Raw genomic sequence first — 59,579 nt, forward strand, 5'->3', positions numbered from 1 at the left:
TGGCCCTAAATTATGGGAGAAGTTGGAGAAGCTTTACATGTCAAAAAGCTTAGCCAACCGGTTGTATCTGAAGCGACAGTTGTGTGGGCTGAAGATGCAGGAAGGCGAAAATCTTCTGGAACACATTACAGTGTTCAATGGGCTTGTGGATCAACTCCACAAGGTTGATGAAAAGTTGAAGGAAGAAGACAAGGCCCTTTTGCTTCTAACTTCACTTCCTGCTTCGTATGATAACCTGGTGACAAATTTGTTATATGGTAAGGATACAATAAAGTTAGAGGAAGTCACGGCGTCGCTCTTATCGAATGAGATGCAGAAGAAACCTGTTCTTGGTGGAAGTGAAGAGCATGGGTTGGTTGTTCATGGTGGGAGTAAAAAAGGAAGGTCGTCTGACAGATGATCAAGAAAAGGTAGGTCAAGATCCAGAGTCGGGAGAAAGGGTATGCAATGTTACCGTTGCAAGGAATATGGCAACATCAAGCGGGATTGTCCAAAGCGAGCTGACTAGGTGGACAATGGTGCTACAAATGCTGTGGTAGTGGGTGAACAGAGCAAAGTGTTTGGAGACTTTCTCACAATCTCCTCAAGTAATCACGCTTCTCATGATGAGTGAATTTTAAATTCATGGTGCTCTATTCATGTATGCTCCAGGAGAGAATATTGTGATACGTTCAGGAGACAAGGGCGGGTGTAGTGTCATTGGGTGACGGGTCTACTTGTGACGTCACGGAAGTTTGAACGGTGAAGGTCAAAATATTTGATGGAGTGGTTCATACTTTGGGTGGTGTGGCTTATGTCCCAAAGATGAGAAGGAATCTAGTATCACTTGGCCAGTTGGACTGTAAGGGTTGCAGGTTTCAGCCGCAGGTGCCATTAAAATCACACGTGGCTGTATAGTTCTGATGAAAGGAGAGAAGTGTGGCGGATTATATAGTCTGGTAGGGGACACGGTGACTAGTGTTCTTAAGATCTCGATGGCTATAAGGAACTAGGGAAATGGTGTGCGCAGATGTAGGGTCTCTTTCGAAATCGGTGCAGAGATAGGTTTTTAGGTTGCAGACGATGGTGAGAGGATGACAGTACCTGCGTTGGGGAGGATTGATCAAGATCCCTCTCCATGGTTGACTAGATGAGTCAACAGGTTGGCAACTACACATGTGCATTGGCCGTGTTGATCGAATCAGGAAGAATCAGAACCAAGATGATTCGATGGTGTGTAGCTGGTACTTCATGAGGCCAATGGTGGTTTGCAGCGATAGCAGACCGGTGGCGACATCAATGAAAAATCTTCAGGTGGCTGGAAAATAAGCCAGGGTGGAGATTGTTGGGAAAGTTGCCTTATTTCCTATCTACTACAGTGTTACTTGCGTGGGAAGGACACATCAAAATTTAGAAACTATGTATTTTAGGTTTTGGGAAAACCTAGAATATATAAGTGAATGTTCTCTCTTGTGTGTGTGGTTGAAAAACATAAGAGAGGGAGAGAAAAAGAGAAGGGGAGAGAAACAGAGAAATAGAGAAAAGAAGAGAGAGGAAATGGTTTCCTTCTTGGGTTGCTTCTCGGAGTTTTCTCTTGGAGTTTTCTCTTGGGGTTCTCTCGGGTTACTATTTTACGGTCTTTGGTTGAGAAGCAAGGAAAGGGTTGCGGATTTGAGGGTTTGAGATTAATCCATTGTTATCCTTGTATATTGTTTTCTCATAGTGGAAGATCACGTTTCTCGCCCGTGGAGTAGGCTTGGCCGAACCACGTAAAATCTTGGTGTTCATCCTGTGGCTTGGTTTATTATTTTACTTTTTCATTTAATTTGTTCATGGTCAGATTGATTTGCCTAGCATATTTTCTTAACACACCACTTGAAAACAACTGATCGCCACATTAGACTCAAGCACACCCACTTAAAACTGAAATAAGCAAATGATCTAACTCCAAAGACGACATGAAAAGATCTGCTCTGCAGACACGATGTGAAAACAACAGATTATAATTTTTTCTAAGGGGCCCTACTTGGTATAGTTATGAGAATAGATTTCACATAAGATTTAGTCTATAAGTTGGAGAAATTGTAGTATCCTTTGAGCGGAGTTCAAAAATGGCGGTTCCAACAAGATTCGGGCGGTCTTGGAGGTTCTCGACGTTCGGAATTACAGGGAGAAAAAAGCAGCTTCCATTTGAGAGAGAGAGAGAGAGAGAGAGAGAGAGAGAGAGAGAGAGAGAGAGAGAGAGAGAGAGAGAGAGATTGTTGTTGACGATGGGAACATGCTAGGTTTATACTAGGGTAGAAGTTGTGCGTGAGTTTGAGTTGCCCCCAATACTTCTTTCCCTGGGTGGAAAGGAAAGCTGCATCCCACGTTCTGAGAGGGAAAGATATTCGGAATTTATGTTGATTATATCCAAAAAAAAAAAAAAACCCCAATTCATGATGGATTTGTTTTCCTTCTACAAATAAACAATGGAAAGAAATAGAAACATAGAAAATGGTTTCCCTTCCATCTCTTTCTACCCCTTTTGTGCAAAACAAAGAGACTCCAATTGGTAATTAATAGCCTTTTTTCAAAATTGTAGGGTCCAGTGTGGGTCAATCTAGAAAAGTGCACACGAGGTTGGGAAGGCTTGTATGGTCAACACTCTTGTTGTTGTTCTGTTGCTTGGTTCAACTGCCTGCAAGGCACTCTTCTTTCTTTTGGAGGACTGTCTATCATTTGCTTCTTTGTTCAATTGTATGAACGAACAATAATGAATTTATCTACAAGGTTAATCGTCTGCTTGATGCTGTTGAATCGTCTCCTCTTCTCTTTAGTGATGGAGTTGCTGCTGAGATCTGCTCCTCTTTGTTTTCCTCTCAAACCCATAGTTTTCTTCGCCATTTACTTCGAGGAGAGATAAATAGAACCAAATTGGAGACTTAAAAATTCCAAAAACTTCTTTGATGGAACCAGTCTTTAGAAAAAAACCCTATGAAATAATTTCCAATAATTTTATATTTTTTATAATTTTGTTTTCCATTGATCCAAAAATGTCCTTAATACTACTCGTAATCCTCCACTCGGTGCACTTTACATGGTCTTTTGCTCCAGTTCTGTTATAAGATCCGTTGATATGAACGGAGACTATATGATCAACCAAATCACTTTAAGATCACCTTGATCGGGCGATTCTTGGCACTCGATCATCAAGCATAGATCAAGCTTCATTTAAGGTTCGATCAAGACAAGATAAACCATAGTTTTCACCATCCTCTTATACAAGATTGTATTTCGAGATGGGACCATGACCATATGGGTCGCCTCACGATGCTTTATAAGATAAATGGCATTTGTCTCACGTACATGCCCTCATGTGCTCCTTTGTATGAACCAAAAAATCACATACATGCACTCGTTTGCTCCTTTGTATGTGTTAAATTTGGGTTTTCACTAATCTCAGATGTGTTTTCATTAATAATAGAGATTGCTTAAATAAGCAATTACAGATAAAGATAAACATAAAGAAAACAGATAAAGATAAGAAGATCATCATAATCTAAATCAACTTCCCTAATCTACCACATCCTAATCTAAACCAACTTCCACCAAGATCATAAACGGTCAGATCCGATCATGATCTCATATGATGTATTTGACAAATCTCAACACGCCCCCTCAAACGTATATTGATTGAAAATCTATATACCTTTGCATACAATGAAAATTCCCAAATTGATTACAATAAAAATCCCCAAACAATTACAATAAAAACACCCCCAACACACTCAAGCGGAATATTGCTAATTCTTCTAGTGTAATGCACACCAAGTTGATGACGAAGGTCCATTAACGCTGATTGATGCTTCTTGCCACATGTACGTCACTGCTGGTTGCCAAAAGGAAGCCACAATGGGCTAAATGAGACTCAAGGCCTTGATGGGGCGAGTCTACATGGGTCACCATGGACCAATGTCAAAATTGGTAAGAATGAGCCCAATGGGCAAGAAAACTCTCTCAGGCACGCTCTTCAAAGGACCAAGGACTGTACCTTAAGGGACTGAAGCACCTCAACAGAGTAGAGTTGCTAATTTTATTTCAGGCACACACCTCAACTTAAATAGGTTGGAGAATGAAAATTTGGAAGAAAAAGAAGATAAAAGAGTAACAACAACTAGCGGCTTTAAGGACAACAATTATTGGGAAACATAAAAAATCACTCAAACCCTTTATAAGTAAAGGACATGATGGGTGCAAATATCAAATTTAGGGGATGAGGAACTTAGGTAAAGGCAAATGGGTGCTGTTATCAATAGCTAGAGATGATTTTTTTTTAATAAAAAACAATGCATTGGAATGTTTTGGCAGAGATGGGATGTGACCGGACTTGGCTTTGTTTTGGCTGAGATGATGAGAGGGTGTGTTGATAGCAAAAGAAAAATTGAAAGATAAAGGAGGGACGAAGATGGTGCCATTACCAATAAGGGGTGTGAAGGTTAAATGATGGTGTGCAGTCTTCCACACATGACCCATCTTTTCTTCTCAGGCACATTTCTCTTATTTTTCTTATTTCCTGTTAGGCCTAAAATCGGTAACAAGTTATGGTAGGGCTGGATGGTCCGAGCTAGCAAGTCACGACTGAAGGGCTGATTGAGTCCTGCGCTGCACAAGGGTACAGACAAGAAAGAAAAGGGTCAGAGGACCAACCCGGAGTGATACTCCGGACGGGCGCTTCGACACTCAAGTCAGTATGAGCAGGAGTGCAGAGCAATGTCAGAGCAAAAGCTTAGAGTTTTGATTCTCAGATTTCAGGACCCTCACCTTAGTACAAGTGAAGGCTATTTATAGTGATTCTGAGCCACCTGTCTAGGACAGGTGGTAGTTCTGAGCCACCTGTCCAAGACAGGTGGTGGGCTCTGTATGGACCAGGTCTCATACCTAAGGAGGGCAGGTGGAAGTCCCTGATTGGTCCAGGTGTCACACCTAGTGGGGACAGGTGTTGGCCTTCCAACGGTCCTTGTGAGGGCCACGTGCCAGCAGCCAATTGGATGCTGAGTTCGGACCCATCAGTGCTGAGTCCGGATTCCCTCAGTGCTGAGTCCGGACCCCATCAGTTGCCCCCTGGTTCTTCGAGCCATGAGAGTGGCTAGAAGAAGCAAAGAGAAGGTAGAGACAGCATCTGGCCGGCCTTAAGGCCTCTGGGCGGCTCAGGCCGGACTCAGATTCAGCTAGGAGAAATCATGGCCGGACAGGAGCCTCCGGGCGCCCTGGCCTGGCCTTGAAGTTTGGCCTGAGAGAGCACGGCCGGGCAGAAGGCTTTCGGACAGGTGTTGGCCTTCCAACGGTCCTTGTGAGGGCCACGTGCCAGCAGCCAATTGGATGCTGAGTTCGGACCCATCAGTGCTGAGTCCGGACCCCATCAGTTGCCCCCTGGTTCTTCGAGCCATGAGAGTGGCTAGAAGAAGCAAAGAGAAGGTAGAGACAGCATCTGGCCGGCCTTAAGGCCTCTGGGCGGCTCAGGCCGGACTCAGATTCAGCTAGGAGAAATCGTGGCCGGACAGGAGCCTCCGGGCGCCCTGGCCTGGCCTTGAAGTTTGGCCTGAGAGAGCACGGCCGGGCAGAAGGCTTTCGGTTCTCCAGTACGGCTAAATTTTGGACCAAAAGTCTGGCCGGCCAGGCTTCCTGGGCGTCATAGCCGGGCGTAATTGGTTCAGGCGATTCATGCGGTCCTGTTCGGCTAAGGCTGTGGACGGCCAGCCGGGCAGGTCTTTGCTTGTAGCGCTTTTTGTCTTCTAGCGCTTTTGTCGTCTAGCGAATGCGCCATATCCTGTCCGGACAGCCGGACAGGTCCTTTGTCTTCTAGCGCTTTTGTCGTCTAGCGAATGCGCCATATCCTGTCCGGACAGCCGGACAGGTCCTTTGTCTTCTAGCGCTTTTGTCGTCTAGCGAATGCGCCATATCCTGTCCGGACAGCCGGACAGGTCTTTTGTCTTCTAGTGCTTTTGTCGTCTAGCGAATGCGCCATATCCTGTCCGGACAGCCGGACAGGTCTTTTGTCTTCTAGCGCTTTTGTCGTCTAGCGAATGCGCCATATCCTGTCCGGACAGCCGGACAGGTCTTTTGTCTTCTAGCGCTTTTGTCGTCTAGCGAATGCGCCATATCCTGTTCGGACAGCCGGACAGGTCCTTTGTCTTCTAGCGCTTTTATCGTCTAGCGAATGCGCCATATCCTGTCCGGACAGCCGGACAGGTCTTTTGTCTTCTAGCGCTTTTGTCGTCTAGCGAATGCGCCATATCCTGTCCGGACAGCCGGACAGGTCCTTTGTCTTCTAGCGCTTTTGTCGTCTAGCGAATGCGCCATATCCTGTCCGGACAGCCGGACAGGTCTTTTGTCTTCTAGCGCTTTTGTCGTCTAGCGAATGCGCCATATCCTGTCCGGACAGCCGGACAGGTCCTTTGTCTTCTAGCGCTTTGGAACCTGTGCCTTGTATTTAATGCGGACGGCGCATTTAATGCGGCAGGCGACGTGGCGCACTCCGGCTGGCGGGAAAAGGGCGGGATTTTTCCCGCTCTTCCCAGCCTCTCTATAAATACTGAAGTTTACTCTTCATTATTTACTTTTCATCTTTTACTCTCCTCCTCTTCTGTTCGGCTATTCAAGTTTTCTGCCCGCTTCGGATCAGTGAGCCCGGAGATCTTCGTCCAACACTTCAGTTCGGTAATCTCTTTTAGCTTTTCTTTTCTTCCCTTTTTAATGTCTAGCACTAGTTCGGAGACGGACTCCAGCTCAAAGGAGTCCGGTTCGACCAGTACCACCACGGGGTCCGGGGCGTCGGAGAGGGCGGTGCCGGCCTCACCTATGGTGGAGGCCGGTGTTGAGGACGAAGAGATAGTAATCGTATTAGACGAGGAGAGCGGTGAGGAAATGAGTGTGGACTTAGACACAATCCCGGTCTGTGGGGACGGACCGGACCGGGTAGAAACCAGCGACGATGAAGAGGACGTCGAAACGGCAGTTCCTCGCTCGTCGCGCATGCCAGTCGAGGTGATAGCGGAGGCACAGATGGAAGCCAACCCACAATATAACATCGGGGCCCTATACGAGGTGAACCATCTGTGGCCGGGCAGGCTTCAGACCGTCAGGGACAAATACTGTATTCCTAGTCGGTACATTCTGAGGGCGGCTGTTGAAGGGGATCGGGCCAGCAACGATAGTGCAGACCTCTGCCTATATGAAGAGGCCTTACGGGCCGGGCTTAGGCTCCCCTTCCACCCCTTTTTTGCCGACGTGCTGAATTATTACGGGCTGGCAGTTACACAGGTCGTCCCAAACTCTTGGAGAACGCTGGTCGGCTTCTTGTACCTTCTGGAAGTCCGGCTCCATAGGAACCCCACCGTGCCCGTCTTCAGGATGTGTGCGCACCTGAAGAGGCATAAAGACGGCAGCTGGATCTACATTAGCCAGAGGCCTGAAGTGAGAATGATCACTAGGATACCTACTTCCATTCACACATGGAAGAACAGGTTTTTCTACGTAAAGGACACCGTGCCGGGCTCCCACTGGCCGTTCTCATTACAATGGAGAACGCCGGACACTCGCCGCCTTAGTAAGAAACCAGCCCTCGAGGACTATGACCATATGACCTTCGCTCTGATCAAAGAAGAGCTCAAGCGAGGTCAAATACACTGTTCAGAGTTCGAAGAGGAGGCCGAGCTGGTAGCACTCGGGGTCAGTCGTGCGACGCCGGCACGTATGTAGACTTTGTAGGCCAGCATTTTATTTTCCTGAACTGTTCTTCAATTTTTCATAGTTCTGACTGCGTTCCGTTCTCTCTTGCAGAAATGGTGAAGCAGATGTCCCTGTTGGACAGAATCAAGCAGACCTCTGGCACGTCCCCAGCGCAGGAGCAGCCCCAAACAAAGGGCAAGAAGAGGAAGGTGCCGGAGTCGACTCCGCCGATGGTCGCACTGGCCAAGTCTATACAGGTCCTCCACTTCCCGTTGGACTTTTTCACCATCACCACATTCGCGAGCCAGTCCGGATACTGGATCTCACGGATGAAATCGGCCTTCAAAAGCCTCTCCACCTCTTCTCTGATGGCTCTCCGCCTTTCTGGTGCAAAGTGTCTCCGCTTCTGCTTCACGGGCTTGCAGGTCTGATCGACACCGAGCTCATGGGTGCTAATCGACGGGTCGATGCCGGGCATGTCTGAAGTAGTCCAGGCAAAGACATCTGCATTGGCTCTGAGGAACTGAGCGAGATCCTGCTGCGCGGCCTCTGGCAGGGCAGAGCCGATCTGGACAACCCTCTGTTCGTCATCGTTGTTCAATTGAATAGAGATGAGGTCCTCTGCGGGCTCGTTGACTGTGATCTGCGCTTCGTCTCTCAGATCGTACAGCTCGATTGGCAAAGACTCAGACGCATTCTTCCCTCTCAGCGCCACCGCATAGCATCGTCTTGATTGGGGCTGATCCCCTCTGACTTCACCTACGCCTCCTGGTGTAATGAACTTCATCTTCTGATGATAAGCGGAGGGAATAGCTCGGAGGAGGTTCTGGCCAGGGCGTCCTAGAATGGCATTATAGGCTGACTTGGCCTTCACCACCAGGAAGGTCACCATGGCGAAGGACTGGCAGGGCGGCTCCCCGATAAGAACTGGAAGCTCAATCTGCCCTTCAACCTTGACAACTTCTCCTGAGAACCCGAACAGATCAGAGTTGGCCGGCTTCAGACGGTCAGTTCCGATCAGCATCTGCTCGAAGGCGTGGTAGTAGAGGATGTCGGCGGAGCTCCCATTGTCGACCAGGATCTTCTTCATTTCCCAGTTCGCCACTAGCATGGTGACGACCAGGGCATCATCGTGCGGGAGGATCAGGCCGTCAAGATCTGCTTCCGAAAAGGATATCTCATTTTCCGGCTTGGCCTTCTTGCTGCAGGCATGGACGGCGTTGACCTGCCGGGCATAAGTCCTGCGGGCCGATGAAGAGGTCCCTCCCGCGGTCGGCCCTCCTGAAATGGTACCAATAACACCATGAGGTTGAGGTTGAGGTTGAGGTACCTGAGGAGGGAGAACGGCCGGGGCAGGAGCTTGGATGCGGTCGCCCAGAGGTTGGGCGTCTCGGGGGCTTCTGTCTCTGGGCCTCGGGTTGTCCTTGCGCTCCCTTCTGTTGTCATTATTTTTTAAGTACCTCCCGAGGTACCCTCTGCTTATCAGCTGCTCGATCTCCTCCTTGAGATGAATGCAGGCATTGGTGTCATGGCCGTGACTCTTATGGAACCGGCAATACCTGGACATATCTTGCGTGCCCGCCTCTGATGTCTGCTTCTTCGGCCATCGGATGAAGTCTTCCTTCCGAATGGCTGCCAAGATTTGGGCCCTGGATGCGGTGAGCGGCGTGTAGCGCTCCCTCGTCGGGGGGCTCCTCTCCTTTCGGGGCCGGGGGGAGCTCCGTTCCTTCCGGGGCGGGCTGCTCTCCTTCCTCTGAGGTCTATCGTCCCTACGTTGCTTGGCAGGGTTCTTATCCTCTGGTCTTCTCTTGCTGACGGAATCCAGGGCGGCGAGAGTTTCCTCGACGGAAATGTACTCTTCCGCCACGGTCATCAGATCTGCCAGGGACTGCGGATTGCGCCGGGCGACTGCTCTTCTGAAGTCAGTGGACCGGGCTCCGGCCAAAAGAGCATTCGTTGCCGCGGAGGGATCCAGGTTGGGTACCTGCAGGGCCTCCCTGTTGAACCGGCCAACGAACGCTTTTAAGGCCTCACCGTCTTCCTGTCTCAGGGCCATCAGTGAAGCTGTTGTCTTTCGAGGTCTTCTACTGCTCATGAAATGTCGGGCCAGGTCATCCCCGAAGTCGTCGAAATTGTCCACAGACTTGGGCTTCAGCCGCGAGTACCAGTCTCTCGCGGCTCCAGTTAATGTGGTGGGGAGTGCCCTGCAAAGGAACCCGTCCGACGCCCCGTGGAGAAGCATCGTGGTCCTGAAGGTCTGCAGATGATCCACGGGATCGGTGGTCCCATCGTACTGCGGGATCTGCGGCATCTTGAAGCCCATGGGGACTGCCGCACCGAGTACCCTGTCTGTGAAAGGAGGATTGCTACTGAAGATCCTCGAAGCAGGGCGGCCATGATCTCTGGCCAGCTCTTCGATTCTATTGTCGATCTTCTGGATCCTCAGTAACATCGGATCATCCCTCTGCTCGGCCTGACGGGCAGGTCTGCTCTTTATGGCTGATGGGCTCATTGCCGATCCGGACTGGCTGAGCGGACTCCTTCGCCGGTGCCGCGATCCCTCTCCGTGCATGGGGTCTCTCTTGCTGCCACGCTTCTGCACGGAGGGAGACCGTGACCGGTGATGCTGACGAGGCTCGGGGCGCACGTTCCTGTCCCGCGAGCGATGGTCTCTTCTTGTGGAGTGACGAGTCTGATCCCGGGGTAGAGACGCGCGTTCTCTGCGGGAGCTCTCCCCCCTCTGAACGGGTCGAGAAACCTCGACTGGGTGTTGCTGGAGTGCGGGGGCCGCGTTCCTGAACTGCGCAACTACAGCAGTCATTTCTTGAAAAAGGGCTCGCATCTCCCTCGGGGTCGGGGTAGGGTCTGAGCGGTCCGAGTGAGGCGAAGTCCGCTCCACGGCCGCCCCGACCTCTACCTGCGAGGCCAGCCGCTCACTTCGTCCTTCACGGGGGGCCGTAGCCCGAGTAGCCCGAGAAGTCGGAGGTGCTCGCTTGCCGGTCTGTCCTACCATTGTTTCTTAAGTAAGATGTCGAACAACTTTTTGTTGCGGCAGTCCCACGGATGGCACCAAATCTGTTAGGCCTAAAATCGGTAACAGGTTATGGTAGGGCTGGATGGTCCGAGCTAGCAAGTCACGACTGAAGGGCTGGTTGAGTCCTGCGCTGCACAAGGGTACAGACAAGAAAGAAAAGGGTCAGAGGACCAACCCGGAGTGATACTCCGGACGGGCGCTTCGACACTCAAGTCAGTATGAGCAGGAGTGCAGAGCAATGTCAGAGCAAAAGCTTAGAGTTTTGATTCTCAGATTTCAGGACCCTCACCTTAGTACAAGTGAAGGCTATTTATAGTGATTCTGAGCCACTTGTCTAGGACAGGTGGTAGTTCTGAGCCACCTGTCCAAGACAGGTGGTGGCCTCTGTATGGACCAGGTCTCATACCTAAGGAGGGCAGGTGGAAGTCCCTGATTGGTCCAGGTGTCACACCTAGTGGGGACAGGTGTTGGCCTTCCAACGGTCCTTGTGAGGGCCACGTGCCAGCAGCCAATTGGATGCTGAGTTCGGACCCATCAGTGCTGAGTCCGGATTCCCTCAGTGCTGAGTCCGGACCCCATCATTTCCCAATGATGGTAACTGAACAAGAACCGGGGACATCGATATCCTGCCAGAGAAGGTTGGTGGACAGACCTGGACATTGCGGTTCTCATTCCCCAACGTAGAGAACCAGATTGGTCATGGTCATCGGAGAAAAGGGCCCAGGACTACGGAGTCCGAAGTAGTTGTGACGGAACTCGTCCGGGTCAGATCGGAGAACTGCCTCTTGCCAAGATAGGTCTGATCAAGGTTTTGGTCTCGCATGGCCCTGGGAGATCAGCCAATCGGTAAGCGTCGCGTTCAAGGCAAGGATGTGTGTTGGTTTGCTAGATGAGTTTCACAAGAAGGAGGTGAGCGGGTTGCCGGTTTGCATCAGGTAGGATCAGAGACGGGGTTTAAGAGCAGCTAGCAGCGGGCACAAATCAAGTAACCAACTTCCCGCAATACGAGAAATGTGCATGAGAAAAACAGCAATACAAGAAGCAGCAATGGCAGAGACAGATTACAGTGAAAGGAGAGGCCGGGCAGACGGCCATCCACCGTCTGCCCGGAGACGAGAAGCTCAAAGCGTGATCAAGGCACCAATCGGATCTAGTGCTCTGATACCATGTTAAATTTGGGTTTTCACTAATCTCATGTGTTTTCATTAATAATAGAGATTGCTTAAATAAGAAATGCAGATAAAGATAAACATAAAGAAAGGAGATAAAGATAAGAAGATCATCCTGTTAGGTCTAAAATCGGTAACAGGTTATGGTAGGGCTGGATGGTCCGAGCTAACAAATCACGACTGAAGGGCTGGTTGAGTCCTGCGCTGCACAAGGGTACAGACAAGAAAGAAAAGGGTCAGAAGACCAACCCGGAGTGGTACTCCGGACGGGCGCTTTGACACTCAAGTCAGTATGAGCAGGAGTGCAGAGCAATGTCAGAGCAAAAGCTTAGAGTTTTGATTCTCAGATTTCAGGACCCTCACCTTAGTACAAGTGAAGGCTATTTATAGTGATTCTGAGCCACCTGTCTAGGACAGGTGGTGGCCTCTGTATGGACCAGGTCTCAAACCTAAGGAGGGCAGGTGGAAGTCCCTGATTGGTCCAGGTGTCGTACATAGTAGGGACAGGTGTTGGCCTTCCAACGGTCCTTGTGAGGGCCACGTGCCAGCAGCCAATTGGATGCTGAGTTCGGACCCATCAGTGCTGAGTCCGGATTCCATCAGTGCTGAGTCCGGACCCCATCAGTTGCCCCCTGGTTCTTCGAGCCATGAGAGTGGCTAGAAGAAGCAAAGAGAAGGTAAAGACAGCGTCTGACCGGCCTTAAGGCCTCTGGGCAGCTTAGGCCGGACTCAGATTCAGCTAGGAGGAATCGTGGCCGGACAGGAGCCTCCGGGCGCCCTGGCCTGGCCTTGAAGTTTGGCCTGAAGGAGCACGGCCGGGCAGAAGGCTTTCGGTTATCCAGTACGGCCGAATTTTGGACCAGAAGTCTGGCCGGCCAGGCTTCCTGGACGTCATAGCCGGGCGTAATTGGTTCATGCGGTTCATGCGATCCTGTCCGGCTAAGGCTGTGGACGGCCATCCGGACAGGTCTTTTGCCTTCTAGCGCTTTTGTCGTCTAGCGAATGCGCCATATCCTGTCCGGCCAGCCGGACAGGTCTTTTGTCTTCTAGCGCTTTTGTCGTCTAGCGAATGCGCCATATCCTGTCCGGGCAGCCGGACAGGTCTTTTGTCTTCTAGCGCTTTTGTCGTCTAGCGAATGCGCCATATCCTGTCCGGCCAGCCGGACAGGTCTTTTGTCTTCTAGCGCTTTTGTCGTCTAGCGAATGCGCCATATCCTGTCCGGCCAGCCGGACAGGTCTTTTGTCTTCTAGCGCTTTTGTCGTCTAGCGAATGCGCCATATCCTGTCCGGCCAGCCGGACAGGTCTTTTGTCTTCTAGCGCTTTTGTCGTCTAGCGAATGCGCCATATCCTGTCCGGCCAGCCGGACAGGTCTTTTGTCTTCTAGCGCTTTTGTCGTCTAGCGAATGCGCCATATCCTGTCCGGGCAGCCGGACAGGTCTTTTGCCTTCTAGCGCTTTTGTCGTCTAGCGAATGCGCCATATCCTGTCCGGGCAGCCGGACAGGTCTTTTGTCTTCTAGCGCTTTTGTCGTCTAGCGAATGCGCCATATCCTGTCCGGGCAGCCGGACAGGTCTTTTGTCTTCTAGCGCTTTTGTCGTCTAGCGAATGCGCCATATCCTGTCCGGGCAGCCGGACAGATCTTTTGCCTTCTAGCGCTTTTGTCGTCTAGCGAATGCGCCATATCCTGTCCGGCCAGCCGGACAGGTCTTTTGCCTTCTAGCGCTTTGGAACCTGTGCCTTGTATTTAATGCGGACGGCGCATTTAATGCGGCAGGTGACGTGGCGCACTCCGGCTGGCGTGAAAAGGGCGGGATTTTTCCCGCTCTTCCCAGCCTCTCTATATATACCGAAGTTTACTCTTCATTATTTACTTTTCATCTTTTACTCTCCTCCTCTTCTGCTCGGCTATTCAAGTTTTCTGCCCGCTTCGGATCAGTGAGCCCGGAGATCTTCGTCCAACACTTCAGTTCGGTAATCTCTTTTAGCTTTTCTTTTCTTCCCTTTTTAATGTCTAGCACTAGTTCGGAGACGGACTCTAGCTCAAAGGAGTCCGGTTCGACTAGTACCACCACGGGGTCCGGGGCATCAGAGAGGGCGATGCCGGCCTCACCTATGGAGGCCGGTGTTGAGGACGAAGAGATAGTAATCGTACTAGACGAGGAGAGCGATGAGGAAATGATTGTGGACTTAGACACAATCCCGGTCCGTGGGGACGGACCGGACCGGGTAGAAACCAGCGACGATGAAGAAGACGTTGAAACGGTAGTTCCTCGCTCGCCGCGCATGCCTGTCGAGGTGATAGCAGAGGCACAGATGGAAGCCAACCCACAGTATAACATCGGGGCCCTGTACAAGGTGAACCATCTGTGGCCGGGCAAACTTCAGACCGTCAGGGACAAATACTGTATTCCTAGTCGGTACATTTTGAGGGCGGCCGTTGAAGGGGACCGGACCAGCAACGATAGTGCAGACCTCTGCCTATATGAAGAGGCCTTACGGGCCGGACTTAGGCTCCCCTTCCACCCCTTTTTTGTTGACGTACTGAATTATTACGGGCTGGCGGTTACACAGGTCGTCCCAAACTCTTGGAGAACGCTGGTCGGCTTCTTGTACCTTCTGGGAGTCCGGCTCCGTAGGAACCCCACCGTGCCCGTCTTCAGGATGTGTGCGCACCTGAAGAGGCATAAGGACGGCGGCTGGATCTACATCAGCCAGAGGCCTGAAGTGAGAATGATCACTGGGATACCTACATCCATTCACACATGGAAGAACAGGTTTTTCTACGTAAAGGACACCGAGCCGGGCTCCCAATGGCCGTTCTCATTACAATGGAGAACGCCGGACACTCTTCTCCTTAGTAAGAAACCAGCCCTTGAGGACTATGACCACATGACCTTCGCTCTGATCAAAGAAGAGCTCAAGCGAGGTCAAATACACTGCTCAGAATTCGAAGAGGAGGTCGAGCTGGTAGCGCTCGGGGTCAGTCGTGCGACGCCGGCACGTATGTAGACTTTTTAGGCCAACATTTTATTTTCCTGAACTGTTCTTCAATTTTTCATAGTTCTGACTGCGTTCCGTTCTCTCTCGCAGAAATGGTGAAGCAGATGTCCCTGTTGGACAGAATCAAGCAGACCTCCCAAGCGTCCCCAGCGCAGGAGCAGCCCCAAGCCAAGGGCAAGAAGAGGAAGGTGCCGGAGTCGACTCCACCGATGGTCGCACTGGCTAAGCCTCTGAAAACAGCCGGGCGACGCATAAGCTTGCCCTATCGAGCCGGGCAGATACCACGGGTCAGAGCTCCAGGTCTGGAGGGATGACAGGGCAGCAACACGGCGGGGCAGTTCTGGGCATTGCTGCCGCCACGACGGTTGGAGGCGACAACGTCTTCCGCCCGAACTGGGCCGTGCAGAAAACGGACACCGGTCTGGGGGATACCCGAGTGGCCACGGAATTGATGTACAAGAGCGTCCTCCCACGCGACCGGTTAGAAGTCGAGAAAGAGGTGCCGGAGACCTGCGAAGCGGCAATCAGCTCCGCCCTCTATCAACTTCAAGTCTACTCGAGGGACATGGCTAAGAAACGATATCTCTTCTCTGAGACGATCACAAAGATCGAGTCCGAGAAGGCCCAGCTCCAGAAAGAGAACAGCGAGCTTACCGAAGCCGTCCAGATCAAAGAAGCCGAACTCAACAGCTTACAGGACGAACTGCAGAGGGTCAAGAACCAGGCCGTGCAGGATCTCCTAATTTCGACGGAGAGAGCCGGAAAGAAGGAGAAGGCGGCCGTGGAGAAGGCCGTGAAGGAGACCGAGGAGAGGAAGGAGGCTCAACATTTCGACCTGGGCCTCCAGGCCTATAGGGCGAGTTTCCTTCTCTGCTCCGAGCAGGTGAAGAGGCTTCATCCGGGCGTTTCTCTGGACGGACTGACCGTTCCGTATGCACCTCCGGAGGGGGAGGATGATGAAGAGGAAGACGAACCGGACTCCTCCCGGCCTGTTGAGATGGATGTGGAGGTGACTGTGGCCGCAGTCTCCTCTACTGAGGTCGGCGAGCTTGCAACCCTCACTCCTACAGAGGTCGTCACTGAGGGAGTGGCCGACGAGGAGGCCTGAGTAGCAGCCCTCTTGCTCTTATCTTTCTTTTTGGTGGCATGTTTTTTTTTTTTTTGCACGGTTCGTAAGGCCCATTCTTTGTAAGCCAGCTCGGCGAAGAGAGCAATTTTGTAATATGAATACTATGAATACAAATACACTTTTGTTCAACTGTTTGTACGGCCTTCTTGTTTTTTATACGCATAATTTCCGTGCTGCTTCCTTCTCTTTCTGTCGAGCCGGAGTGGTTGTCCGTCGTTGACCGAGAGGGTCTGTGAGCCATTTACAACGAGCCGGAGTGAACCACTTCAACCCCACTTCAACGACCGAGAAGGTCTGCAAGCACCGAGCCGGGAGCTAAGTATGCAAACACTTAGATTCTTTGGAAGTGGTTTCCACTACGGGCGTCCTCGGCTGGAACTGATCTCCAAGCCACTAGGATGAGCCGGAGTGCACCACTACTGCTCGTCCTAAGTGTGCGAGAACCGAGCTAGGAGCTTGATACGCAAACACTTAGAAAATATTTGAAGGTGGTTTCCACTGCGGGCGTCCTCGGCTGGAACTGATCTCCAAGCCACTAGGATGAGCCGGAGGGCACCACTACTGCTCGTCCTAAGTCTGCAAACACCGAGCTGGGAGCTTGGTATGCAAACACTTAGATTCTTTGGAAGTGGTTTCCACTGCGGGCGTCCTCGGCTGGAACTGATCTCCAAGCCACTAGGATGAGCCGGAGTGCACCACTACTGCTCGTCCTAAGTCTGCGAGAACCGAGCTGGGAGCTTGATACGCAAACACTTAGAAAATATTTGAAGGTGGTTTCCACTGCAGGCGTCCTCGGCTGGAACTGATCTCCAAGCCACTAGGATGAGCCGGAGTGCACCACTACTGCTCGTCCTAAGTTTGCAAACACCGAGCTGGGAGCTTGGTATGCAAACACTTAGATTCTTTGGAAGTGGTTTCCACTGCGGGCGTCCTCGGCTGGAACTGATCTCCAAGCCCCTAGGATGAGCCGGAGTGCACCACTACTGCTCGTCCTAAGTCTGCGAGAACCGAGCTGGGAGCTTGATACGCAAACACTTAGAAAATATTTGAAGGTGGTTTCCACTGCGGGCATCCTCGGCTGGAACTGATCTCCAAGCCACTAGGATGAGCCGGAGTGCACCACTACTGCTCGTCTTAAGTCTGCAAACACCGAGCTGGGAGCTTGGTATGCAAACACTTAGATTCTTTGGAAGTGGTTTCCACTGCGGGCGTCCTCGGCTGGAACTGATCTCCAAGCCCCTAGGATGAGCCGGAGTGCACCACTACTGCTCGTCCTAAGTCTGCGAGAACCGAGCTGGGAGCTTGATACGCAAACACTTAGAAAATATTTGAAGGTGGTTTCCACTGCGGGCGTCCTCGGCTGGAACTGATCTCCAAGCCACTAGGATGAGCCGGAGTGGTCCAGTGCTGTATGTTGGCGTTTATATAAGTGACTCAAAGAGGGACACTTGTTTGGGAAGCTTATTTTATTCATTTCGAAACTTGAATAATTACAGCAGTTCTTTACAAGTCTACGAAGGCAAACAAAATTACTGATAGTAGATCCGAAGATTTCTAGAGTTCCAGGCGTGCGGTAGCATCTGTTCGTCAAGGGACTCTAATCGATAGCTTCCTGGGTGGACGACTTCTTTGACTCGGTACGGCCCTTCCCAGGTCGGAGAGAGCTTGCCTACTCTTCTTGGTTGGGAGACGGAGGCCTTCCTCAGGACTAGGTGGCCGGCACGGAATTCTCTTGGTCGGATCTTGACGTCATGATATCTAGACACTTTCTGCTTATAGGCCGCAGCCCTGATCTGAGATTCCTCACGAACTTCTTCAAGCAAGTCAAGGTTGGCACGGAGTCCGTCCTCGTTGAGCTGCTCATTGAAATGGACGATCCTTGGGGAGGGGACGCCGATGTCAACCGGGATCACTGCTTCTGTTCCGAAGGAGAGATTGAAGGGGGACTCGCCTGTAGCCGTGCGCGGAGTAGTCCGATACGCCCAGAGCACATGATACAGTTCGTCAGCCCAACGCCCGGCCTTGCCATCCAGTCTCTTCTTTATCCCCTGCAATAGGGTCCTGTTCGTCACCTCTGTCTGCCCATTCGTCTGAGGATGTGCCACAGATGTGAACCTCTGCTCTATCTGCAGGTCTGAACAAAACTTTCAGAAATTCCTTGAGTCGAACTGCTTGCCATTGTCCGTTATGAGGACCCGGGGGATTCCGAACCTGCACACTACTGATTTCCAGAAGAAGTTCTGTACATTCTGCTCTGTGATCTTGGCAAGAGGCTCTGGTTCTACCCACTTGGTGAAATAATCGATGGTGAAAACGACGAACTCACGGCCTTCAGAGGCCGGCGGAAAGGGGCCCAGAATATCCATTCCCCAGACTGCAAAGGGAAGAGGACTGATGATCGGGGCCATCGGAACGGGGGGCTGGTGGACGGCCGGAGAGAACTTCTGGCACTTCTCACACTTTTTCACAAGGCTCAGAGCATCCTTCCTCAATGTAGGCCAGTACAGACCTCTCAGGAGGACTTTAATGGCGAGGGCCTTGCCCCCGAGGTGCTCTCCGCAGATTCCTTCATGGGTTTCCTGCAGGGCTAACAAGGCATCACTGGGGCGGAGACACTTCAGATACGGGAGGGTATACGACCTCTTGTACAGAGTCTCGCCATCCAGTGAAAACCTTGATGCCCGCTGCATGACCTTACGGGCCTCCTTTTTCTCTCCCGGGAGCTCCCCGCTGCGCAGATACCTGATGATCTCATCCATCCAGCACGGCTCATCGTCGATCTGCATCACTACGGCGGACTGGCCATCGATACTGGACCTCTTCAGAAATTCCATGCGAATTTCTCTGAGAGCGGTGTAACCTGATGCTGCAAGCTTCGATAGCACATCCGCCTTTACATTCTCTGTTCGGGGGACTCTGACGACCTCAAAGCTCTTGAACTGATCAGCCAGACTGCGAACCCTTCCCAAGTACTTGATCATCCGCTCTTCACGGGCTTCATATACCCCCTGGATCTGACAGACGACCAGCTGTGAATCGCAGTACGCCTTCAATCTCTGAGCACGGGTCTGCACAGCGAGATTCATCCCGGCTATGAGCGCTTCGTATTCTGCTTCATTATTGGACGAACGAAAACCAAACCTCAGGGCATAATTCAGGACGAAGTCCTCTGGTCCAGTGAGAACTAGTCCTGCACCACACCCTGTCTTGTTCGATGACCCGTCCACATACACTTCCCAGAGCGGCTCTTCCAAATCTGGATGCGCGATGACGGACTCAGTCCCGGGGGGCGGTGCTGCTCTGGAAACGATTCGCGGTTCCGGTACAGCCAGCTCTGCTTCTGGAGAAGGAACTGCTACCAACCCGGGGTCTGGATCCGGAACTGTACACTCAGCTATGAAGTCTGCGAGAATCTGAGCTTTGATTGCCGGCCTGGGCAGATACTTGATATCAAACTCGCTGAGCTCCACGGCCCACTTGACAAGTCGACATGAAGTGTCTGGCCGGTGGAGGATCTGTCTGAGGGGCTGTCCTGTCAAGACCCTGATCGTGTGCGCCTGGAAGTACGGCCTTAGCTTCCTGGCCGCCATAATGAGGGCGTACACGAGCTTCTCTACTCGCTGATATCTGGTCTCTGCATCGTGGAGGACCTTGCTGACATAGTAGATCAGCTTTTGCTGGTTAGACTCTTCTCTGATCAGTACTGCTGCAACTGCCAAGGGTCCCGCTGAGAGATACAGAATCAGCTCTTCTCCTGGCTCCGGCATGGACAACAAAGGGGGAGAGGATAAGTACTGCTTCAGCTCCTCGAACGCTGCTTGACATTCCGGAGTCCAGGGCGCGGTTTTTATACCTTTGACCGCGTTGAAGAACGGGAGGCATCTTTCGGCGGACTTGGAAATAAACCGCCCCAGGGCTGCCACCAGCCCGGTCAGCCGCTGCACTTCTCTGATAGTATTGGGAGGAGTCAGCTCCATTACTGCCTTGATCTTCTCTGGATTTGCCTCTATTCCTCTCTGGCTTACCATGAAGCCCAGGAATTTGCCTGCTCCGACGCCAAACGTACACTTAGTCGGATTAAGCTTCATGTTGTGTTCCCTCAAGACTTGGAAGGCCTCTTTGAGGTCGGAGACGTGGTTGGAAGCACTTCTGCTCTTCACTAGCATATCATCAACATAGACCTCCATGTTCCGGCCGATCTGATTTCTGAACAGCTTGTTGACGAGCCGCTGGTAAGTGGCTCCTGCATTCTTCAGTCCGAAAGGCATCACCCGATAGCAATAGGTCCCCTGGTCAGTCACAAACGATGTCTTCTGGATGTCTGACTCGTACATTCTAATCTGATTGTACCCTGAGAAAGCATCCATGAAACTGAGCAGCTCGTGACCTGCAGTAGCGTCAATGAGCTGATCTATTTTTGGGAGTGGGTAGCTGTCCTTTGGGCAGGCCTTATTCAGGTCTGTAAAGTCTATACAGGTCCTCCACTTCCCATTGGACTTTTTTACCATCACCACATTCGCGAGCCAGTCGGGGTACTGGATCTCGCGGACGAAATCGGCCTTCAAAAGCCTCTCCACCTCTTCTCTGATGGCTCTCCGCCTCTCTGGTACAAAGTGCCTCCGCTTCTGCTTCACGGGCTTGCAGGTCTGATCGACACCGAGCTCATGGGTGCTAATTGATGGGTCGATGCCGGGCATGTCTGAAGGAGTCCAGGCAAAGACATCTGCATTGGCTCTGAGGAACTGAGCAAGATCCTGCTGCGCGGCCTCTGGCAGGGCAGAGCCGATCTGGACAACCCTCTGTTCGTCATCGTTGCTCAATTGGATAGAAATGAGGTCCTCGGCCGGCTCGTTGACCGTGATCTGCGCTTCATCTCTCAGATCATACAGCTCGATTGGCAAAGACTCAGACGCATTCTTCCCTCTCAGCGCCGCCGCATAGCACCGTCTTGATTGGGGCTGATCCCCTCTGACTTCACCTACGCCTCCTGGCGTAATGAACTTCATCTTCTGATGATAAGCGGAGGGAATAGCTCGGAGGAGGTTCTGGCCAGGGCGTCCTAGAATGGCATTATAGGCCGACTTGGCCTTCACCACCAGGAAGGTCACCATGGCGAAGGACTGGCAGGGCGGCTCCCCGATAAGAACTGGAAGCTCAATCTGTCCTTCAACCTTGACAACTTCTCCTGAAAACCCGAACAGATCAGAGTTGGCCGGCTTCAGACGGTCAGTTCCGATCAACATCTGCTCGAAGGCGTGGTAGTAGAGGATGTCTGCGGAGCTGCCGTTGTCGACCAAGATCTTCTTCATTTCCCAGTTCGCCACTAGCATGGTGACGACCAGGGCATCATCATGCGGGAGGATGAGACCGTCAAGATCTGCTTCTGAAAATGATATCTCATTTTCTGGCTTGGCCTTCTTGCTGCAGGCATGGACGGCGTTGACCTGCCGGGCATAAGTCCTGCGGGCCGATGAAGAGGTCCCTCCCGCGGTCGGCCCTCCTGAAATGGTACCAATAACACCATGAGGTTGAGGTTGAGGTTGAGGTACCTGAGGAGGGAGAATGGCCGGGGCAGGAGCTTGGATGCGGTCGCCCAGAGGTTGGGCGTCTCGGGGGCTTCTATCTCTGGGCCTCGGGTTGTCCTGACGCTCCCTTCTGTTGTCATTATTTTTTAAGTACCTTCTGAGGTACCCTATGCTTATCAGCTCCTCGATCTCCTCCTTCAGATGAATTCATGCATTGGTGTCATGGCCGTGACTCTTATGGAACCGGCAATACCTGGACATATCTTGCGTGCCCGCCTCTGATGTCTGCTTCTTCGGCCATCGGATAAAGTCCTCCTTCCGAATGGCTGCCAAGATTTGGGCCCTGGATGCGGTGAGCGGGGTGTAGCGCTCCCTCGGCGGGGGGCTCCTCTCCTTCCGGAGCCGGGGGGAGCTCCTCTCCTTCCGGGGCGGGCTGCTCTCCTTCCTCTGAGATCTGTCGTCCCTACGTTGCTTGGCAGGGTTCTTCTCCTCGGGTCTTCTCTTCCTGACGGAATCCAGGGCGGCGAGAGTTTCCTCGACGGAGATGTACTCTTCCGCCCCGGTCATCAGATCTGCCAGGGACTGCGGATTGCGCCGGGCAACTGCTCGTCTGAAGTCAGTTGACCGGGCTCCGGCCAGAAGGGCATTCGTTGCCGCGGAGGGATCCAAGTTGGGTACCTGCAGGGCCTCCCTGTTGAACCGGCCAACGAACGCTTTCAAGGCCTCACCGTCTTCCTGTCTCAGGGCCATCAGTGAAGCTGTTGTCTTTCGAGGTCTTCTGCTGCTCATGAAATGTCGGGCCAGGTCATCCCCGAAGTCGTCGAAATTGTCCACAGACTTGGGCTTCAGCCGCGAGTACCAGTCTCTCGCGGCTCCAGTTAATGTGGTGGGGAGTGCCCTGCAAAGGAACCCGTCCGACGCCCCGTGGAGAAGCATTGTGGTTCTGAAAGTCTGCAGATGATCCACGGGGTCGGTGGTCCCATCGTATTGCGGGATCTGCGGCATCTTGAAGCCCATGGGGACTGCCGCACCGAGTACTCTGTCTGTGAAAGGAGGATTGCTACTGAAGATCCTCGAAGCAGGGCGGCCATGATCTCTGGCCAGCTCTTCGATTCTATTGTCGATCTTCTGGATCCTCAGTAACATTGGATCATCCCTCTGTTCGGCCTGACGGGCAGGTCTGCTCCTTATGGCTGATGGGCTCATTGCAGAACCGGACTGGCTGAGCGGACTCCTTCGCCGGTGCCGCGATCCTTCTCCGTGCATGGGGTCTCTCTTGCTGCCACGCTTCTGCACGGAGGGAGATCGTGACCGGTGATGCTGACGAGGCTCGGGGCGCACGTTCCTGTCCCGCGAGCGATGGTCTCTTCTGGTGGAGTGACGAGTCTGGTCCCGGGGTGGAGACGCGCGTTCTCTGCGGGAGCTCTCTCCCCTCTGAACGGGTCGAGAAACTTCGACTGGGTGTTGCTGGAGTGCGGGGGCCGCATTCCTGAACTGCGCAACGACAGCAGTCATCTCTTGAAAAAGGGCCCGCATCTCCCTTGGGGTCGGGGTAGGGTCTGAGCGGTCCGAGCGAGGCGAAGTCCGCTCCACGGCCGCCCCGACCTCTACCTGTGAGGCCAGTCGCTCACTTCGTCATTCGCGGGGGGCCGTAGCCCGGGTAGCCCGAGAAGTCGGAGGTGCTCGCTTGCCGGTCTGTCCTACCATTGTTTCTTGAGATAAGATGTCGAACAGCTTTTTGTTGCGGCCGTCCCACGGATGGCGCCAAATCTGTTAGGTCTAAAATCGGTAACAGGTTATGGTAGGGCTGGATGGTCCGAGCTAACAAATCACGACTGAAGGGCTGGTTGAGTCCTGCGCTGCACAAGGGTACAGACAAGAAAGAAAATGGTCAGAAGACCAACCCGGAGTGGTACTCCGGACGGGCGCTTCGACACTCAAGTCAGTATAAGCAGGAGTGCAGAGCAATGTCAGAGCAAAAGCTTAGAGTTTTGATTCTCAGATTTCAGGACCCTCACCTTAGTACAAGTGAAGGCTATTTATAGTGATTCTGAGCCACCTGTCTAGGACAGGTGGTAGTTCTGAGCCACCTGTCCAAGACAGGTGGTGGCCTCTGTATGGACCAGGTCTCATACCTAAGGAGGGCAGGTGGAAGTCCCTGATTGGTCCAGGTGTCGTACCTAGTAGGGACAGGTGTTGGCCTTCCAACGGTCCTTGTGAGGGCCACGTGCCAGCAGCCAATTGGATGCTGAGTTCGGACCCATCAGTGCTGAGTCCGGATTCCATCAGTGCTGAGTCCGGACCCCATCACATCCTAATCTAAATCAACTTCCTTTATCTATTACTAATCTAAACCAACTTCCACTAAGATCATAAACGGTCATATCCGATCATGATCTCATATGATGTATTTGACAAATCTCAACACTATAACCCAAAAAATGCCTTTTTCTCGAAGAAAGTTAATTTTAGGCTCGTAAAAATAGTTACTTTATTGAGTTCCACTTCTTAGCGGGTCAATTTTTGGGAATCTAGGTTGAGCTTTTACCATAAAATCTTGTCAGTTGAAGTTGATTTCAATTCATTTTTCAGCAGAAGCTCAACCCGAGATTACCCAAGTTATGCGCTACCACTTCTGCCTCGTTTGCGTGATGGAACCATTGATCCGAACCAGCAACCGCAGGTCCGGCCAAATGCTGTTGAGAACACTTTGATCTGATTATCCTAGGGCATTGATCCTAGGCCCTTGTTTAGGGTTTTGACAAGAAAAGCTTTAGAGTTGATTTTTGTATTCCTTTAATCCAAGTGAGTTTGATTTGGCACGTATGCTCCTGCATGCCTGACATAACATAGGGACCCTAACGTCGCCGTTAACCATAGATTGAAAAAGTGCCTTTCTTCCTAGTCATTCTTAAACCTTTTGTTTGGATTTTGAGAACCACCTAGTTCAAAACTGCCCTGTTGGTTTAAGATCATGACAAAGGCTTGTGCATGTAAACTGATTATTGGACTCAAAATTATGAGTCCAATAATAGGTTTAAACGAACGTAGTATTAATTTCGACTCTAATAATCAATTTTGGATGCTGAATCGATTCTCAAAATCCAAAACAAACAAGGCCTTATCATCGATCACGAGCTCCCCATAGGATGATCCCTGTCCTAGGATCTACTGAGGAACTGCATACTATGAAATCCTCTATAGATCTAAATGTTGGAATCATCCTATGAGAATAATTTTTAAGGGCACACTGTATTTATGTTGTGGCCCATCACATGGATGGTTTGGTTCATCCTATGTTTGAAAAATACTGGACCATAAGACATAAGTGCTCACACCATATAAAAACTTGTAGTCTAGGATGGTCTCTATTTAATGGAGAATTTTTATGGTGGATGGCTGGTCACACCCCCTGAAAAATAACAGGGTGCCCACTTTGTTTGGGTGATCTAAAACATTATGTATTAGGCCCTGACCTGACCCAGATAGGGTGTGCCCAAAAAATCTTCTCCATAGGATGATCCTAACCCTCCACTATTTGAAGATTTAAAATGGACGACACAGATAGAATTGGAGGGTTAGTATAATCATATGGAGAAATTTTTTTGGCCACAGCCTATCTAGGTCAGGGCCCAATAAATGAATGGTTTGGAATTTTGGATCATGGCCACCATATTATTTCTCTTGTTTAATGAACTCAATCACAAAGAGTCTCATTATACATCTGACGAAGAGACATCTCACCATAACATTTCATGTCAAACTGCCCTTTTCTATTTCCCCAACTCCAATATTTGCCCCAATGCCCCAATCTCTGTTTCTGCCTCTCAACGCACACAGCCGTGAGAGAAATGGTGGAAGTAGCGAGCTCAGTTGTGTTGGAAGTTTTAGGTCAAAAAGCTCAAGAACTCGATCAACCCATAATCGATTACGTCGTCAATGTACTCGCCGATGAGGATTTCGATTTCGGGGTCGAAGGAGAAGGCGCTTTTGACGCCATCGGAGGGCTCCTCGTCGATTCCGGTTGTGTTTCTGATGATTCTGAGGGCCGATTGGTACGAACTAATATTACGATTTTTACCCAAAACCCAACAATTATTTTCTCTGTTTTTTGTGAAATCATAGATTCTTTTCTTCTTTTATTAGTCGATTTTGTTTAACTCTTATGGTTTTTTGTTATTTTTTGTTCTAAGGGTTGGGGATGTGTGAAAATAACTAAAGGCTAGAATGGTTTTGCTAACGACCCATTAATTAAGGTGATTTGGAAACATTTTTACCCACGTTTTGAGATTTTTACAAATGTTTTAAGACTTTTTCATTGAAACATGTGTAAAATTATGTTTCCAATGCGAAGGAATACCCTTAGGTCACTCCTTAACAAAACCCATTAGAGAATAACACAGTTTTGTGTTAGGTACCTAACCAATATGAGAAAAGCTCCTGAGCTAATGGAGCATGTTAGGCTAGTGTCACGGGGACGCAGTTGGAATTATGATCAAGAAGTGGCCCCGTCTTGTTGCATCACATATGCCCTGCACTGGTTTGTCCGTGCGAAAAAGAAAAAGGCCTGTCACACTAGGCTCTGACTAGTCCCATACCTAGGCAGGCCCCCACTTAAGATCGTGACATTCCACCACTCTTCCCACTTTATGGGCTTTCACTCTGGCTTTTTTTTTTCTTTTTTCCGAGTAGCTCTTTCCACAGGTCGCCCATTCCGCGGCGGCCCACTCTGTAGTAACTTCACTCTTACGGCTTTCACTCTGATTTTTTAACGGGTAGCCCATCCCATCCCAGGTAGTCATCTCCACAAGTCACCCCTTCTATGGGTAGCCTATCCCAGGTAGTCATCTCCACAAGTCACCCCTTCTATGAAGTGAACACGTGACGTGATGGCTGCTCTGATACCAAAATGTTAGGTACCTAACTAGTACGCCAAAAGCTCCAAAGGCTAGTCCATTAAACCTGTCCCATACCAGGCTAGGTCTAACATAGTCCCGTACCTAGGTAGGCCACCACTTAGGATTGTAACATTTTGCTGCTAGAAACAGTGCAAGGGATTTTGGCAACTCCGTCTCTGAGATTTGACCAAGCTAGACTCAATCTAATCTTAGGAAGTGATTGCACTGCCTTCTAACTGAGATTGATCCATGATGAAGATACCAAAAGCTATGATTTAGCTGACACTTTGAATTTATTGTCAATACACGTGTCCTGTCGTGTCCAACACGACACGCGTGTCCATCCGTGTCGACACTCATTTGGACACTTTTAAATGTATTGCTAGGAGTGTTAGAGTTAATGTGGGCGTGTGGACACATATTTGTGTAATAATCAATAATTTTTTGTGTATATACATGTCACCATTTCTAGATTTTTAGGTGTTATCATGTCAGATGACTCATATCCGTGTCGAAACTTGACACACAATCCATATCAACAAATTATGATTATATACTTTCTATTTTAGCCCCCGTTTCTAAATTTTGGGGCTTTGCGACACTCCGTGTCAGCGTCGACACGCGGCACTCGTGTCCATGACTCCAGGTCCACAAATCATAAACCAAAAGTGAACGACTGAACCTCCACCTCATCAGAGTCCTTCACCCCAATAGGCCTTGAAAATGTCCAAATCACCTCCTTATCAATGCTTATTAGAAGACCGTCAATCTATGTTGCATGGATTCAGATTCGCGTGTCGGGATCCGACATGGATTCGAGGTCTTGGATTCGGCAAGCCCCCAAAAGTAGGATTCGGATTCAGTAATTTTTAAATAAAATAAAATTTTCAAAATTAAAAATTTAAATATGTATATATATGTATGTATATGCATATGTATATATATTCATGAAAAATTTGAGGGTAGAGGGTTGTTGCGAGTTTTGCAGTAAGAGAGTCGGAGGAAGAAGGGGGTCGATATTCAAGGGTCGAGGCACTACAGTTTTTATTAAAAGAGTACGGGTTGTGCTTTCATATAAAAAAAGTTAATAAGACCCATTTAAAGGGAATACATGATTCTCATTTTAAAAGAGACAACGATGAATTGGATTCGCACGGAAAAAGCATGATTCGTGTGGAAAAGACACAACGATGAATCGGATTTGCCCGTAAAAAACAAGATTCGTGCAGGACACGGCTACGCCAAGAATCCGGGTGTGTCCCACATGAATCCACATCCGATTCGCATGTGGAGATGTGTCGGCACAAATTCGGCATAGGGGGGCAAAGAATCCATGCAACATAGCCGTCAATACAATCCAGGCCCATGTTGCCAAGACTGTAGCCATCGAAGTTCAGCTTTAAAACCCAGGAGGAGGAGCATCCCACTAGGGGCAAGGACTGCCCTTACAACATCTACTTATCCAAATCTTCTTCAAGACCTATGGAGAAAAGTCACTGAGGTATCCCTGATAACGGGACGGTATGTTGCACTCATGACCACCAAAGAGAAGATTTGTTTTCCTCTCTAGTCTTGATACTCCAAACACCTCTAGATACTCCTTTAAAAGTTCTCCTGTTTCTTTCCTTCTAAATAAGCCATAGAGGTGCAGCATAAACAACGCTCCACTAATCTCCATTTTTAAAAGACCACATAGGGTATCTTTCCAAAAAAAAGACCACATAGGGTAAGTTCACGAATCAAAATGATCTCGATATGACCAGGAAGAACCCAACTCACTCCAAAGAGTCCAATAACAAAGTATTAAATCTCTCACATTAATTTACAATGAAGCACTAGATAGAGAATCATAGTTATTATTGTGCTTTGTATCTTGAGGTCCACTAATCTCTATCTTTAAAAGACCACATAGGGTATCTTTAAAAAAAAGAAGACCACATAGCGTAAGTTCACAAATCAAAATGATCCCGATATGACCAGGAAGAACCCAGCTCACTCCAAAGAGTCCGATAACAAAATATTAAATCTCTCACATAAATTTACAATGAAGCACTAGATGAGCAGATTCAACATCATCAAGATACAAAGCACAATAATAACTATGATCCTCTATCTACGACAAAGGTGATTAATAGTGAGAATCTTATCTAGACAAACGAGCCAGCAGATAGCATTAATTCTATGAGGGGCCTGAGAGCTCCAAGTTTTCTAAGCTGGATAGGGGTGTGACTGATGAACTAATTGATTATAAAAGGATCTGATAGAAAAGCTACCCACCGAAGTCTATTTCCACACTCTTTATCAAGACCCTTTCTCTTAATATACACTGAAGTAATTTTAGAAAAGAAATGGTCAATCGTGTCCCCCTCCCAGGTGAAGAAGTTCCTATGAAACTCGACATTCCATTCCACATTCCCATTTTTGCCCGCTAAAGGAGTTAGCCATGCTGATCCCTTTATCGTAAGCCACTGTGAAGATCCTTGGGAAGCCCTCTTTCTATGACCTGCCACCACCCTACTCTTCACCCAATATCTAATCTTCTCGCCATTGCCTACTCTGAAGTGGTCACCTTTATGAAAGTAGGGGGAAAATGCCTTTTCTGGATGGAATGGATCAATACATGCAAAATTTTTCAGATTTGTCATTTAGCTGGATTTTTTTTTTGGGTTTTCCTATGTTTACCCTCGTTCGGTGACCGTTTTGTGTTCGTTTGAAGGGCGTTTTATGTATTTTAACCTTCCCATATGAACGGAGGGTAAAAAACACACCAAAACCCCTCATTTTATACTTCATAAAAACCCATGGCATCTGTAAAACCCTACCCTAAGCTCGATTCTTTTTAACTATTAAAAAAATTCCACCAGTAGTGGTGCCTTTTTCGGAACTGAACACCACAACGGCCGAAACATCAGAATGTTCCATTCTAGTGAGAAAAATGAAACATCAGAAAGGAATTGATAACTAAGCTCCTCATTTCAAATTCTGATACTCATATCCATACTCATGCAACATAGGTGAGTGGTGCTGTTCCTTGCATCTTGCTGCTGGATTCCTGTAGTTTATGGCATTTATTGATGTTTCCCTTCAGTTGATAGTTTTTTCAACTGTGAAACAAGAAGTGAATAGATTCTGAAAATTTGCATTTTAATTTACCTTCACAACAACCATGGTCAACAATGAGAGCACAACACAAGTATGCTAGATTGCAAAAATGACCATATTCTTGAAATGACATTCTAATTAGGCTTTTCCAATCTTGAGAGTACAACAACACAAGTATGCTGGGTTGCAAAAATGATCATATTCTTGAAAAACTTCCAATTGGACTCGTCCAATCTTTACTCCTTTGACAATTGCAGCTATGGAAGCTCGATGGTAACCATGATATGTGGAGAAATAAACTGTTTTATAATTTTTGAAGATTTGCCACAAAGAAATGCTTAACAATAAAGTTTTTTTTTTGCCACATTTATTCATGCCCGTTCCAAGGGATGATGCCAATGAAATATAGTCATCCACACATGATACTTGATTAATTTTTCGATATCATCAATATGATATTTATCTATCTTGGAAACTGTTGTGAAACAATAAAATAATCAGCTCTCGCATGGTGTTTTTTGTATGGAGAGTGATTTTGGAAGGTCAAGGGTCTGCTCTATATCCCATCTTTTGACTTGTCAAGGACACGTATGGTAAAAATGTAGGTTTGCAGCAAACTCTCTGAGAAATTTGGAAAGCATGGGTTGGTGAAAACTAAGCAAGCTGTCCGAAGTCTCACAACACCCCTTCGAATGTATGATGGGATGGATGAAGAGGAAACTCCAAAGAAACAAGCAGAAGTGTTGGATGGTCCTGTGCTATCTGAACGCGATCGAGCAAAGCTTGAAAGAAGAAAGAGGAAAGATGAGCGCCAGAGAGAGGTATGCTCATTAAGATCTAACATGTGATGTGATTCCCGAAATCAGTTCTGTCCAATGTTCAATCTCATTGATTGACTCGGAACTGAGCCAAGTAAGCTCGGTTTAACCTGGCTCAGTATGCCGATTCTAAACTCCATGTTTGTTCTGTACATCAGCTGGTTTCCCATTGCGCCACCCAGCCAAACTCTGAAATTAGAATACTTACCAACTTCTGAGTCAATTCATTTTTTCTGACATTGGTTTTATTGACTGTGTTTCTTGCATTCCTTATCATTGGGGTTTGGGCTTATGTTTCTTTGCAATCTTCATGGTGTATTTGCCAATATTTATTGGTTACCAAACAGGCCCAGTATCAAATGCATTTGGCAGAGATGGAAGCAATGAAGGCAGGGATGCCTGTTGTATGTGTAAACCACGACACTGGGGTAGACGGGCCCGCTGCCAAGGATATCCATATGGAGAACTTCAATATCTCTGTCGGTGGCCGTGACCTCATTAAAGAAGGCTCTGTTACGCTTTCTTTTGGAAGACACTATGGTAAGTAGGGTTTTTCTTTGCTTTTCTTTTTTTCTATGATTCAGCTGACACTTTGAATTTATTGTGGACACCCTTGTCGTGTCGTGTCCCACACGACACTGACACGTGTGTCGACACTCCTTTAGACACTTTTAAATGTACTACTAGAAGTGTTAGTAACTTTAGTAACTGTATATGTATGTACGTGTATGAGCATTCCACTATTTCTAGATTTTTAGGGTTTGTCATGTCAGATACGTATCCGTGTTGAAACTCGGCACACAAATCCGTGTTCACAAATCTTGATTATATGTACTTTCAGCGTGTCCCCGTTTCTAAATTTTGAGAGTTTGCCGTGTCTGACACTCCGTGTTCGTGTCGACACGCGATACTCGTGCCCGTGTCCACAAATCATAGCTTTTTTTGAATGGTTACACTATGGTAAGTGGCTTATGGTGATCATTGATATTTAAGCATTGCATCTTTTCCTTCAAATGTTTAAAAACCCATGAATGTTCAGCACAATAGGAAATTTGTGTGAACACAATAAGTAGGTTTATCTTTTATAGTTTGCATAGTTTACTAGTTGGTACCTCCATTTAGATAAATTTCTGTGTACTTTATTAAATATATTCTTCTTCAATGATCATGGATTTTTTTTTGAATGGTATGATGATGGAAATTTTAAAAACAGGAATTGTTGATTTGCCTGTTCCTTTTTTGGTGGACATCTAGGAAATCAAATTTGTTTTTCCATCTTTTTGGTCTTTGAATGCTGGGTTTTTTTTTTTCCAGAAAAGTCGGAAAAATGCCCATTATAAGTTTTTAATGTTCTCATCCCTCCAAGTATTTGAAGCAAGTACCTACGGACTCTTTTGTTGTCTACTTTATTAGTTTTCCCATTTATTTTAAATGAAACATATCTATAGCATACATAGCCAAATAGCTACTGAAAAATTGGTTTATCTACCCTTTGAGTGATGAAAAACTAAGCAACATTGAGGGTTTGACTTTGGTTCAACTGAAAATATGTTGCAGGGAGCAATTACCACTGTACCAGTTCTAAAAAAAAGAAACTACGTTACAGGGGCACTCCATTCTTTAGGAATTCCCATGTGAACTCACTAGCTGGACACAGATAGAGACGGCTATTAGGTGTTTGGATATTTTCTATATGGGATTTGCTAGGGACCATCGCAGAAGGCATTTCGTGGACCGGCTGTTGCATGAGAGATCAGCCACATAGGCTCACTTTTCAACAGATTTTGTCTTATTCATGAGGTGGCTGCTCTCTCATGCAACAGCCGGTCCGCAGAATGCCTTCTGCGATGATCCCTAGCAAATCCCTTTCTAATTCTATATAGGATTTATGCAGCATTGCAGCTATATTGTACTTCTATTTATCTAGATATGCTTTTCCAAACATTGAGGGTTTGACTTTGTTTTAACTGAAACTATGTTACAGGGAGCAATAACCAGTTATAAAAAACGAAATTACGTCACTCCTTTCTTTAGGAATTGCCATGTGAACACACATGCTGGACATAGATAGAGATGGCTATTTGGAGTTTGGATATTTTGTATATACTATTTATGCAGCTATATTGTACTTCTAGTTATCTAGATAAGTTTTTTCCTGTATCTTATTTTTCTGTGAACTAATATTTTTATATTTTAAAATATTTGTATATTTTAAAGATCCGACTACTCTGTCATAACGTAATGCAATATATGCTCTAGCCTGTTTTTTTTAAATGCATATGCTCTAGCCTGTTGTACCATCCTTTCTTATGGAACTTTCCTTTTTGCAATACTCTTCATCAAATGACAATTATAATGTGCTATGTGTCAAGGATACCTCACTTTTCCAAAAGCTTTGCCATGCAGGATCACATTGACAAGTCTGTTTGGACAAAACCTTGATTCATATATTTTTCGTGAAGTGATAAATCCGCCCCTTTTGATTACTTGGGACACCCAGCAGCAGTGTACGTGGTAATCAGCCCCATTGAATCCTTCTAACATGAAGTACATGAGCCCCTCTGTAGTCATTGATACACTGCTGCTGGGTGTCCCAAGTAATCAAAAGGGGCGGATTTATCACTTCCCTATTTTTCTTGTGTTAGAATATTATTGATACTGTCATTCAGAGAAAAAGAGAGGATATTATCAATATACCAACCAACTATATAGTATTAATGAGTTTTATTTACCCAGATATGCATATTGTATGGTATTGAGTCATGAAATAACACTTACATAATAATATGTCTTCCAATATTATCATATATAACTATATGGACATGTCATCATTTTGGGCTTTCTATGTCAATGATGACCACATATGATGGATTGTTCAGGCCTCGTTGGGAGAAATGGTACAGGCAAAACAACTTTCCTCAGGCATATGGCTATGCATGCAATTGACGGTATTCCAAAGAACTGCCAGATATTACACGTGGAGCAAGAAGTTGTGGGTGATGATTCAACCGCCCTGCAATGTGTTCTTAACACTGATATTGAAAGAGCCCAACTCTTAGAAGAAGAAGCTCATCTACTTGCACAACAGGTTTCAATATCATTAATTTTTGAGAAAAGTTTCCACCTATTGGAACAAACGTCCTTCTTGTTGCTTTTTTCTCTTCTAATTGCATCGTGTTTTAGAACATGGAAGCACTTTGTTTGCTTTTTAAATAATTATGTACCTATGAAGTGCTTGCTAACTCTCGGAACTTACCCGACAAGGAATTTTGCTTCCTTAGGACCGTTATAGTTACGGCCGCCGTTTTATGTCACAAATATCTCCAATATTTTCAAAATATCAGGTTTTTATTGCGACATTTTGAAAATATAGCGATATTTTCATTTTTATCATAAAATATCAATATTTTATTTTTCATAAAATATCCCTATATTATCCCGATATTTTTACTATATTTTTATTTTATGTTTTTTCAAAACTTTATATAGTTATATATTTTTAAATAATTTTATTTTTATCATTTTTCATTTTTTCCATTGTATACCCGAAAAAATATATACCCCGAGATTTTCCCTTGCCGAGAAATTCCCGAGAATGATATTTGTGACATATCTTGCTAAGCACTTCATTTGCTTTTAAAATAACTATGTACGTACTGAAGTGCTTGTTATTGTCCTGAAGAGAGGGATTGAGTTCGATGAACCAATAGGAACGACCGATGGGAAGCTTAATGGGGAAAGTAACAAAGATTTTGTCTCAAAGAGGCTTCAAGAGATATATAAAAGGCTTGAGTTCATTGATGCAGATTCTGCAGAGGCCCGTGCTGCATCTATTCTTGCGGTCAGTTCTCTATGCTATCTCCATCATTGATATTTTCCCAATGTATAGTTAATTTATCCCATTTTGTATTGGAATGATTGAATTTGCAACTAGTGAATTTTAGACTCATAATAATAATTTTACATAATTGGTGCATACATAACTCAAAACCGGAGGGAGGTGATTAGACCCCACAGAAGATGGATAAAAAAATAGTGAGGATTAAAGATGAGGAACGTTGGAATCTACATGAACCAAAATTTGCTTCAACTAGAACAAAATTATTAAATTCGGAATAAAAAAGGTAAAAAAAAACTGCAGTTCTTTCTAATAAAAAAAATTGTCATTAAAAAAAGAGTGCTGAAATCTCTAATATAACAACGTATCTAGACCTATAAGGAGGGATAAAAAATAACTAAATCTCTAAAGTCCGTGACTGTGGTATACACAGTCCAGGTTTTAAATATCAGCTTCGGTATGCATGTCAAGTCCAGGTTTTAAATATCAGCTTCGGTATGCATGCCAGTCGTCATGGAAATGGAAACACGTCAGTTGCAGCCATAGATTTTGGTCGAATTCTTGTAAAATTATGGAAGTTTATAGAAATGTATGCAAATGATGAAAATTTATGTTGAAACTTGAGGAATGCTAGAATAAGCAAAAATATACTCGCCATTAAAAAAAGCACAAATAGGCACATTTAAACTATTGCATAATCAAAACAACCATCCATAATAGCTTAACAAGATCAAACACCTAATGACATGCGTTGGTGCTCAGTAAGGTCCATTCCATTATGAAAATGTATACCACCACATATACATGTGGTGCGCATGCCTGGGGCAGTACGGTAAGGTCCATTCTATGATGAAAGTGTATACAAATGAACACAAAACGTAGGAAAGAAGTTACTCCATTTATTATTTCATAAATAAATTACAATATAATGGAGTTGCCTTTCAAAAAAATAAATAAATAATGGAGTTGCCATTGTATTATTCTTGGGGTTGACGATCTTGGTCCTCCCTTTCTTTTGAAATGAAAGTTTATTACCATTAAAAAAAAGTACAATATAATAGAGTACAATATAATGATGAAAATTTAAAAGATTTTCTAATAAAAATAAATAAAAATCAATTTTGAAATGAAAAAAAAAATTCAACGCCGTTAATCGGTAGGTCGGGCAAGAATAACTCGCATATAAAAAAATAGAATCTAATATGCATTTAAAGTTTTATTTTTTAAAATATAATTTTTCCTATTTCAAAGATTTTTTTTTAAAATAAAATGAAATAATTAATTTTTGAAATGAAAAATGTCTCTAATCTCTATCAATCGGTAGATCGGGCATGCCGAACTCACATTTAATAAAATTAAAAGCTAACATGCACATATGATTAGCTTTATTTGAAAATATGCCTTTGCAAATTTTTGAAACCATAAATCCATGAAAGACGTAAAAATGTGAAGACCCAAGTTTCTCTATGCACTTGGTTGAAATTTTGACATAGATAAAAGTTCTATAATTTTCATGCTAAAGTGTGACTGTTTCGGTTGACATGACCGAAACATGACTGAAATCTATAAAAGGATTTGATTTCAGTGGGGATGGAAACAGAAATATCTCAGCCATTTCGTGTCGATTTCGGCTGACATTTAGAGCCACATAGATGATTGAGAAACACTTAACTTCATAGTTGTTGTATACACAGTCTAGAAGCACTGAAAGTCAAAAATAAAAATTCTAGACCACCCTAACATACCCTGAACTTTGTGACTGTGGTATACACAATTCAAAGAAACTTAACATTCTCCAATTCCTCTAGAAGAGTCTTCATAACTGTTCCAGTTCCAACTTTTATGGAATCTTAAATCCTTCTCTTTTACTCTTATTTTTACTCATCTCAGTTCAAATTCAAATTCTTTACTTAAAAATTTCCATATTTTCAAGGAACTTCGATCTTTCTATTTTCAAACCCACATGAATCTAGGAATGGCTTTTCAGAAAACCATCTTAAAAATTCTAGAATTTCACCCTTAACTTGCATGATAAATTTCCCAATTGGAAACAAACACCGAGTTTCCAATTTTCTGGGCACATAAATTTAGTAACTTGATAGATTGAGCACTGGGACCCCGAGACCAGCAGGAACTGGTATTACTAGAGGCCAAGAAGAACTAGTTAAAAGGGTCTTTTCTGGACCGGTGTGCTAGAAATAACAAATATGTTAGTATGGTGCATACACAAGTGTCTTATGGTATTTCATTTCATTAATGACAGTCCTGTAACTATGTCACTTCGATCTTTATATATACATCAATACATGTGATTGGGGCTATACATTACAGTGAGAAACTCATTTCAATAGAAGCCCTATGAGTAGTGTGAGCAAGGTTTTAAATTTCGGTTTCGGTCACCACCGAAACTGAAACGTTTTGGTTTCGGTCTGAAATTTCGGCCGAAATCATGTAAAAATATGATTATGATTTCGTTTTTATTTTTAATTTTGACCGAAATTTCGGTGGAAATTTTGTAAAAAGGCTAAAAACAAAATTTCAACTCGGTGAAATTTCCGTAAAATTTCGCCAAAATCTTGTAAAGAAACGACTTAATGTAAATTTCGTTTCGGTCGCGGCGAAATTTAAAACCATGGTTGTGAGGGTTCTCTCCTTTTCTCTCCATGCTCTGCTAATCATAAGCTTGCGACATCTTTTACTTGGTACCATAGCAAGACGATCAAGGATGCAAGAAAGACATCTGCCATTTTCAAGAGCAAGCCGATCAATGATTCAAGACAAAAAAAATTAACTTTCAATTCTTGAAAACCTAATCTCCCCTCCTCTTCTCCATTTTGCTTTATTTTCCATCAGAATTGTGCATTGTGTATCTTACCTTCTCCACTATTGAAGTATTTGGGACCTTAGAGATACTGAAACCTCAATTCCATCACTCCAAAACCTAAACACCACCCTTTAAATCAGTTAACACCCTAATCTCAATTTTCCCATTCAAAACCTCAGTCTTTCAACTCATTTTCATTGCAAAATCGAAAACCTTTTATTCTTACCTCCCGAGAACCCAAAACTGTAGTTTCTATCCCTTGAAACCCCAAAACCCTAATTCTTATCATTCAGAAACCAAAAACCCTAATTTCTACCATTTGAAATCCTTAAACCCTTATTCTCACTATTCAAGAACCTTAAACCCAATTTCCATTCGTTTGAAAGCCCGACGTGCAACTCTTATCTCTCGAAAACCCAAATCTAATTTCCTAGCAATCAAAAACCCAAAACTCTAATCTCTTCACAATCCATCCAATTCCAATTCCAACTCATTCAAAACCCTAATCTTCAGTTTCAGTACCTACGAGGGCCCAAATTTCATCCTCTCCTTATTTGAGAATTGCAGGCTCTCTACCAGCTGCTCCCATGTTGTTTTTTTTTTTCCATTGAGGACACACTATAGAAAGGCCGTGGTTATAGGGAAAGCAAGAGAGTTCCAATTGCTGGGAAACCTCGAGCCAGATGGGGGCAGTGGCTAGGAAATAATATGACTTGGTAATTTGACTGGCAATATACCATCTAACTTGGATTGGTAGTTTTCACGATGGTTGCATAGGCCTTCCCTGAGGTTTAAAATTTTGAAAACTGACTAGAGTGTGATAAGGGCTTAAGCCTGAGTTTGTTCCAAACTCAATTAAATATTCCAAGCCTTTTCAGATTTAAAAAGCATCTCTATTCCCCAAAAAAAAAGCATACCAATTTTTTGAGTTTTGAGTACTCATTTGAGTTTCTTGAGTATCTGATCAACAATTTTCACATTCTAAGAAATTAGGGTTAATCTTTCAACTATACCCAAGTCTTGATCAAGTCAAGTTGCCTCCATGATTTTTTCTAGTACTAGGTTGAGATTTTAAACACTGTTACTAGCAGGAAGTAGATTAATGGCTCCAGAAACCTATTATGCTATTATGGAAAGTGTGCATGTGTCTTTATATACACACCAATCTCATGCATGTACAGCCAAAGATACAAACATAATACATATTCATGCTACTCTGTTAGTGTAATTGAGCTTATCTCTCTACCCCGATAAATTTTGCTTTTTTCTTGCGGCACCACATTTATGTTGGTTCTGCTATTACTTCTGTTATTAAGTGTCTAACTGCATTGAAAATTCTCAGGGTCTTAGTTTCACTCCAGATATGCAGCGGAAGCCAACAAAAGCTTTTTCTGGAGGATGGCGCATGCGAATTGCTCTTGCACGGGCACTATTTATAGAGCCCGATTTGTTACTGCTTGATGAACCCACAGTACGATCTTCGTGAGATGAGGCTTTGATTCTTCTTCAAGGTTTAAAATTTCCGTTTCGGGAATAGCCGATAGCGAAATTTTGGCCCAAATACCTAAATTTCGGCCGAAATTCGGTAAAAAGGAAAAAAAAAAGGCAAAATCCGTAAATTTTACTGAAATTTCCGCCGAAATTCTGGCAAAAAAAATGAAATTTCAAAAAAATAAAAATAAATGAAAAATCCCCAAGCTTTGGCCGAAATTCCGGCCGACACCGAAATGTGTACTTTCGGTGTCGGACCCGGCCGAAATCTGAAATATCAGCATTTTGGCAGAAATTTAAAACCATGCTTTTCTTGTAGGTTAGGTCACCGAAATGTGTACTTTCGGTGTCGGACCCTGCTGGAATTTAAAACCATGCTTTTCTTGTAGAAGGGTTAGATAACACTGTTCATTTCTTTGCAGAATCATCTTGATCTTCATGCAGTTTTATGGCTGGAAACGTACCTTACGAAATGGCCAAAGACATTTATAGTTGTTTCTCATGCTAGAGAATTCTTGAATACGGTATTTTATATTTACTTGCCCCTGAAAATTTTATTTGAAGATAATTTGCTTAAATTCTAAGGTGGAAAAAGAAAGAACTATACATCTTTTATGTTGCTATGTGAGATTCCCTCGGCCTTTTTCTTTCTAGGTAGTTACAGATGTTCTCCATTTACATGGACAAAAGCTGGTGGCTTATAAAGGGGATTATGATACATTTGAGAGGACGCGGGAGGAACAACTTAAAAACCAACATAAGGCCTTTGAGTCAAGTGAAAGGGCAAAAGCCCATATGCAGGTTTTCATTTTTGCAACTTAAGATGATGTTCTAACATCTTTTTATTTAATGTTTTTAAGTTTATGGAATGCATCTTGATAGGGGCAAGCAAATGATATTAGTTATCACATGATATTATTGCTATTCTGTTTTGTCTTTTTTGCATGCTGTAAATCTGTAAGGATGCTTGGAACCTTATTAATATTAGTTATTTGTGATCATTTAGTCCGAGGAGAAAAATTTAGAAAGTTTTTCATTTGCTTGTAACCATGAGTTTTTAAACTGATGGCACAATTGATACGTTTTTTAAAAATTATTAATTTTTTTTTAAGATTTTGCTTTCACTTGATAGAAGTTGTTTATATAAATATCTTGGAAGTTAGATGTTTCCATTTCCTCCTGCATGCCTTTCTAGGAAAGAATAATTTTCGTTCAAAACAAGGGAAACTAAAAAAAAAGGGAAACTTCAAAGACTATTTATTGTGTATGACGTCTGATTCTTTCTTTGTCTTTGCAGGCTTTTATTGATAAGTTCCGCTACAATGCAAAACGGGCGTCACTTGTCCAGTCCAGAATCAAGGTGCTAATTGGTTTTATACGATGTTAAACGAATGATTGATTGGCTTCTAGTCGAATAAAACAAACATATTTTATGGGGAATCCTACGATAATCGTCATTTCGCATAGAACTGAAATACGAAAAAAATAACCTTTATCAAGTGATGTATAAAAGCTGTTGAGAGGGAGACCAAGACTCAGACAACTCCCAAATGGCGCCTCTTTCTAACTTTCTATTATCCAAAATCAAAACAGTACGCAACAAGCAGCTCCAACCATTCAAGAAAAAAAATAAAAAACTATGTGCTGCTCCGGAAAACCTATAAATGAGCTTCTAAAAGCATGGAACATCTACTATTAAAAAAAAAAGCATAGAACTTCTAAATTGGATTTCTTTTTTTGCACATAGTTGTTTGTGCACAATCCTATGGAATCAATGGGCCTTTTTGGTCTACTTCAGTTTGAGGTTTTGAAAGATAATTACAAGTTCAAAAAATATGTTGATCTTCCGAGCTATAGAGCATATCTGACTATGCATTTTGCTTGTATTGGTTCAAGACTCTTTTAATTTAAGTCAATATTAAGTTATTCTTTATTACTTTGGAGTTCTTCAGGCATTGGAGCGGCTGGGTCATGTGGATGAAGTTATCAATGATCCCGAGTGTGTGCCTTTTTCCTTGAGATTTTTTTGGTTCTGTTGAATAAAATGTTTCTTGCAATACGATCATTATTTCCATCTGTCATTTGTTAATCTCCTTATGTGTCTCTCCCTACGCAGCTACAAGTTTGAGTTTCCAACTCCAGATGATAGACCCGGTCCCCCCATAATAAGTTTCAGGTTTGTGCTTTCATTTTCTTTCCAACTTGTTTGATCTAAGTGACATGGTGGCTATGAATGCAAAAGCACTTTGCAAAATAGCAATATTCGAAGTTCCTAGACTCTCTCTCTCTCTCTCTCTCTCTCTCTCTCTCTCTCTCTCTCTCTCTCTCTCTCTCCATATATATCTATCTATTATAAAGAGGGAAGGTTTTTTTACTGTTCACAGCCATGTGTTGGTGTCCCCCTCGCATATATTTTGATTTTTCTAATGCATTTTGTAAATTGTCAAAAAATAGGAAAATCTACCAGAAAAAGTGAAAAGTGCCAAATAAACATGAAAAAAGAGTAAAAAAAAGGAAAACTACTTTATTGATTTCCAATTTATCACGATATGTAGAAAATCTAGCCTCCTCTCGCCTCCCCTTCCTCCACACTTTCTATTTTCTTTTCATTTTGTAAAAAAAAAATCTCACGATACGGCATTTCTGACTATGTGAAACTCCCTTCCCTCTCGCACATCTCGCCCTAATCTAACGCCCCTCTTCTTCATCTCTTCCGCGATTTCCGCCGGACTCATCTCTCTCTGACCACCCGCACCATGCCGCGCCGTATATTCTAGCCGTTAAAGTTCCCACAACTCTCGCCGCCTCCAATGCCGAAACCCTGGGGATTTTAAAGAAGGTTTTGGGCTTCTTTGGGTTTCTTTTGGTTGTCATGGCTTTATCAGTTTTGGGGGTGCGATCAAAACCACCAACGTTTAAAGAGAAAAGAGCGTCTACTCCATATAGTAGATAAGTTATCTACTCCGTCGGCCCCAAATACAGTAGGGGCCCACATTTTTTAGGTGATGCAAACCATTCATTTGATGGGCCCTGACATAGATAGGGTGTGATAAAAAAATCAACTACATAGGATCATCCCAACCCTTCGATTTGTGGAGGTTAAAATGGACGGATATAACCGAAGGGTTGGGATGATCCTATGGAGCTGATTTTATGGGCACACCCTATCAATGTCAGGGCCCATCAAATGAACGGTTTGGATCATCCAAAAGATGTGGGCCCCCTGTATTTTGGGCCGACAGAGTAGAAACTCTTTCCTTATATATAAAAGGTATTTTGTCCGTTTTGTCCGTGCAGTTTTCACATGATATAATACAAGCAGGCAAGGTACATGTAGGGGGCGGGGCTACTTCTTTGATGATCCAACCCCACTTTTCTTTGGGCCAATATTTTTTTTCTTCGAACAAGTGAAATTTACTTAAAAAAGCTTGACAGGCAAAAGACAACACATACACAATACAAAGTACGGAAAGGAAAATCGAAGGAAAAATAAGATTACAATCTAGGACATCTTGTGCCATGACTAGCCTCCAAGTGGCAAAAATGTTTCCTTCTATGAATATGGGAAAAAGAGCGCACTGTGTCCCGTGAGACATCTCATGCCCCACTATGATGGGCCATACATTGAATAAGAGCAAATATAACCTTTCAAAAAATAAAAAAAGAGCAAATGTAAGACTAGTTACAACCTTAGAAGCAGGAATCTTCTTTCGAGGTGCCGCTCCCGACTCGGAACCTTGATTTGTGCTCCTTAGGAAGGAGCTTCCAGGGAGCGCAATCTCGAAGAGATGCAAACTGCTCCCATGGCGCTCTCAACTCGCTCCTATTACTCCATTAGTAACCCTCACCAACTTACTTGCATCAAACTCCTCAAACTGTTCAAAGTACTTCGTTGGAGCAGACACGGAGGCAAAGCTTTAGAAGACATGAGGAAAGAGGGCATGGAAATGAAGACGGTTAGAAATGACTACTTTTGATGTACTTAAATTTTGAAAGATTTATATGAAGATAGTTAAAAATTATTGTTTTTTATGTACTCCAACCTTAGACTCTTCTAGACCCCCACGCTCCCCGCCCCCCCCCCCCCCGGCACCCGTTTCATGCTTCTATGGTTACAACTATAGCTTTGCTCTAGCTACTTAGGAAGTTCGGGCGTTACTCCATCCGCTATGCTCTAGGCGTCATCGATCCATCATGAGGTTCAGTTTCATTCTCTCCCTTTATCCATCGGCTCGGGAGGATCTAATCAATCACCTGATGGCCTTGAGGGCCTCTGGTCAGCCCTTCCATTCCAGGGCAATTCACTATCATATTAATAAATGGGATTTTGTGATGCCTGCCTAACTTGCAAGCTTCACACTCTAAACTAGTCACTTGGCCTAAAGAATGAAATGAAGACTTAAAACTACTCAGAGAAGGATGACCGAGCTATCAATGCGGAAGGTGTGGAGAGGAAGATGAATGTAGAGAAACACCATCAAGCCAATGATCCAGACAATAGAGGTCATCTGACTCAAGTCTGCCACTAATCGTCCTCTTCGAACCAGTGCATTTTGGAACTAGAAAAAAAGAAAGAAAGTCATCAGTAAAAGATTTCATTTTCCTTTTATTTTGGTGTGGTCTTCAATATATCTTTTTCATTTTTTTGTTGCTCAAATGCTAAAATTACACCCGAAAAGGCATTGATGCTAACCTGATTGCCATTATATTGATGTATTTGCTTTTCAATATTGATTTTTTTTAATGGTATCATTTTATGTTTACAAAAACTGTATTGGAAATCTCAATCCACAAAACTTATATTCTTTCAGTTTGACTGGCCACAACCATGAGAATAGTTCTAACTTCTAACTTCTGATACTTTGATTGCAGCGATGCATCATTTGGTTATCCTGGGGGCCCTCTCTTGTTTAGGAATCTGAATTTTGGTATAGACCTTGACAGCCGTATAGCAAGTAAGGATTGTAAACCTTTCTTTATATTGTATGTGATTGCTGAATTATAAATAGACAAGATTAGTGTCGTACTCTTCATTTGTTTTGAAATGATAGGATGAAATGTTCTTTCATTAGATATAATATTAAAATTTCATGATATTATCAAATTGTTGTCCTTGAATATGAACGATGAAATGAAGAAGACAAGAAGAAAGGTAAGCAATTGGGAGAGAAGTTGAAAATGTTTCTCATTAACATCTTTTCAAACTGGAAAGAGAGTAGGATATATCTATGATATATACTAACCATGTTTTTTTTTCCAGTCATTCGTTTTCTTTCCAAGAATTAATTTTGTTGGAAAAACTTTGCCTTTCAAAATTCTTTACCCCCTCTCCCCCTCTCTTTACATTTTTTACTCTTATTGCTAGTTTATGCAACTCAACATATGGTGGGCTCACTATTTTTCACCTCATGTTATGATGGGTGAGGCCCAACAATTTATCATGCGTAGGCCCACTATTTTACACCTCTTGTTTTGATGTGGTGGGCCCACCGTCTCCACCGAAACAGATGCATAGGGTTGGGCCCACCATTTTGCACCTCATTATTGATGGGATGGGGCCTCCGCTTTACACCTCATGTTTATTTTTGGGGTAGGGTCCACCATTTTACACCCCAGGTTTTTATGCTGTGGGGCCCACCATTTTGCACCTCGGGTGGGACCCACTCCATTATGAACCCCACACTAACATTCTTGGCCCATGCTATGCATGGGTGTAAAATAATGGACCCCACCCCATCAAAGCATGAGGTGTAAAATGATGGCCCCCATCCTATGCATGGGCTTGGGTGGAGATCGTGGGACCCACCCCATCAAAACATGAGGTAAAATTGTGGGCCCTACCTGATGCATGGGTTTGAGTAGAGTTAGTGGGACCTGCCCTATCAAATCATGGTGTAAAACGGTGGGCCCCACCCTGTGCATGGATTTCGATAGAGACGGTAAGCCCTATCATATCAAAATGAGGTGTAAAATGGTGCGCCCCATCCATGCTATGCATGGGTGTACAATGATGGGCCTCACCTTATCAGAACATTTGTTGTAAAATGATGTGCCCCACACCAGCTATGCATGAGTAAAAAATCCACCATAAAATGATTCCAGCTGAAATTTTCCATGGAAAGAAAACAAATGACAAAGGAAAGGAACACATTTAGTATATATTCATATATGTAACTATAGGAATATATATACAATCATAAAGACAATGAAGATTACATAAAATATTAGTAGTAATAGTTTGCAGAGTTTCATTAATGAAAGGTGTACCTTTTTAAAATCAGTGGTTTCTTTTGTTTTCATTTGCTAAAATAGTCATGATTTAGTTAAAAAAATTTGTCCTATTTTTGTTTGATGCCTACTTTTTAATTGTTTATTTTAAATTTGAGTATTCAAATTGTTTTTCAGTGGTTGGCCCAAATGGCATTGGAAAGTCCACCATACTCAAGTTAATATCAGGAGAGCTTCAACCAAGCTCTGGAACAGTTTTTCGTTCTGCAAAGGTATAACTTCCCTGATTCTAAATGCATACATTATCTGCTTCTAAGGTAGAAGGTTTCATCTGCTTATATTTTCGAATAATTACATCCTTTCTACCACATTTAGAAATACAATGGATTCTTGGTGCGAACATCTTAGATGTGTTGGAATATGAATTTACATATATACAAACTTGGCCTAAGTTTACCTAACTGTATTTGAGTGTTTAAATTTAGTTTCATGTTGGTCAAGGCCCACTTTTCTATTCCCATCTTCTCTATATAGAGGATCCTTTACTCATTTCAGGTCATTTGAGTTGACTGACAATGTTACAGATAATGGTAGCACACTAGCACCCGTGAAAAATTCCCCCTTTTTTTTCAAAGCTGCCCGCAGGAAACAATACCAAGATACCTTCCGGGCTTAAATGTCAAAAACAAGCGTCAAAATATGTTTAATGAAATTAAAGATAAAACCATAGAATCTTCAAAGATAAAATCTCATTGCTAGTGAAGATTTAGTGGGAGAGAAAAGGTCCAGTCTTTAGTTGGGCGCCTGGGAGCAAATACTTTTGGGGATATTTTACTCTTAAGTTCTTTGTAGCAAATGGAAAGAAATCCTTTTTTGATGAAACCCAATATCAAAGTCTTCTCACAGGCCTGCAAGTGTTTTATGAAGATCCATACATATGTTGTGAATGGAAGGTGACTCATCGAATGTCATCTCGTGGTCACTTTCTCGTTGTCTAGGATCCATGTTTGGTTGAACGAGATGCATTTACCTTTCTATTTATATGCTTAAAAAATGGGATTTGCTAGCATCCATCGCAAACGGCATTTCACAGATGGTCTGTTGCATCTGACAGCAGCCACCTTGTGAGTGAAGACAAAATCTGCTGAAAAGTGAGCCTCTGTGGCTGCTGTCAGTTGCAACAGACCATCCGCGAAATACCTTTTGCAATGGACGCTAGCAAATCCGTTAAAAATATCGTTTCTATAAATGCCACTGATTTCATGAATTATATAAGTGATCCTCCAGCGCCTCAAATCTTCAACAGTTACCCACATAACTTTGTTAGGAGAATCCTTTCCAACAAACGATGTCTTCTTATTTGTTAAATTTTGATGATTCTAGTTTGGGTAATCCTGGCCCAGCCAGGATAGGGGATGTCCTAAGAGACTGCGCCGGCGAGGTCATTAAGGCTTATTCGGGTCCGATTGAGACAGCCGATTCGAGTGTAGCTGAGGTAAGAGCAGTTCATCAAGGCTTTTTGAGTGTGGAAAGGAATAGGCTGAGCGGTTGTATTGTAGAGGGTGATTCACTTAATGTTATAAGGTGGCTCAGGGGCTCTTCGGTTCCGCCGTGGAGATTTATTCGTTTCTTTGATAAGATAAAAGACATATCGAAAGGGCTTTCGATCTTATATCAGCATGCGAGAAGATCTGCTAATACTATTGCAGATAAGCTGGCAAAAGATGGAGTTTCTAAGCAGGATTTAGAGCTTTTTGATTTTTTACCACCCTAATTGTATCATTGTAGGGTTGCAGGGTTGTCTCTGTTTTCTTGGTTTGTATCTGTGTATTTGTACTTGAGGGGGACCTTCTCAGTCTTCTTTTTAATTAATTCTGTTACCATTCAAAAAAAAAGAAAGAACGATGTCTTCTTATCTCCTTGACAAATACGTGGATTATGGAGCCCGTGAGAATAGCACTTGCTTTTGCTTCAGTCGAATACTTGATTCTAACTATCATTTTGTAGAACTTCAAAAGTCTCCAGTTTCTTGTTTCTAAAATCAACCCACCTTTTTGGGCCTAGGTTGCGCAAAAGCTACCGTCAAAATTGAGCTTGATGGTTGTCGTTAAAGGAGGGAGTCATCTATCACTTTTTATTATGGATTTCCAACTCCTATACGCATCTTAATATGAAACCCCAAAATTTCTTCCTCAAAAAAATCCAATTGATCAAAAGCTTTTGAACTTTTCCAATGATATTCACCAAAGAAATACCTTTTTCTTCAAAGACCCTCTTGTTTCCTTTATTCGAAAATTTCCCTCATCAATATGAAGGGAACCATGTTCATTAGAATCTTTCCCTTATCACTAAGCGGGAGTTGAATTTAATAATGTTCTAATTTAGAAGATTGAACAGGCAAAATAAGGTTGAGAGCGAGTGTTGTAATATAAGTAATATTCATGAGCTTCTCTTAGCCTACTTTATGCAATTTGTTTTGAATGTTTGATTTCAGCACTGTTTAAAAACTCTTTGTGCCATTCATCAACTCACCCACATCAACTCAGTTTTTCCTTAATCATGTTCTCGTCCGGGTCCAAAATTTTCCCCATTGAGTCAAATAAAAACTCTGTTGACCTGCCCGAGTCGATGAAAATTTCACCTCGTCAATCTTAGAATTGCCCGAGAGGACTTTGTTTCCCCTTGACCGAGCCTCATCTGAGTCTGGGTTTTTAAATTGTCATAACCCATTTTTTGGTCCCAACTCCTTCATGTATGAAGAAGTCTTGGGATTAGGTTTACACCATTCTTGAGTCCCCTACAATGCTACTTGGGCTATAGGCATGCCTTTGCTTTTGGTTTGATCCTAAGTAGGTTCTTCCCAGTAGTTGTGATTTTCTTTTGCTAATTAGATTGCTTCTAGGAAGTGAAACCGATAGCAGTTTGTACACATTAGGATATAAGATATGCATTTTCAAAGCAATTTAAGTAAAATTAAATAATTTTATTTATTTAAGTAGGAAACAAAGTAATTATTATACATTTGTTCACCTGTTGTAGATCTTTATAATCTTCAAGTGTGAAGGAACTTATGTAGTTTGCTTTCTCCAGGTTCGCATGGCTGTATTTAGTCAGCACCATGTTGATGGACTTGATTTATCTTCAAATCCCCTTCTATATATGATGCGCTGCTACCCAGTGAGTTCCTGTGCTTTAACTTGTGTTGTCCTTTACATATTTTAGATTTTAGAGTTCTTAATTGGAGTTTCTATGCTTAAAAATTATTTGTTTTTTGTGTGTTTGAGTTTTTTTGTTTTGTTTGAATGATAAAAATATTTCATTAAAGGAGAACAAAGACCGAGAAGGTCCCTGACAATACATATCTAAGCATAGAATTCAAACATGATCAAATATGCAACAATCAAATAGCTAGGGAGGGAGGAAGTCGAAGAGCTCGACACTCTCTTTCGAAACCCCCTCCCTAGCTAACCTGTTTTAGATTCTTATCTGGAAATGGTTTACATGGTCTCTATAGGTGAAAATTGACAATCCTGATTTTCTGAAATGACCACATAAACGAAAGGTGTCAAGATGGGGTCCATGGGGAACTGATATATTTTACTGTTTTTTAAACTGTTGAGCTATTTCATTCTTTTGTTTCGAAATCATGATATTGATTCATGAGTAGTTTCGCGATACTGACAGTTTGGTGTTTTGTTCATTTCTGAAATAGGGTTACAGTTTAGTTATTAGTTTACTATGGAAATATCAACCAGGTTTTTCCAAAAGGTTGATCTTTGGCAGGTTTTTCCAGAAAAATTTGATCTCTGTCATTTATCTGAAGTGCTAAAAATAGTTCATTGTTAAGTGGGTGTTGGTAAACCATCAGAAGTAGGATGTTTAAGCATATCATATACAACTTATGTCTGGAAACGATGATTTCTTTGTTCTTTCCATGCGACATTTATACGGTCAAAGTGTAAAAATATATTACAATCAGGGTTGTTTCATTCATTTCTGAAATAAGTTTACAGTTTTGTTGTTAGTTTATTATGAGAATAGCAAGCAGGTTTTTCCAGAAAAAGTTGGCCTTTGCCATTTATTTGGAGTGTGCTAAAAATAGTTCATCGTTAACTGGGTGTTGGTCGATCATCTGAAGTTGGCATATCATCTACAACTTATGTCTGGAAACGATGATTTCTTTGTTCTTTCCATTCAAAATTTATACGGTCAATGTGTAGATTGCCATTTATTTGGAGTGCGCGAAAAATAGTTCATTTATTTATTGCCATTAAAGCTTCACCTTATAACAGTACTTGACTGTAATCATTCAAAAAAAAAGTACTTGACTGTAAATTGAGGGTTAATTCATTCTGAAGAATGTCATGTTGAACACCTTATAACATTATTTCTTGATACTATTATCTGAGAAATGATAGAAGAATTCCGTACGGGTACAACTCTTATTTGAACGAAGTGCAAAAAATTCGATCTTTGTTGTCTAATAGAACAAACACTAATACCTTAATTGAGTCGGTCAAGATCAAATTTGTTTATCAAAGTGCATCGGTTGGTTCATCGACTAAGCGCGCGAGGTGTAGTGCAGTCTGGTCAGCGCATCTGTTTTGGATAGATGGGTCGAGTAAACTCCCCTTGGATGTGGTGACCGAACAGGAATGGCTAAAAAGGTAATATGCATAGGCCATAAGGAAGCCACTACTTTATTTGACAGGGGTGGAGAATACCACTCTATCAATAACAAGAAAAAAAGTCGCAATTCAGTTTCAAATGGTTTGAGCTTGGAAGCAACCTGCTATAAGAGATAGGCGAGAACAGACTGCTTGCTATTGGCTGCGTACCCTATCTATCTATGTTGGCCGGCATACTTGTTGAAAATATTCTAACTCATTAACTAGGGGTGTCATTTGACCTATATATATATATATATATATATATATATATATATATATATATATATATATATATATATATGAGTTAAGTGAAGCTACACATGTGTAGCTAACTTAGCTACACCGACGGCTTAAAATACAGTGGGCCCACATTATTTGGGTGATCCAAACCATTCATTTGATAGGACCTCACATTGATAGGGTGTGCCCAAAAAATCAGCTCCATTGGATGATCTCAACCCTTCAAACTGTGGACGCAAAAATGGACAGATTTGTGAAGGTTTTTACACGTCCATTTTTGCCTCCACAAATCGTAGGGTTGGGATGATCCTATGGAGCTGATTTTTTGGGCACACCCTATCTATGTGAGGGCCCATCAAATGAATGGTTTGCATCACCCAAACAATGGGACCCACTGTATTTTAAGCCGTCGGTGTAGCTAAGTTAGCTACACGTATGTGTAGCTACACTTTTCTCTCTCTCTCTCTCTCTCTCTATATATATATATATATATATATATATATATATATGTGTGTGTGTGTGTGTGTGTGTGTGTGTAGCTACACTTTTCTCTCTCTCTCTCTCTCTCTCTCTCTCTATATATATATATATATATATATCACTGTTTTCCCAAATTTCAAAATTAGTAAAGCATTGAATTGAGTTTGGAACTCCATCTTTTTCTCTTCTCTCCTCTTTTTTATATTTTTATGGTTCATCATCTTCAAGTGATTTTTTAAATGGTGTCATAGAAAATAGTTTTAAGTAGATCAAGATCAAGAATCCGGTTTTGGCATGCGAACTGGTGCTCTCCCTCTCCTTTAAAAGTCTTGTTCCCATCTCTTTTTTTTGTTGCTTTGAATAAAGATGTTGTAGTGAAGGATTGTTTTGAGAGAGTCGGGGACAAGGTGGCTTGGAAACCAACTTTCAGAAGGAATTTTTTCGATAGAGAACTTCCTTTGGTTACGAACCTGTTTAAGTTGCTGGAAGGCTGTTATGTTCTTCGTTATGGTGAGGATTTGAGGGTATGGATCTGAGACTCTACTAGGGTATTCACTATCAAATCTTTCTACAACAAATTGGTGCCGTGCCCTGTCTCTCCTATTGAAGCAAAAGCGTGGAAGATTCAAGCCCCTCCAAGGGTTTGTACAGCTGGGTGGCCATACGAAATCATCCAAATAGTGGACTTTCTTAGGAGGCGCAATATCCTGATTGTTGATCATTGTGCTTTGTGCTTTGTGCTTAGCGGCTGGGGAAGCGGTAGACCACATATTTATCCACTGTATAGTAGCCAGAGAGGTTTGGAGTAGTATACTTTCCAAGTTTGGCATTGCCTGGGTGTTCACTTCCTCATTATCAGATATGCTCGAAGGATGGTCTTTGGTTCCGTGGAAGAAAAAGGGGAAGGTGCTTTGGTCTTTGTCTTTCCTAGCAACCCCCTTTGGGTTATCTGGAAAGAAAGGAATGCAAGGGTTTTTGATGGGGCAGCCAAATCACCATATTATATGTTCATCGGAGTAACAAATGCTAGTGAAGCGGAGGTTAGAGCCGTTCGTCAAGGAATACTTCGATTGGAGAGTGATTCTCTTGATAAGGTGATAGTAGAAGGTGATTCGCTAAATACCAGTCGGTGGTTAAAGGGATCTTCAGTTCCGCCATGGAGGTTTGCTCATTACTTTGACGAGATATTTGACAAGATTGAGGGGTCCTGTATCATTTTTAATCATGTTAGGAGATCGGCTAATAGTGTGGCCGATTGTTTGGCTAAGGAAGGAGTAGAGAGGGAGGCTTTGGAGTTGTTTGATTTTTTACCACCTTGACTTTGGCCTTGCTTTGTATTTTATCTTCCTTTTTCTTGGTTGCGTCTTGCTACCATTTTACTCTTCGAGTTGGCTCTCTCTGTCGCTCTTATTTTTCTTTAATAAATTCCTACTAACGTTCGAAAAAAAAAAAAAGATCAAGAAGGGGAAATCGTCCATTCAAGAGTCCTTTTGGAAAATAAAGAATCTGTCACATCAATTCAACGCGAGGTCAATGGCATTGAAAAAGTATGCTATACTATTCAGGGACTTGGCGATTAGCAAGCAACCTTCACCACCTCTCTGATGGTCACGGGTACATTCCTTATTTGAGCTTCGGGTTATCTCTTCCATCATGATGGCACGATGTTAGCTGATATGGCTTCCAAGAGCTCCTCTAAGCCTCCCACGACCAATAATTCTTCTTTTGACACCTTTGAGGTGTTGTACTAATCCAACACTATTTCTTCTGGACGAGAAATGTGATGGCTTCGAAGAGCTCCTTTAAACCTCCCACGACCAATAATTCTTCTTTTGACAACTTTGAGTTCTTGTATTAATCCAACGCTAATTCTTCTGGACGAGAAATGTGGCCAAGGTCATGAATGAGGTTTGCCATACCAGCAACAACCGCAGTTTCAGTAGTATTAGTAATCGTAGATCCCCATCCAGGATCCATGACCTGGAGCTTATCCTCCTTGATCGGCACATGGTGGATCACAACGTGTTCTGGGAGGTCTTCTCCATCGTTGCCAGTGCGGGAAGCGAAAGCCAGAAGTAAAGCCTCTTAGGGATAGAAAAGGGAAGGAGTGACAAAGCCCATAGGGAAGCATGAAAAAATATTGAGAAAATATCAACATTTAAAAACAAGTAAATTCAAATTTCCTACCATTATAAGACATCACTACATTTGCAAAGTACTTTCGAATAAAGTTATCTTTTTTGGAATGATAAAGAATTAAATTAATAAGCCAAGAAGGAACAACTCCGACCAAGAAGGTCAGAACAATAAAGGAGAAAAAACGAAAAAACCAAAAAAGAAATACATGGATATAAGCAAACATCAAAGGGAATTCAAGGAGTCGGGAAGTCAAATAGCTGAAACGAGTCCCTCTCCACCCATTCTCTAACCAACTTATCTGCCTCTTGGTTCGCTCATTTAATCACATGATGGAACGACACATATGACCCCTCAACTCGGTCCATAATCTCATCAATCTAATGGGCGAATCTCCACAGGTGGGATAGACTACTCTTTAACCATCTTATTATATTTATGGAGTCTCCTTCCACTATCACTTTATCCAGAGGGCTGGGCTCAATTAACCTTATTCTCTGTGTCCATTGTCCAACATGGTGTTTTTTAGAAAAAATGAGTTCTTATTTTGTAGCTTCAAATCATACATTAGAGGTGTTAGTTGCAAACAGCTCTCGAAAAAATGATGTTATTAGGTATAGCTTTGCACTTTTTAATAGCTAGTGATTCCATTTTCAGGAATATGATTTTGCTTACTGGTTGCTTTCTGCAGGGTGTGCCTGAACAAAAGCTCAGAGCTCACTTGGGTTCTTTAGGTGTCACTGGCAATCTCGCGCTTCAACCAATGTACACTTTGTCAGGTATTTCTATTGATTTTGATCTTAATCTTATCTGCATTGCTTGTGGAATGCTCTAAATCAATGCCAAAAAACTTGTGCCCAGAAAAGGGTTCTTTTCCCCTATTTCCTTTTGTGTCCATTTGGTTGCCTAACTTTCCTAGGAAAGAAAACGGAAAGTAAATTTTGTTACCGTCAGGCTGCTGGATCGATAAAAAAACCATCAAAAAGTTGCCCCAGCTGGATTTTTTGATGGATCAAGCGGTTTGACCGTAAAAAAAAATCTACTTTCCACCTTTCCTAGGAATGTGATGCAACCAAATGGACAGTGAGTCAATGAAAGATTCAATTTCAGAAAGGATCAGAATTTCTATTCTGTATTCAATATCATGTCCATAAAACTCGAATTAGGAACTGGTTTTTTAATTTCTGGTTCCAATGAAATCCCATCTATGTTATAAAAGATGAGCCAAGTTGATCACTAAATGGACAAGTCTTTGATAACTGAAATGAACAAAGCTGATTGATGGGTTTTTGATTTGTAACATTGATTTGTAAGCAGCCTAAATACTTTTAAATATTTCAGGAGGTCAAAAAAGCAGGGTTGCATTTGCAAAGATTACTTTCAAAAAGCCACACATTATTCTGCTCGATGAGCCATCGAACCATCTTGTAAGTGTTGAGATGAATTGAACTTTATTATTTTCCATTTATATGTCATGCTTTCTTAAATTTAGTTTTGCAAAACTCAACACAGTTGATTCTAAAAACTAAAGTCGGACACAAATTGTTTGCTTTGCAGGATTTGGATGCAGTGGAGGCACTAATCCAAGGTCTCGTCCTCTTCCAAGGCGGGGTACTCATGGTATGCAGCTCTCGCGCTCACCATTGCTTTCTTGATAGGCTTCTTTTCAGAAGTTAGACTTCAGGCAGTCACAATTTTGTTTGTTTTCTTTTGTTTACAGGTAAGTCACGACGAACATCTGATATCTGGAAGTGTTGGAGAGTTGTGGGTGGTGTCGGAGGGCAGGGTGACACCATTTCAAGGGTCATTTCACGATTACAAGAGGATACTGAAGTCCTCTTCTTGAGGACTGTGATCTTGGGTTACCGCCATCCTATACTATTTCCAAAGAGGATTCATTGTCGCGATACAAAATATGAACAGGGAATATAGCTTGTTTACAGGTACCGTTTTTGAACCAGGAAATAACTTTGATGAAAAGTATAGTATTTCATTCAGACTTTTGCTCTGCTATTTTACCATTTCTGTGTAGCCCTGCCAAGGGAAGTTTGAGTCGAAACAAGTTCGTGTTACGGAGACTGGAAACAATTGTTTTCTTATATCTTCTCAATGCTTGTTTATGCTCTTCCTTCTCTTTCAGTGAAGGATTTTTCTCCTCACCTGTAAGTTTTTTCCCAGACTTCAAGGTATCTTTAGTTGTCCTGATAACGCTTTGAAACTTGTCTTTGAAATTTCCTTCGCCTAGTCTCCTTCGAAATTTGTCTCCAAGTGCTTGAGAATAAGGTAACACCACAATCGGTTGACCAACATGATAATGCTTCATCAAAGAACACAACTAGACATCTTATCACTTTCTTGTCAAGCTTCATCTGCAATTTATTCACAAAAAAATATGACAGGTAACCTACTATTGTTGTACGCTACCTAGAGATGAGGAGGTATGTTCTTCGCTAACATTATAATTCGACACTTCTCTCCCAATTGTCGATTCTTCCATTTAGCTGAGGAGTATTCATACAAGTTGCAAAACTTTATCTTTTTATAACTTTTTCAAGTAGTCTTTAACTTTGTCTTCTCTTTCCTTGCCCCAATTGTTTCTACAATTCAATTGTTTACGGTGAAGACATCAATGGATATTGCATCAAAGAAGGTATTCTCTATTCTCTTCTTTGGTGAATTTCTTCTCTTTACACTAGACGAATTGTTAAATCCTTGTTCACAATGCAATCGAACTGAGTCGTTTGATTGGAAGTTTGCACATTACTCGGATTCGAGTTCAACTTATATTGATTGGAAAGGCATTTAAAACGTTCGATCCAAGGGTCCTCTTGTAAAGATAGTGTGTAGGATTTTTGAAGACAAAAAACCCTCTTTGAATTCTGTATTTCTTAAGATACTTTTTGAATATCAAGGGCCTGAAGTCCAATGTAGGACTTCACGCTTGAGCACCTTATAAAATCTCTTAAATTTCACTAGGATATCTGATTTTTCTAAAGAAGTACGCCAACACATACCTGAAAAAGTCATTAATGAAAGTGAGCATGAAATATATATATATAGGAAAATGATTGTGAGCTTGAAGCTCATATAGCTTATATGAGCTTCAGGGCCCAAACACATGGGTCCCACATTTTTTGTGGTGATCCAAACCATTCATTTGCAAGGCCCCATCATAGATAGGGTGTGTACTAAAAGTCAGCTCCATTGGATCATCCTAACCCCTCGAAAAGCGGAGGGCAAAAATGGGCAGATTTGTGGCAAACGGTGTCTGTCCATTTTGCCATCCACTTTTGGATGGGTTAGGATGATCCAATGGAGCTGATTTTTTGTACACACCCTATCTATGTTAGGGCCTGTCAAATGAATGCTTTGGATCACCATAACAATGTGGGCCCACATGTATTTAGCCCTAAAGCTCATATAGCTCACTATCATTTTCCTCATATATATATATATATATATATATGCACACACAAATGGATGCTTTACTTTCCTAAATACATCCGGGTGAACCGGTTTTAATTCTTCTTTCACTACAAACGCCGAATATTGAAAGGACAATCTATGTGCCTTCTCACATTTTGCCATCACATGGACCTTGTTGTGACCAAATCCTGTGGCAATTTTTTGGGCACGTTTGGCTGCCAGGAATTTGTTTTCATGATAAATCGGGCATCTTCAAGTGGAGATGAGGGTGAAGTCCTTGAAAATAAGAAACAAGATCCCGGAAACAGCTGTCTCCGTGATAAGAAAGTGCTAAAAATCCGGAAAATCTTGGTCCGGTTTTTATCAACTTCTCAACACCACTTGTACATGCCCTATTTATCATGAAAACAAATTCCTAGCAGCCAAACGTGCCCTTTGTGTCATCCGCGTGCTTCACCATGTATTGTGAACTATCAGTTGTCATTATGGCTTCACCCCCATCATACAAATGAATGTTTAAAAATTTATTCTCACTGCCTGTCATTTGGTTTGTGTAACCAGAATTCATGATCCAGTCCTTTCCATTTTTCCATAGAGCCTTCCAGCCCCTCTATTTGAAAATACAATAAGAGCCCGTTTGGATACCTCATGCATTTTTATTTGGATTTGAGTTTTGGATACGAAACACATCAATCATCTACATGATCATGTTTTAAGAGAGAGAGAGAGGGATGTCTCGCTGCTTCCGGAGCAAATATTGATTTCCAAATAATGTCTCGCAGAACAGATTTGAAAATCAAAATTTTTTGCACTGTTGTAGCTGATTTGGAAATCTAAGGATCTGATCGAGTTCAAAATATCAACTAAATCCAAATCTAAATCTTGTTGGTATCCAAACGTGGCCTAAGGGCCCATATGGATGCCGAGAAGATTTTGATTTGGATTTCTCACATTTGCAGCCCTTTTTGTATTGTGATTTGGATCCGGATCAAATCCTTTGATTTCCAAATCAGCGGCTGACAGTGAATATGCTGTGGAAATAAGTAATTGGAAATTCACATTTCTGGCAGTTTCCTTCTCTCTCTTTGCTCTTCAACCTCTGCCCTCCAAAAGGAAGTACCCCCTTCCTTCTCTGTCTCCCTCAACATGAGCTGGCGGATCTATTCATTTTGTATTCAAAACTCAATTCCAAATCCACATACAAAATATGAGGTATCCGAGCGGGCCTTAAAGTAACAATAGATGAATAGTCATTCAATGAATAATCATTATTTCATTTCCTATCGGAATAAGCATATACATCCAATCACTAGAATTAGGGCTGCAACTCGGGTAGGGCGGGTCGGGTTTTGAAGAACCCAATCCTACCCGAGAAATATCTCGGGTCGGGTCGGGTCAGGTTTTTTTTTCGGAAAACCCACGAATCCCAAACCCCCCTACCCATGATAATTCTCGGGTCGGTTCGGGTCGGGTCGGGTCGGGTCGGGTTTTTTCACGTTGACGCAATTTTTTAAGGAAAATTCTTGTTTGGCAAGGCAACTCAACTCATGGAAGCAGAAATTACACTCACATTACACTTGAATCAAACAATGATGTAATTACACTCACATTACACATGAATCAAACAATGCTGTAATCAAACAATGCTGAGTCAAACACTTGAATCAACTCAACTCATAGAAGCAAAAATTACACTCACAGACAGTAACAGTGGGTGCGTGGATTTTCACTTTTAACTTTTAACTAACAATAGAAAAAAATGTACATACTATAACTTATGTAACTCGGGTCGGACCCGACTCGACCCGAAACGCATGAATCTTGGCCCGACCTGACCCAAGATTCATGCGGGCTTTTGAATGCTAAACCCGGCTCGACCCGAAACCCATGAAACCTGAACCCAACACAAGGTATTTTCGGGTCGGGTCGATGCGGGTCGGGTAAAACCCGGCTCGAGTTGCAGCCCTAACTAGAATCGGATCATTCACTAGTAGCGAGTGAGTATTGAAAAAAATAAAATAAAATAAAATAATGCATAGTCAATCTTCGCAACTAGAGCATCGGTGCAAGATCTTTAAGCCAAATAGGCTTATGTCAACTCAGCCACGGCCGCCCGTTAGTCTTATTCCTCAATCTCCTCCATCGTAGCACTTGTGGGAAAATTCACCACTTTAGAAGTCATAACAAGAGTCTCTCCATTGTCATAAAAAACAATAAATGATGTCGAGCTTCACACTCTAAATCACTTGCTCTCCTTGCCTGGAGCTCTTGGTGCCCGAGTTTCCCTTTTCAGCGACAAGGTTCGCTCTGTAGTTAAGCGCAAAGTGACCATTCTTTCTAAAACGAAAACAACACTCAGCAGTGTCAAATTTTCACACTCTTCATCACTTGCTCTCCTTCCCTTGAGCTCTTTGTGGCTGAGTTTCCCTTTTCAGCGACAACTTTCACTATGTAGTTAAGTGCAAAGTGACCATTTCTTTCTAGAACGAAAACAACACTTAGAAGTGTCCTAATCTTGTGTCTTTACGACTGTTAGCCCACAATTTGTGGAGGTTTAATCAGAGGGTTAGGATCATCCTATGGAGAAGATTTTTCTGGGCATGCCCTATCTACGTCAGGACCCAATGAATGAATGGTTCATATCTCCCAAACAATGTGAGCCCCATTGTACTTTTGGGCTGCACATGCATGCATGGCCGTCCACCATATAATTTCTCTATATGCCCATCTAATTGATGGAAAATCTCATCAAACCAAATTGCCCAGTCTATTCACCATTTCTTGACTAATCCTTGCTTGGAAATCACATTGATTATTAGATCTTAACCATCTGATGATTCAAATTATTTTCCATGGTCAAAATAAGAGTTAGTAACCATCCAAAAGAATATTAATCATCGTATGCTAAAAATCATTCAACACAGATGCAATTTCTCAAACATAGATTCATAAACCATCTAAGAGATGACCTATGGATTAGATGGCTTGGATTGATGAGATGATCTATTGATCGAATGGCATACAAAATGAAGTGAAGCCCTTGATATCCCATGCTTAATTATAGAAAGGTCAATCAAGTTGTAGACTCCTTGACAAATTATGCTTTCAAAAGAAAAAGTAATAAAGCATTTAGTCAATGGAAGGATCCTCCTACTAATGTTAAGGCCTAAGGGTGCTATTAGATGCGATGCTTTGGGTATTCCAAGCATCCTTTGTAAGTAGTGTATCCTTTTTTATTTTGAGGTAAGGTGGGATGTCCCATTCTTGTGTGTTTGATTGCACAAAAGCCGGGATGGCTTAGGGGTTTTGCTTGGCATTTGGGTGTCACCTTAGCAAAACTTCTTGTTTGGTTGCCAATATAGCAATGAAATCCCGGAGACTCCCAGAGACCCCAAAGATGTCTCCTGGTTAATCATTGCATGTCTGGTGATGTGTCTTCCTTGTCCCTTCCCGATAATACCAAGGCTCAAAACTGCAAAAAAGGTGGAGATTTGATTGGATTTCTTGGGAGTGATGCTTTCTCTCTCTATCTCTATCTTCTCTTCCTATATTGGTAATGACACCCCCTACCACTACTCTACGAGATTGGCTACTTATTCCACTACTCTCCGAGTCCACGCCGATAACTTCCGGGTTTAAAAAAAACTACAAACAAAATGAAGTACTTACGAATTGCAGTGTGTTTACTTCGGTTTGTGGGAATCCTGATACATCTGAGATGAAAGTTGATTGCTTAGACGACAATATGTCCTCCGATCTAACATTACTTGCCCAAATGAATATCCCAACAGCAGCAACAACATCAACAAAACCGTGGCAACGATAACAACAAAAGCAACAGTAACAGCTGTTGGAATACTCATTTAAGCAAGAAATATTAGA

General features: G+C 43.7%; 1 protein-coding gene across 1 annotated transcript; it reads left to right on the forward strand.

Moving 5' to 3' along the window:
• The first annotated feature begins 25,312 nt into the window (after window positions 1–25,312).
• On the forward strand, window positions 25,313–54,430 carry ABCF3 (general control non-repressible 3). The gene is made up of 18 exons (XM_077385650.1): window positions 25,313–25,601; window positions 30,152–30,367; window positions 30,712–30,904; window positions 33,244–33,452; window positions 34,047–34,205; window positions 38,369–38,497; window positions 38,940–39,041; window positions 39,172–39,318; window positions 39,815–39,877; window positions 40,470–40,516; window positions 40,634–40,693; window positions 43,390–43,472; window positions 44,923–45,017; window positions 47,836–47,922; window positions 52,963–53,050; window positions 53,613–53,698; window positions 53,829–53,891; window positions 53,992–54,430. The coding sequence occupies exons 1-18, from the start codon at window positions 25,398–25,400 to the stop codon at window positions 54,115–54,117; spliced, it is 2,157 nt and encodes a 718-aa protein (XP_077241765.1). The 5' UTR covers window positions 25,313–25,397; the 3' UTR covers window positions 54,118–54,430.
• Window positions 54,431–59,579: the final 5,149 nt, after the last annotated feature.

Source organism: Tasmannia lanceolata, unplaced genomic scaffold (genome assembly GCF_043159265.1).
Source record: "Tasmannia lanceolata isolate RefF3 unplaced genomic scaffold, GAP_Taslan_0.1 ptg000007l, whole genome shotgun sequence".
Taxonomy (NCBI): Eukaryota; Viridiplantae; Streptophyta; class Magnoliopsida; order Canellales; family Winteraceae; genus Tasmannia; species Tasmannia lanceolata.

Coding starts and splice junctions, on each gene's coding strand:
- ABCF3 (XM_077385650.1), top strand. CDS start 25,398: ATGGTGGAAGTAGCGAGCTCAGTTGTGTTGGAAGTTTTAGGTCAAAAA. Junction 38,498..38,939: donor TACTGCTTGATGAACCCACA/GTACGATCTTCG, acceptor ATTTCTTTGCAG/AATCATCTTGATCTTCATGC. Junction 40,694..43,389: donor CCCCCCATAATAAGTTTCAG/GTTTGTGCTTTC, acceptor CTTTGATTGCAG/CGATGCATCATTTGGTTATC.